Source organism: Sturnira hondurensis, unplaced genomic scaffold (genome assembly GCF_014824575.4).
Source record: "Sturnira hondurensis isolate 20B ecotype Veracruz unplaced genomic scaffold, ASM1482457v3 Scaffold0001872, whole genome shotgun sequence".
NCBI lineage: Eukaryota > Metazoa > Chordata > Mammalia > Chiroptera > Phyllostomidae > Sturnira > Sturnira hondurensis.
The window spans coordinates 29,450,810-29,511,757 of record NW_028074503.1 but is presented as its reverse complement, the minus strand read 5'-3'; the positions used below and the strand labels follow the sequence as shown (position 1 = coordinate 29,511,757).

Genomic DNA, 60,948 nt, shown 5'->3' with positions numbered 1-60,948 from the left:
TGTGTCTACCTATGTGAAGCCATATATTGTTTTAATAATGTTTTTGTATTTTGTAACGCATTCTGAGACTCCCTAAAACAAATAAGCAAACCCTCCCTTTCCCTTGCCCTTGCAAAGAAACGAATCGTGGGCAGAATATAGGCATTGGGACAGCTATATTTAGAGCCAATGTCATTAACTTATGAGACTTATACAAATTCAAGTGTCCCTTTTTCCTTGAGTAAGGGTTTTGTGGCCTTTTTTGATAACTAGAATCTCCTGCTGTTTGAGAAGTAACTTGGTCTTAGGGAAGGGCACAAAATTACGAAGTCCTGCAGGTAAAGATCAGAAAGTTACGAGCACCAGTCCTTTCCCTCCTCCACCTACTGGTTCCCGCTCACTCCTGGGTAGGTTAACAAGTCTGAATCACAGCATCAGCAGCAACAACAACAAAAAATCAGCTCAATCTATTAGGAACCAGGACAACTATCATCACGGTACACTCATGTCTGGGTCTTGGGGTCCACCTGGACCACATGTATCATTTCTTTTTCTCTATTTTCTCCATTATTCTTCAACAACATGGGAGCCCAACCTGTTGGGCTTTTTTTTTTTTAATACCTGAAAAAACTCCTGCTCTACAACTTCCCAGAAACCAGAGTTCACCGCAAGGGCATAGTGCCGTGATGCTATGCTAGTGATAGTCACACTGGATAATCCCATGAACATTTTAAAAAATGGGGAAGTATCATCTCCTGTAGGTCCAGGTGACAGTGATTTAAAAAAAAATCCATTCAACTTTAATTTCTTGGCATTAATAGGTGGGTATCCAGTATAGATAAGGTAAAAATAGTTAATTATATAAAAGATACTAATATTTGGCTTTAAAACACACTGTTTGACTTACAAAAATGCGTGTGTGTGTGTGTGTGTGTGTGTATGATTTACCTTCCTAATTTTTATTTTACTTTAGTTTCCTAAACACATCATTGCCAAGACCCTGCAGGTCTAGAGATGCGGGGGTAGAGGAGAGGTCACAGTGCTCTTCAGACAAAGCACCAGGCTGGGTCCGTCACTCTTCCTCCTCACCTGTACCTGTAAGTGGTACATGCAACCTACACACTATGTTACATTTTGAAAAGCCTTTAATATAGGGGTTGAGTTTTTATTATTGTTGCTGTTTTCCTTTGAAAAAATATTGGCTCTTAATAAAAATTTTCTGGAATGAAAGAATTCTATCCCCAGTACCAAAATCGCATTGAAAATAAAATTAAAGCAAGTCTATTTACCTAAAGGAATAAAGAAAAGTATTTTTCCACTCAGTAGCCTCTAGATTTCTGGTGCCTCAAGAATGTGAATTTTGGTTCAGAGCTGCCCCTCCCAGTGCTGATGGCTGAGACGTACCTAGAATTCGTCCTGGGGACTGAGGAAACGGATCCTAAACCATAACAAGATCAGATGATTATTTTTTCCTGAAATTATTAACTTAAAATATGATTTTAAAATGCTTGAGGAAACTTATGGGTGAAATTCCATTACCTTTCAATTTGCAGGGATTTTTAACAAATTAAAATTCTGTAGGGCTTAAATTTTTGATACATAGATATATAAATACAGACATGTATTTATATATGCATGCACATAATTTTCTAAAAGCAAGCATTTCTCTCTGGTATGATGTTATCTGGTGAGATCCTTATCAGAAGTCCTTGGAGGGAAGTTCTTGCCTTTCTTACATGCTGACATCTTCCTCAGGTCACCAGGAACACACAGGGTGTATGTATGTTGACCTCTCAGGCCACCAAGGCAGCCCCTTTTGGTGCTGACATCTTCACAGGATGTCAGAGACTCAAATGCCAAGATTAGAGTACCGAAGAATCACTAACCAAACCAAACAGGCTTGTTTCCTCAACCTACTCTTGATAAGAACAACCATTTCCATTGGCCACGAGTCACAAGAATTCATTTGGAAACATGCAAGTTGGAAGTCATTTCTATCAACCAATCTGGAGCCTTCCCCTGCTGAAATAAGCTCTCTCTCTCTCTCTCTCTTTTTTTGTTTGTTTTTTGTTTTTTTGTTTTTTTGGTTTTGGTCATTTGACGAAGGAGACATGGAGTATGAGCAAGAGACAGAGACACAGGGAAAAGTCAAGGAATATCCCCAGGTAGGATGCATGACAAAAGTTATGGAGAGTCACATTCTTTCACAGCTCCTTGGCTGCTGCCCCTGCAAAGGGAGAGCCACATGGTGGGAGGGAGAGATGGGACCAGAGACAATGGGGCTCCCAGGCGCAGGACTCTGGGATTCTTCCCAAACCCTGCTTGGTGTTTTCTCTCCAGGACCAACATACCCACCCACCCCTAACGACACCCCTGCATCACCCCAGTGCCAACTGTGGTTGCAAATTGGTAGTTACCACCCTGAGGAAACCTGATCAACCCAGTGCAATGGGAGTGGGACTTCCCCCGTGAGGAGTCCCTTAGTGGGTCCCCTCACTGAGGAGGATCTGGAGCACCCTGATGGGGCAGGTAAGCTCCTCGAGGACGTATGTCAGGGCTGGCACCATCTCCATAACTGGTGGGAATGGGCCACTGAGCCTTCCAGCAATTATAGGGGATGAGCACCAGCCCTGGCCCAGCTCCGGGGTGGGTGTGAGGCATGAACCTCCTTCACCACCCTGATCATGGTTGAGGCATAGATTAGAGGTGACTTCAAATACAAATAAAACCCCCTTTCCACCATGGATCCACTTAACAGCTTAAATGTTGAAATGCATGAACTTGACTTTCAACCTTTGCCAGGAACTTTCACAGAAATGTGAACACTCCAAGTCATCCACAGTGGCAAATGAACTCTGGGATGGCATGAGAAATGAGCAAAATTCTGGACTGAATACTTAATAAATGAAGCACTTGAAAACAGGACATGAATTTGGACAGCAATAATTTTGGGGTTATCACCAATGTCAAGTTGAATCTATATTATGTGTTCATATATTATATATATATCTTTTTTTAGAAATGCAACTTTACAGCTGATTTTTAAAAAGCTAATAGAAAAGTAGAAATTGGCAATTATTTTTACATGTTACCCCCCCACCCCCAAACGAAGCCCTGTTAGGATGTAGCAATCACATGAAGACGAGGCTATCAATTCCTCTATAAACTCTTTGGTTCTGTGGCTCGGGCAAGGATGTGTCACCAAGACCCCTGACCCTGACCCTCATTCCCCTTCCCTCCCCTGATGATGAGACTGAACACAGAAGGAACCTTAAGTGTAAAAGAAAAGCAAAGAACATTCAAGTGACAATATTATTCCCCATACTCTGTGGAGCAGAGAAAAGAGAATCTTTCACTATCCCAACATCTTAAACTTGGAGTTTATGGAACCTGTTGAGAGATTCCATGTTGGGGTAGAAAGCCATAAAACAAAATTAAAGGGAAACAATAAAATCAAACAAATGACCCTTTCCTTTCGTTGCTCAGAAACAAAATTGATTACCTTTACACAGATCAATGGCGCTACTAGTATGTTAGCCAGGCAAGAGGAGATAATGAACGGAAACAAAAGGTGTGAGAAATCCTCATCTTTGGTATTGTAGCTGTTGAGGTTTCTGTTGCTCTGTTCCGTGTTCTTTTGAAAAACTGCATAGGCACAAATTAAAGACAATCTTCAATTTTAAGATTACCGCGTGAGTTGTCAAATGAAGCAGCCGCCACTGAGGCTTTTCCTTATTTCCATTCTTGTCTCAACCCTTTCTTTAAAATCTGCTTCCAAAAAATGTCCCAAGAGGTCCGTCTGAACACAGTGTGTCTCGCTGTTTTTTGTTGGTTGGTTTTTTGGCGTGCTTCCATCTTGTTGGTGGTGATCTTCGTTGATTTATGTATTCATTTATTCATCTTAATGGGACAGTTCTGTTTGTTGCAGAAGTAGGTGCAGAAAAAGTTTCTTTGGTTTCGATTAAGTAATTCATAAAAAAGTCAGTCTCAAGTGTCTGTAAAGAATCACTGCAGCGTTTGGCTTGCTTTGAACACCCCCATGGTGCCCACCTGGGGCCATTCACTGGTAAATATGCACATTGTGACCTTCGCAACCTCCCAGAGTTCTGTAGGCGCTCTCCTGCTTGCTGTTGGAAGGTGACAGCCAGAAGCCACAGTAGTGTGGCAAAGCCACTCCTTGGTGGCTTGGCTAAATGTCCTTGGCATAACCTGTCTGCTCAGCCTGACAGTAAGCCAAATGCAAGAGCTGAATGCCATTCGGAGTTGCAGAGGTTTTCTGATTTCTAAAAGTAATCACAGTATTTTTAGGCTAGAAAATGGCAAGTAGTGAACGTCTTTGGTTTGCAGTATTCTGCTTCTTTGGTGTGCTGTGTTTTCTCCAGTTTATTTCAGCTGTTTTGCTAGGATGACTCAACGATGGAAGAGATTTAGGACTAGATGGGTAACACGTATGGTGGTTTGAATTCTTAATTTTTTTCTTTGCTAGAAAACACTGAAAATATCCCTACCAATGGAATGGACGAAAGAACTACCCAAATCTGAAAGAGGGAAAATGAGTTATGAGGCGGTCAGAATGCACAGTAGGAGGAACCAGGTGACTAACAACCAAGAAGGATACGCTAATGATCTAAAAAAATCTAGATCTTTTTTTAATGCTGCATTTGCTCCATGTACCGTAACAGTTAAGTTGGCCTCCTGAGTGTGCGTCTGCATTATGTACAAACAGAATTTGTAGCAAACTGCAAAATGTGCTTGAAGTCGTATTCCCAATGATTCCCTAATGACTTCACTATCGGCGTCTTGAAAATCCAGATGCAGCGAACCCAAAACCTTCTTTGCTACTCTGTTCATCTTCGTTGTGCTTGATACTTTGAGCTCAAGTGAACTGATTTGTTGTTTTGATGGATCCAAGACCACGGGGGATTTCCAGGAGATAAAGAAAACTGTAAACTGGATCAACTTAAAGCTTGCAAAACCATTCAAAGAAAAGATGCCTGAGTTGGAAAAACAGGTCCTTGGATTTTTTGACTTCCATATTTAAAACTTGTGCTCAGTAATTATCACTCTGATGTTCTTTATGTTTTATGGCTGTGAACTTTGGTGTACTGTGGTGGAATGAGGCTAAGCACTTGGAAAGCAAATGAGGTCATTCTGGTTGCTAGATTCTTCTCTTAATGTAGCATCTTGGGATCCAAAACTCAGGCCAAATTCCCACCTTTCCATCTGGGAACAAGGTCTGTAAGAGGTTGATAGGACCTGAATGAAGTAGGACTGTTAACATTTTAATCAATCCTGAGTTTGGCTGACACCACACTGAAATGAACTTGCTCCAGGAAGGCCCCATTTGGGCTTCTGAGATGCTTAGCATGCTCAGAGGACAATGTCCGGTTCAAAGAGATTCATTTTCAGCTTGCACGTGGACTCCATAGCCATTAAAAACAAAATAAAAAAGAACACCTGGCCTATGATTACAGCTAGAAGTTTCTTTTCAAGAGAATTGTGCTTTCAAATCACCAGTGAAGGGCCCCAGCTAAGAATCCGGTGTCTTTTTCCTTTGTATTTTTTTGAATCTGTTGTCCTCGTTTGGAGGTGACTTGTGCCCAGCTGAGAGTCCTTCCCTCATGCTTTGGTACAGGTGTTGGCCGTGGATGAGGAGCCCCCTGTGCTCAGGTCATCCTGCCACTTCTCTAGGCTGCGGCGCCGGGCATTCATGAAGAAGTTGCTGACGGTTGTGAGCTCCAGGCCCAGCTGCTGGGAAATGGTGATCTGCATCTCTTTAGATGGGCGCTTGTTCTCCTTGAAGATGGCAAAGAGTGTTCGGCGTTGGAGGTCGGTGAACACCAGGCGGGACTTCTTCTGGGAGTTGTTCCTGTCTTTGTTTGGTTCTTGCTCTTTGCGTTTGCATGCTGGAAGGGAAAGTGAGGAAGGACAGAGTCAGTGCTGGCCCCTGAGAAGGGAATCCACTGAAAACAGTGACCAAGTGGTACAAGAGGATGTAAACTGTGAAACTCTACTGTGCCAAGTGCCCAATAACCAGGCTTCCCAGCTCCTCTGTAGTGACAGGCGGATTCAGTGAGTGGCGGAAGGGAGGAAGGAGACAACAGCAGGCTGCTCTGTGGGCTGGTGTGGAGCCCATTCCTTTCCCCTTCATCCCACCCCCACCCCCAGCACACCCTTCTAAGTCTTTCTGAACTCAGGGGCTGTGAAGGGAGCCAGGACTCCAGGTCCCCAGGGGAAGCCCGGTGAGGCAGTCCCCCTTTCATATTCACGTTTGAGAATTGTTTACAGCTGATCCGCAATTACTTTTAGGAGTCACAACTTAAAAGTGCGTAATTTTTCAAAATCAAAGCTTCTGTTTACATGACTCAAAAATTGTTAACAGAATAAAATTAGAAGTGACAGAATGATGGTATCATCCCAACTCAAATCTCCTTCTTCCAGACTTTTGAATAACTAAGAGGGAAAGGCTGTGAAAAAATTGGTTTGTCCGATTCTCACTGGGCTGGTCTGAAGGAAGGCCAGTACAAGAAGGCCAGGATTTTCCTCATAGGCCAGATGCCAATCCACTCAGGCAATGGAACTGGCCACATCCAGATCGATGTCCATCTGGAAGGCCAAGAACAGACGCAGGGAAGACACACCACACAAATGGACCTGGACCCATTCTCCGTGGCTGGGATTTCATCCCTCCCACCACTCCCTTCTGCCGGTGAGTGCAAGCACAGCCCTGGCGAGACAAACCTCTAAGCCATTTGTCAAATTCTCCTGGACAGCCATGGGGAAGGTGCTCAGGGTGAACAATGGATATGCTAGGGAGAAAGCTGCTCTCAGCTTCCTAGAGCAAATACTACGGGCAGGGGATGCAGGAGCAGGAAGGAAGGAGGGGGTGAGAGAAGAAGGAACAAGAGAGCAGGGGGGCGTGCACGCCTGTGCACATGCCCACTGCCCTCATTCTGGGGACTCCAGAACAGGGTCATGTCTGAAGTACAGAAATGCAGAAGCCCAGAAGGCTTGCTTTATAATCCCCCAACATCCTCCAATGCCTGAGCCACACCTTGGGCTTCATTCTGACTCAGGGCAGGCTTCAGCCTACCTGGGTTTCCCTGTGGTACCTTCTTGCTCTCCTGTCGATGATAAATGATAAACCTCTGCTCTGCCTCTACACCCCTACCCCCACCGCCTTCGCTCGGGTGTGCGGTTGCAAGCAGGTTGGTCATGATGAGCATTACAGCAACTCCCTAGTGTGTATTTATTATCAAATGAAAGCCAGTCAGCCATTGTTCTCAGTTTTGGTGCCCCAGAGGTAGTCTCAGAGGAAAACATGTTTTACTTCCTGTCCTTATTTTTACCTTCAGTACAAATCCACTGAAGGGGACTCAGGAAATGGGGGTCCTTTGATGTCTGCCAACTTGGTTACACAGAGACAGGGCCTGGGAAAGGCTCAGGGTGGCCCCAGAGGGTTCATGTCCCAGGGGAGGGTGCCAGGCACCCCCCCTTGCTCCTCCAGGGGGTCCCCCCAGGCAGGCTCTGCTGAGCACCGGACCTCACATGCCCAGCACAGATATGCTTCCTACCTCAGCCTCCCTTTCAGCAAAAACTCTCAGCACAGGGGAGCTCCAGGGAACAGGTTTCTAACCGCAGATACTCAGAGCAGCCGGTTAAAAAAAAAGTCCTACAATTGCAGGAGTTTAGAGACCATTTGGTCCAATCTTTTATTTTAGACGTAAGGAGATTGGCACTCTAAGAGGCAACAGGGTTTGCCCAACACTGACCACAGCTGGCCAGTGACACTCCCTGAGAACCCAGATTCCCTCACTTCTGATCCAATGCAGCTTTTACCTGCCACTTGGCTATTAGAAAGTATCTTTTGGGTCTCTGAGCCTTCGAGTTCACCATTCCTGGCCATCTGTTCTGCCTACGAAGAAGGCTGGTGAGGGGACACCTGTTAGTTCTGCTGCACAGCTGCATGCCTGCTAGCTACCTAGGGGGGTGTGAGTGGCTAAAAACAAATATTTAACTCTGGGTAAAAACACAGGCTTCAAATAGCTGAGAGAGCCAGGTGCAACCCCTCCCTACTTCCCACTCAAATCGTGTACTAGAACAGTGATTTTTAAAAATCTTTTAAAAATGTTTAAATTAAATTTATTGGGGTGACATTGGTTAATAGGATCATATGAGTTTCAAGTGTACATTTCTATGATATAAGACCTGCTTATAGTACTGTACGTCCACCACCCAAACTCAAACCACCTTTTTTCACAATATATGAGGTTCCCTTCAGTCGCCACAACCTGCTTCCCTCTGGTGACCACCACACTGCTGTCTGTGTCTGTGAGTTTCAGTTTTATATCCCGCCTATGAGTGAAATCAGATGATTCTTTGCTTTTTCTGACTTATTCACTTAGCATAATATCCTCAAGGTCCATCCATGTTGTATTTCACCTTTTGGTATGGCTGAGTAGTGCTCCGTGGTACACAGGTACCACATCTTCGTTATCCAGTCCTCCATCAAAGGACACTTTGTTGTCTCCATGTCTTGGCCACCATGAGTAATGCTGCAATGAACACAGGGGTGCATATATCTTTGCAAATAAATGTTTTTGAGTTTTTCCAGTGATTCCCAGGAGAGGGATTGCTGGGTCTACAGTCACTCAATTCTTAATTTTTTGAGGAACCACCAGACGGTTTTCCACAGTGCCTGTACTAGTCTATACTTCCACCAGCTGTGAATGAGGGTTCCTTTCTCTCTGCAACCTCTCCAAAACTTATCACTTGTCTTATTGATAACCGTCATTCTAACAGGTGTGAGGTGGTATCTCACTGTGGTTTTGGTTTGCATTTTCCTAATATCTAGTGAAGTTTAGTATCTTTCATGTATCTGTTGGCCATTTATGTGTCTTCTTGGGAGAAGTGTCTGTTCAGGTCCTCTGCCCATTTTTTAATTGAATTGTTTGTTTGTTTGTTGTTCAGTTTTATGAGTTCTTTCTATATCTTGGATATTAACCCCTTGTCAGAACTGCTGTTTACAGATATCGTCTCCCATTTGGTAGTTGCATTTTGTTTTGTTGATGGTTTGTTTTGCTCTGCAGAAGCTTTTTACTTTGATATAGTCTCATTCATTTATTTTTGCTTTTACTTCCCTTGTCTTTGGGGTCAAATTCATAAAACATTCTTTACAACCAAGGTCTGTAAGTTTACTACCTATGGTTTCTTTTATGTAACTTATTGTTTTAGATCTTATATTTAGGTCTTTGACTAATTTTGCATTAATTTTTTAAAGAAACACCTCTAGTCTTTTTTTAAAAGATTTTATTTATTTTATTTTTAGACAGAAAGGAAGGGAGGTGTAGAGAGAGGGAGAGAAACATCAATGTGTGGTTGCCTCTTGTGCACCCCCTACTGGGGACCTGGCCTGCAACCCAGGCATGTGCTCTAACTGGGAATCCAACCTGTGACCCTTTGGTTCACAGGCTGGCACCCAATCCACTGAGCCACACCAGTCAAGGTATTTTGCATTAATTTTATACATGGGGACAAACTGTGGTCTAATTTCATACTTTTCCACATGGCTTTCCAATTTTCTCAGCACCATTTATTGAAGAGCTTTCTTTTCTCCATGGTGTATTTTTGGCTCCTTTTTCAAAAATTACTTTCTTTGAAAAATTTTTAAAAATTGATTTTTAAAGAGAGAAACACCACCTTGTTGTTCCACTTATTTATGTACTCACTAGTTGTTTCTTGTATGTGCCCTGACTGGGATAGAACCTGCAACTTTGGTGTAGTGGGACAATGTTCTAACCAGCTGGCCAGGGCTGGGTGCACATATATTGAGAAGTGTTATGTGTTCTTGATGTAGGGTCCCCTTTATCATTATAAAAGGTCTATCTTTGTCTCTTGTCACCTTTGTTATCTTGAAGTCTATTTTGTCAGATATAAATATGGTTACACCTGCTCTTTTTGTGGATGCCGTGTGCTTGGAGTCATCCCAATAAATTTAGTAAAATAAAATAAAAACTACAAGGAGATATCACCTCATACCTGTTAGAATGGTTGCCATTAAAAACTAGAGAGAGATGGTGTTAATGCAATGATACTCCTATGGATATTCGGGATGAGTTTAGCCACATAGGGCTGTTGGCCAACCCATGTCCTTGAACTTTTCATTTTAGTTATGTTCCATGTAAGCTGGAGTACGTCTACAGTTATTTTTCTTTTCATAAAAAGGACATAGATATACTTCTTGAGTCAATATAAAATTGAGACTGCCTTCCTACAGGAAATACCACCCAGACTACATAAATTCGAGCATTGCAACTACAGTGTCAGTTTTGCTTTTAATTTCCTCCAATATTATTTATTCCTCATGTTCCTGAAAGTTGTAAAGCCTTTCTCATCTCTTACCATTTTTTAAAATTTACTTACAGAGTCTGCTTTCTTCTTAATCAGTTTGTCTGTTTCATAGAAGCCATCTCTTTTTGCATCATGTTGACATACCAAATGATTCTCTAAAATATTCTTTAATTTCTGTAAGACATTTGCAGATGAATTTCTTCAGATATCAGATGATTGTCTCTTTTTCTATTTTCCATGTTTCCTTTGGTCCTGTTTATTCATTCTCAAATGAGAAAGAATCAGTCAGGTCTTATATGGTCCAGAGAAGGGGTATTTGTATTTCTCAATACCCCTTATACCTGCACTGAGTCACCACTGGATATAGTTAACCTAGTGCCTAACAAACTACAGGACATCAAGAGGTTTCCTGTAGTTTGGTCCTGCTGGTCTGCTATGGATTCATCTCCCACAGCCACTCACAGATTGCTGAGAAGCTAGTTAAATGGAGCATGTGCTTCAATCCCAAATATACTATACACCAAAGCCTCCTCTTGTCCCTACACTCACCCAGTGCACTCAGAAACTACACCTCCCTAGGTGTGACCTGTCACTACTATTGTCCGTCTTCCACAACATTCCCCACCGCCCACCATTTTTTGGCCCAGTTGTTGTCTGAGATTGCAGTTCTTATCTGGTAGGTGGAGAAATATGGACAAGGCTCTGGTTGTTTCAAAAGGCATCACCTACTGAGAGAGTGATGGCTGCTTAATTTGATTTGATAAACAGCTGGAGGACTGGGGTGTTATTTTATTTCAATCCAGTTGCACTGATGGGTCTGTGTTTAGGTGGAAATTCCTCAGAAATGCCCCCAGTACAGGTTGACTGCAGCCATACCTTTCAGTTCAGTGAGTTTTATCTTTTATTTTAGGTTAGCAATTTTCAACCTTTTTCATCTCATGGCAAACATAATTACTAAAATTCTGCAGCATACCTAAAAATATACAATATTTTTGCTGATCTGACAAAAAAAGGTGTCATTTTGATTCATTCACACTGGACAGCTATTGTTGTGTTGGCTGTTGTCATTTTGTTATCTGACAGTCTAAGAGAAAAGAGGACAGTGCGCCTGACTAAATAGTCAGGTACTGCAGGTTTTTAAAATTCTTGTGTCATACCAGTTGAAAATTGCTGTTCTATGATGTCAGAAGAACAGTGGTGTGAGAGATCCCCTTGGTCTCTCCCCCTGAAATTTCAGTAAGTTCATCAGCTATAACTCAACAAAAGATTCTGTGCTCAATATACAGGCATGCGTGAGGGATCCACACATTGAATCATCTAAAGGTAGGCAAGTAAGAACAGAGGCGGTGAGAAGACAGGAGAGCTTAAATTGGCCATGGATGCAGCCCTGCAGCCAGGAGCTCATGGTGGGCTCAGCTGGAGAGGGGAGGAAGCTGGCAGTGGCTGGCAGTGGCTGGCACTTCCTTCAGCTGGGAGGAGCAGAGAGACTTGGTGGGCACTCCTATAGCAGTGAACAGTGCAAACTGTGGATGAGCCCAGAAACCTGGGCAAGCACATAGATCAGGGGTTCTGTCACAGCTGTTTGGGTTGTTGCCATTCCAGGCAAGGAAGGAAAGCCACAGAACCCTGCCAACCCATAGACTCCCAAAACTCACCTCCAGTTGCCCTTGGTGTTGGGTTGCAGAGCACATGATCTGCAAACCCAAGAACTATAACTACAGAATCACTATCTCCTCTGAGTAAAGGGTGCTCTGTGTGACTGATCACCAGCTGGGGCACATGATAGGGGTGCCTTGTGAAGGTCCAAGATCACCATTACCAAGAGTGCAAAACAAAGCAGGTGTCCAGATTGCTCCACACAACCCCACCCCCAACCATCAGAGCTATACTGATGGCCAGGGAGGTCAGCTTTGGGATCCCACAGACCTAAAGTATTTGTTTGCGCAATGGGATGCAATGGTAGTGATTCAGCACCACCTACTGGAGAATATAAAAAATCCTCTTTGGGCCACTAATACATAGATACCAGGACAGAAAAGAAACCCTCAAATACTATGAATAACTAAGGTAGCAAGGCCTCTCAGAAAAAAAAAAAAGAAAAATCTCCAGAAAGCAAACTTGAACACATGGGAATATGTGCTATAAATGACAGAGAATTCGAGACTGCAGTTTTGAAAATGCTCAATGAGATGTGAGAAAATACAGATAGGCAATTTAATGTGCTCAGAAAACAAATTAATGAATAAAACAAGTACTTTACCAAAGAGACCGAAACTTTAAAAATAACCAACAGAAAGCCGGGAGATGAAGAATTCAATAAAAGGGATGAGAAATGAACTAGCAACCACAGAAAATAGAGACGACCCAGATGGATGAAAGAATTAGTGATATTGAAGATAGAAAACTAGAAATGGCACAGAGGGAAGGAGAGAGAGACCTGAGCATAAAAAAAAGAGAAAGAGCTCTATGAGAACTATCTGACTCCATCAGAGAAAGCAATTTAAGAATAATAGGCATACCAGAAGAAGAATAGAGGGAGAAGGGAACAGAGAGCCTATACAAACAAACAATGGATGAGGACTTCCCAAACCTATGGAAAGAAATAGATTCTTGAATCGGAGAAGCAAACAGAACATCTAGTTACCTCAATCCAAAGAGATGTTCTCCAAGGCATATTTTATTAAAACTATCAAAAACTACGGACAAAGAATTCTCAAAGCAGCCAGGGAAAAAAAGAGAATGACCTATAAAGCAAAGCCCGTCAGGTTATCATTGAACTTCTCAGCAGAAACTCTACAAGGCAGAAGAGAAACCAAATATTCTAACTACTGAAAGAGAGAAACTATCAACCAAGAATAATATATCCAGCAAAGTTACCCTTTAAATATGAATGAGGAATAAAGACTTTTGCAGACACACAGAAACGGAGGGAATTTATTACCAGAAGATCACCGTTGCAGGAAACACTCAAGGGGGTTATTCGACTTGAAACAAAGAACAAAAGGTCACAGGACTATGAGTAAGGTCACCAACAAACTTATAACATGAGCAGGTATAATTTGTGACAACAAAAAAAACATGAAAGGCAGATAAAGGTCTGAATCTGAAAAGGAGAATGGAGATCAGATGCATTCAAAAGGAAAACTGTGTGTGCGTATATATACATATACATATACATATACATATATATATATATATATATATATATATATACACATACACACAGTATACACGAAACTTTCTTTTTCATAGACCTAATGGTAACCACACACAAAAACCCAACACTAAGAATCATAGCTCATAAAAGAAAACAGAGGAAAGATATGTGGAATACCACCAAACAAAAACAACAGACAGGAATACAAAGCAAAAGAATGGAGGCATAGAGCTATGAGAAAACAAAAGATATAATGGCTATAAAAATCCTCATACATCAATAATTACCCTAAATGTAAGTGGACTGAATTCACCAATAAAGAAGCACAGAGTAGCAGATTAGATACAAAAAGAAAACCCAACCAAATGCTGCCTTCAGGAGACACATCTAAGCTGCAAAGGCAAAAGTAGATTCAAAGCGAAAGGGTGGAAAATGAATCTCCAAGCAAATAACATCCACAGAAAAGCAGGCGTAGCCACACTTATATCTGATAAAATATATTCAAGATAACAAAGGTAACAAGAGACAAAGATGGACATTTTAGAATGGTAAAGGGATCGCTACATCAAGAAGCATAACAGCCCTGGCTGGTGTAGCTCAGTGGATTGAGCGCGGGCCTGCAAACCACATGATCGAGGTTTGAGTTCCAGTCAGGGCACATGCCTGGGTTGCAGGCCAGTTCCTAGCAGGGGATGCACAAGAGGCAACCATACATTGATATTTCTCTCCCTGTCTCCTTCCCTCCCCCTCTAAAGATAAATAAATAAAATCTTTAAAAAAAAAGACATAACAATTCTTGATATATATGCACTCAATCAGGTAACACCGAAACATATAAAGCAACTACTCACAGAACTAAAGGGAGAAACAGACCAAAACACAGTCATAGTTGGGAACCTAAGTACTCCATTGACAGCTCTAGATAGATCGTCCAAACAGAAAATCAATCAAGAAACATCAGCCTTAAATGACACATAAGATCAAATGGATATAATTGACATTTATGGAGCCTTTCATCCCAGAACATCAGGTTATTCTTTCTTTTCCAGTGCCCATGGAACATTCTCAAGGACAGACCATAGGTTGGGTCACAAAACTAGTCTCAACCAATTTAAGAAGACTGAAATCATACCAAGCATATTCCCTGACCAAGTGTTTTGAAATTAGAAATCAACTACTAAGGTAGTAAAGAAACCCACAAATATGTGGAGATTAAACCAAACACTTACTAAAACATGACTGGGCCAAAGAAATAAAAGTTGAGATCAAAAAATATTTAGAGACCAATGAGAATGATAAAACTTCTGGGATGCAGCAAAAGCAGTAATAAGGGGGAAAGCCATGTGCAAAAGAATGAAATTGGATCAAAAGTGAAGCTTGTTCCCATGTACAAAAATTAATGCAAAATGTATCAAAGACCTAAATATAAGAGCTAAAACAATAAATTACATAGAAGAAAACATAGGTAGTAAACCAATGGACCTTGGTTGCTGAGAACATTTCATGAATTTGACCCCAAAGACAAGGGAAGTAAAGGCCAAAATAAATGGGACTGTACCAAACTAAAAAGCTTTGCACAGCAAAACAAACCATCAACAAAATAAAAAGGCAACTGACCAAATGGGAGATGATATCTGTAAACAGCAGCTCTGACAAGGGGTTAATATCCAAACATATATAAAGAACTCACAAAACTCAACACCAAACAAGCAATTCAATTTAAAAAATGGGCAGAGGACTTGAATAGACACCTCTCCCAAGAAGACATACAAATGGCCAATAGAGAGAGACAAATGTGCTGAACTTCACTAGATGTTAGGGAAAATGGAAACCAAAACTACAATGAGACACCAGCTCACACCCGTTTGAATGGCTGTTATCAACAAGAAAGGCAATGACAAACGTTGGCGAAGTCGTGGAGGAAAAGGAACCCTCATTCATGGCTAGTATAATGTAAACTGGCACAGCCACTGTGCAAAGCAGTCTGGCTGGTCAACAGCACCTCTTCGGAAAGGCTCCGCCAGTGAGCCTGTGGGAAGGTGGGAGGGCTGGCGTCTTCTTCTGCAACAGGCTCTCAGTGATGTTTTAAAACGAATAACTCATGTTTCCCATCACTATGTGAAAAACAGAGTTTGAAAAAAAAGAGTTTCCTCTGGAGAAATATCTCCCTCTTGTAGAGTTTAAAACAAGATTCACAAGTCCATCAGATGAAAAATAAAACAAACAATAATGTCTACAAGAAAAAACTAGAAGGAAATATTTCAAAGGGTTAAGTTTCAGGTGAGGCTTAAAAGGACCGCTGCTTTTCAACATTATGCTGGAAAGGTAGTCAATGCCATAAAATAAGAAAAAATAACTATGAAGTGAAAATTTAGAAAGGAATGAATATAACAGATAAAATGACAAAAGGTGACAAGAGCTGAGTGCTTGTTATATACAACAGGCACAGTTCTAAGTATATTAACTCATTTAATTTTTACCACCAACCTATGAAGTGGTTTATAATTAATGATACTGAGTCACAGAAGATGAAGCAAATTATGTAAGGTTATGTAGTAAGTAATAAAGTTGGGATTCAAACTTAGGTAGCCTGATTCCAGACTCCTTGAACCTAACAGCTACGCTACTTTGCTTCTCCAGGCAGAAATAACCCTCATAATTATAAGTTAATAGGATTTTTTACCTTGAAAATCCAAGAATTTCAGTATTCAAATTGTTGAATAAATAAGAAAGTTCAATAAGGTGGTCAGTTATAATATGAAGGTACAAAAATCAATATTGTGTATACGTAGAAAATCTAAGATAATACATAGATGAACAATTAGAATTAATTTAAGAACTTAGGCCCTGGCCAATGTGACTCAGTTGGTTGGAACATTGTCCTGAAACCAGAGAGTTGCAGGTTCAATTCCCAGTCTACTTGAGTATGATCCTTGTCTGGATGCGTAAGAGAAACAACCCGTTGATGCTTCTCTCTCAACATTGACATTTCTCCCTCTTCCTGCCTTTCTCCCCTCTTCTCTCTCTAAGAAAAGCAATGAAAAAAATGTGCTCGGGTGAAAATAAAAAGATTTTTTTTTTTTTATCAATGTATGGTTGCCTTTTGTGCGTCCCCTGCTGGGAGTTGGCCTGCAGAGAACTGAACTACAACCCAGGGATGTGCCCTGACTGGGAATCGAACCTCGATCCTCTGGTTTGCAGGCCCTTGCTCAATCCACTGAGCTATACCAGCCAGGCTTAAAATAAAAAGATTTTTTAAAAAATTTAGCAAGATTCTTAGACTCTGTATCAGTAGACAAAAGTCAATTGTATTTCTACATAATCCAACAAACAAAATGAAAAAGATACTATTTACTCTAGGGTCAAAAATCAAATACAAAGAAGTAAATCTAACCAGAGTTACACAAGACTCAGAAAAAACTGTAACCTTTGTTAAATTCATGAATACTTAAATCAAAGGATTAAGACTTAGTATTATAAAGAGTTTAAGTCTCTACATATCTATCTATAGATTCAATCAAATCTCTAATCAAAATCCCTGCAGTTCCTTTCCTTTCCTTCCTTTCTTCTTTCCTTTCAGTTTTGGGGATTTGACAAACTGATTCTAAAATCTGTATGAGAATGAAAAAGAAATCAAAGAATAGCCAAGCCATTCTTTTTTTTTAACATCCTCACCAGAGGGTGTGTTTTCGTTGATTTTAGAGAGAGAAGAAAGGAAAGGGGGGTGGAGAGAGAGAGAGACAGAGAGAGATGTGAGGGAGAAACATCAATTGGTTGCCTCCTGTACTCGCCCTGACCAGGGATCGAACCTGTGACCTTTTGGTGCATGGGACAATGCTTCAACAAACTGAACCACCTGGCCAGGGCATCAAGCTATTCTTGATGAAGAAGAACAGATGAGAGGACTTGCTGGGTCAACCATCAAGACCTTCAATAAGACTATAATGATGTAGTGTTGGAACAAAAATATACAACAGACCAGTAGAACAGAACAGAAACTCCACAAACAGACCTCTACACATACAGACACTTGATTCAGTGACAAGACTGGTTCTGCAGAACATAAGTGTGTTACTTCCAATAATGGAGCTGGGGCAACTGGATACGTATGGGTGAGGCTTGATCCTTGACCCCTATTTCACGTGGTACAGAAAAAATAAGTTCTGCAGGTATCACAGACCTTAGTGGGAATGGCAAAACAGTAAAGCTTTTAGAAAATAATACAGAGTAATACCTTCATAATCATGGGAAATATTTCTTAAGACTAAAAAAGTACTGACCCAAAGGTTATATATTAGAGCACATTAAAGTTAAGAACTTCTGAGTATCCAAAGAAATGAATAAGAGAGTGGAAGGGAAAAAAGAAGAGTAAAAGGAGAGCCATGGGTATTTGCAACACGTATCACAGACAAAGGGCCTGAATCTAGAATACACAAAATGTCTTAGAACTCAGTAAGAAAGAATCAGACATCCTAATATAAGAACAGGCAGACTTGAACAGGCACTTCACAGAAGAAATCCAAATTTCCACTAATTATATAAAAAGACACTTAAGCCCCGTTCACATGGCTCAGTTGGTTGGACAGTCCTTCTGTACAGCAAAAGGTGACTGGTGTGGTCCTGGCTGGTATAGCTCAGTGGGTTTGGCGTCATCCTGAAAGCTGAGAGGTTGCCAGTTTGATTCCCAATTCGGGGCACATGCCTGGGTGGCGGGTGTGACCCCAGTTGGGGGTGTGTGGGATGATGTTTCTGGTGTTTGTTGGGATGTTTCTCTCCAACACTCTGACATCAGTGTTTCTCTCCCTTTCTTTTTACCTTCCTCCCCCTTCTCTAAAAATAAATAAAACCTTTAAAGTTATATAAATATAAATATAAATATAAATACAAATAATGTATATAGAGGTTGCTGGTTTGATTCCCATCAGGGCACGTGCCTAGGTTGTATGTGAGAGGCACCCTGATTGATGTTCTATATCCAATAGATCTCTCTCACTCCCTCTCTCTTTCTCAAATCAATGGAAACACATGCTCAGGTGAGGATAAAAAATTAAAATAACATGCTTAAAATTATTAGTAATCTAGGAATGACAAGTTTAAAACAACATTGCATGTTCACCAACATGGCTGAAAGTAAAAGTCTCTCAATACCAAGTGCTGGAAAAGAAACAAAAATTCTCCTAGGTTGTTAGTGGGGATGGGAATTGGTACAGCAGATTGGAAATCCGTTTGGCAGTATCTGCTATGGTTGAAGATGTGCATGCCCAAGTCCTCTGTAGATAGGCTGCCCTGGTGCAAACACTGTCACGATGGCACCCTCACTTGGCCTTCACCATTGCAGTGCATGTCAGCCCACTGCCAACTGCTAGCACCTTCACCTCACTGCCTAAGGGCTTCCTCTGGTTGCCAAGGCCTGCTCTGCCCACATGCAGGGCAGGCTAGAAGGGCTGTGGAACCTCCCAGGAGCTTCCCCCAATCTGTGGATGATGAGAACTGCCAGACAAATACCCCAACACTCTTGTTCTCCAGGTGGAAGAACACTGACATGTTTTCCAGTTTCCTATGGTGAAAAAGTGCTTGATGAAGCAAATATTACTGGGTTTCTTCCCTTCTGTTTTTTGTGTGTTTGTTTGTTTCTAGAACAAACAAAAAACAGTGTCCTTTCAGTATTCAATCTGTTTTTCACTGTGTAAAACCATATATGCCCTGACCAGGGATTCTACCCACAACCTGGGTAAGTGTCCTGATGGACAATGGAACCCTGACACTTTCAATGTACCAGACGATGCTCTAACTGACTGAGCCACACCGGCCAGGTCTTTCCTTCTCTGTCTTATTTCTTCACTCCTTTCCCAGTGCTTTTTGGGATTGCCTTTCAAATAAACTACCTGTTCTGGAATTCTTAAGAAATATATGTTTATGTAAATTAGAACACATGTTCAGAGTAGCTCTGTAACAACGCTAGAAATGACCCAAGTGCCCATCAACGGGAAAATGAGTAGACTGTGGCATGTTAGTTTGATGTAATGCTCTATAGCTATGAGAAAGGGTGAATCACCACTACATGCAGCAACATGAAGAGAAAAATAAAGACAGGCACAAAGAAATAGACACAGAGTGAATCCATTTTTATGAAGTTTTAAAAAGCTGACAAAACTAAACTAGCAGTTAGGGGTACTTACTTCAGTGTTCAGAACTTTGAAACTAAGCCAAGAGGTGATTACCACAAAAGGCAGAGTATCGCCTACCTCTGTGGTTGAGGGGGGGGGGGGGTTTGATAAGAAAGGGGAATGTGGAGGACTTCTGGAGCACCGGCAATATTCAGTTCACTTCTCAAGAATTAATTAAGCAATCCACTTATGTTTCATGCACTCCCCATAAGCATGTTTTCTTTCACAATAACACATTTTAAAAACCTATAGCTTTCCGCCCTGGCTGGTGTAGCTCAGTGGATTGAGCATGGGCCTGCAAACCAAAGAATCACAGTTCGATTCCCAGTCAGGGCACATGCCTGGGTTGCAGGCCAGTTCCCAGCAGGGGACACATGAGAGGCAACCACACACTGATTTTTCTCTCCCTCTTTCCTTTCCTTCCCCTCTAAAAATAAATAAATAAAATCTTGAAAAAACCTATAGCTTTCCTATACACCAAAAGTAACCTATCGGAAAATGCAATAGGAAAAAAAATTCACAGAAAAACAAGTACCTAGGAATAATTTTTTAAAGGAGAGATCAAAACTACCGCTTTTCTTTCTCTACTGATATAAAGACTTTTTTCTATTTTCCATTTTTTTAAATTAAGCAAGCATTACAACATTAATGACAAATAATCTTTTAAAACAAAGTGTGACAAAATACACATAAGATTTACCATCTTAACCATCAATTTTTTAAAAATTTATTGATGAGGTGGGGAGGAGGAGGAGAGAGAGAGAGAGATTTGCCATTTCCCTTATCTATGCATTCCTGGTTGATTCTTGTGCATTCCCTGACCAGGGATTAAACCCACAACCTTGACATATTGGGATGACACTCTGACCAACTGCTATCTTCACCATTTTAAATACACAGTTCAGCAGTGTCAAATATATTTATGTTGTTGTGCAACTGAGATGCAGAGCTTTTTCATCCTGTAAAACAGGGAGCCATATCTAGTGAACAACAACTCTCTCCCCAGCCCCTGGCAAAAACCATCATTCTACTTTTTGTTTTTAGGAATTTGACTACTCTAGCTATGTCATATAAGTAGAATCACACAGTATATGCACACATTTTTTGTGACTGGCTTATTTCTCTTAGCATAATGTCTTCGAGGTTCACCCATGTTGTAACATGTGTCAGAATCTCCCTCCTGTTTAAGGCTAACTAATATCACATTTTATGTTTATACCACATTTTGTTCATTCATCCACTGATGGACACTTGGGCTGTTTCCACCCTCTGACCACTGTGAATAATGCTGCTATGGGCATGAGTGTACAAATATCTCCTCGAGACCCTGCTTTCAATTATTTGAAAATACACCCAGAAAAAAATGAAACATATGCCCAGAAATGGTACTGCTGGATCACATGGAAATTCCCTTTTTTAATATTTTGAGGAACTGCCATATTCTCATAGCAGCTTCACCATTTCACATTCCTACCAACAGTGCACAAGGTTCCCAGTTTTTCCACATCCAATATGATACTTTCTGGATTTTTTTTAATCTGAATGGGTGTGAGGTCAAGTGAACTGGCTATGAGAAGAACTGGTGTTAGAATTCTGAGAGACCCAGGCTTCCGGAGTCTAGGCAGCACCTGGCCACACGTTTGCCAAAACTGAAGAGTTGGCTTGCCTTGTTCTCTTCCAGGTACAAGTTCTCAGGACAGGTTTCTCTTGGCACCATCCTGTCCTTACCTCAGGTTCCAGAAGAGATGAAAGTGATGTTCATCTACCATCAGGAAGCTCTGCCCCCAGTTCTTTCTCTTTAAAAGGCTCCCTCCCAGCCCTGGCTGGTGTAGGTCAGTAGACTGAGCGTGGGCCTGCGAACCAAAGAATCGTGGTTCGATTCCCAGTCAGGGCACATGCCTGGGCTGCAGGCCAGTGCATATAGCAAGGGACCCCATGAGATGCAACTGTACATTGATATAAATAAATAAATAAATAAATAAATAAGTAAAGTAAAAGGCTCCCTCCCCCGTGCAGCACTGGAGACACCAGAGGTCCAGTCCTCACTGCAGGGCTGGCCTCTCTCCCTGCATCCAAAGGGCGGCGACAGGGTGCAGCTGTATGCAGGCCCACAGAGCCACCCAGCATGCACCTGTGGATCAGCACTAATGGCATTAGGCGATCACTCAGGGAATAGAGCTGCAATTACCCCTTGGATGCTTTCTCCACGATGACCACATGCAGAACACCAAGAGGGGAGAGAGTAATGAATCACCGAGTGAATTAACTGGAAGCCACTCTAATTAGTGTTATAATTTTTCATGAAAACACTAATGAATATGAAATAATGTGGCCATGAAACCACTAGGGCAATTAATCCTTAGGAGCAATTTGGGGTCAGGAAAGGATTCTAGAGACTGTTTAAATTGACTTGCGTGTTGAGAATGCAGAGGCTGCCGGCTTCAAAGTCTTCTATTAGTGAGTAAGTTGCTACTTCAGAATAAGCAACAGTGGGGTACCTGTAGGATTCCTCCCTTTCTCCCTCCTCCCCTCCCTCCCTCCCTAAGGCAGAAACCCTTCAGGGCATTAGAAGAGAACCCCAGTGAAAACCCAATGAATGGATTTGGGGATCATGACAAAGAGGCAGGGTCCACACACAGTGAAACAGAAAAGATGCTGAAGAGGAAGTCATTCTCAGTACTTCCAGCCTCACGGCCACCTGGACGTCTGGGAAAATAACTTTCTGATGTGACGACCCCTTCAAACCTGCAATCGTGATGGAGATATAGAATGAGTTAAGTCTTGTTGGCTGGGCTGCAATTTTTACATGTACAATCATAAAATTCTGTCTAATGCGGAGTTTGCACTCAACACGTACCACACTTACAAAACAGGCTCTATCCCAACATATGTCAGTAGGGATTCCATCAGGACCTACTGTGCACACAGAAGGCTTCCGTGCTCTAAACATTAGCTTAGTAATGTGCCCATAATTGTTAGGAGGGTCTTCAAAGGACCTGGGGGTGGGGAAGTGGGGTGGTGGCGAGTACACACAGTACTGCTGTGTGTTTGACCAGTTTGGAAGGACCATATCCAGGAAGCAATGTGGAACCTGGCAACCTCTCTCACCACAAATTCCACCAGTGAAAATGATGCCGAAATTATACTGAGGAATAGATCTGTCCATGAGGAATAGGGTGTCGCCTGTAGTACGGAGGAGATAAGAGGCAAATGTGTCAGGTGCAGCACTCAGCGCTTGTGGTGGCTCGCTCCATCTGCACACCAGCTCGATGATGTCAGAGACCAGCCTTATCCCCACGCTACAGAGGAGGCAACTGCGGCTCTCCGAAGTTAGTCACTTGCCCGAGGTCTCATAGCCAGCGAGTGATGTAGTGAGACACAGATTGGATCTAATACCCACGCTCATGCTCTCATTGATGACACCAGGCAGTACCCTTAACATAAAGACTATGGGAGAGTTGGTGACTTAGGGCAAAGCCTTGCTTATATAGAGAGATGTTACAAAATGTTATTTAATAATAATGCTAAATTAACAAGCATTCACAATGTTGTTTGGTCTAAGCATCTTTATGCACCTTGCAATATACTACTATCTGAAGCACAGAGATTGCTATGGGCTGAATGTCTAATGACCCCACAATTCATATACTGACATCCTAACTCCCAAAGGTGATGATATTGGTAGGTGGGGCCTTTGGGACGTGCTTAAGTGACAAGGGTGGCACCTTTATGAACAGGATTCGTGCCTTATGAAAGGGGCTCCGGAGAGCTCCCTAGCCCCTTCAGCCCTGTGAGGACTCAGCGAGAAGCCTGAGACCTGGAGGAGGGCCCTCACCCGACCACACTGGCCCCCTGATCTCAGACTTCCAGCCTCTAGCACTGTGAATGAGACATTTCTGTTGGTTTTAAGCCTCCAAGTTTGTGGTGGTTTGTTATAGCTGCCAAAAGGACTAAGACAGTGGTAAAGACACACTTGAAAACCTTGAAGATTCCAATGAGTTCTGAAATGTTTAAAGGCCAATTAACAATGTGACATAAAGCAGCTCTTTGGGACTATTTTTCAAAATATTAAACGGTGCTTATGGAATGCCAACTCTCCAGATAAGGCTCTCTCACCTTAGGTTCCCTTGCTGCTGAATTTAATGGAATGGCTGGCTGTCTCGAGGAAAGCTAGGGTACAAGATGAGGAGGGTCTATTTTGCTCTCTTCGGGAGCAGGGTGGGTAGAGCTGAGACAGAAGGACTTTCCCCTGTGTCTCGCTTCCAAAAATACAGGACTCTGGGAATCTCACTCTTCACTGGGGATGAATCCTCAGACAGTTCACCCTATTTGTTTTCAAACCCAGCTTGGAATTCTAGCCCCACAGCAATGCAAGTAAGACTTTTGATGCCCCCAAAGAAGCTAGCTCCCTAGGACTACAGCGAGTTTGCAAATAAGAATCCCAGGACTCCTGCTAATCCATGATAGAGTTACCAATTTTGTTCATAAGGCTCAGCATCCAAGTAAATCAGCCTGCCAACCTGCAGGCACAAAATACTAGGACTTTCTGGAACTGCAGGGCAAACAAGTTCGGGGACAGCTCGTTATGAATAACAGGAGACTACATCTGCCTACTAAGGGTGTCACTGCTTCATATCCATGGAAGTGTAAGCACTGGATATCGATTCACAGGATGCCATTTCATGTGTACGCAGAACAAATCCAGCTAAACAAAGTTATCTGCCCAATGGAACGCAAAAATATTTCTCAATTTAATTTTAAACAGACCTCGATGTGAAGGAAATTTAATTAAGTAAGTAATATAGAGCACAATGAAATGTCCATCAAAATTGCTTCCAAAGGCTTATAATGCTTTCCTTTTCAGACAATGCAGTCAGAGCAGCTGAGACATCTATGTTAGTACAATGTCTCGAAAAGTAGGGCGAGGAAATCAATGTGATCGCCTCTCTGAATTAAGTATGCACAAATGAGAGCCACTGAGATCCATATAAATCAGCTCAAGTAGCCCTCTGTGTACCAGACCATTAGGGGACAGGCAGAGAAGGGTGACACAAACAAACACATCAATGAGGGACTCACATACTAACGGGGGGCATCTCTGAACACCCGCACTGAGAATCAAGGCAAAACTGCCAAATATTTTTGAGCGCTGCTTATGATTTTGTAAAAACCTGCCCTAGACGTAGAATGTAAGGTTAAAAACCAACAAACCTGAGGCACTGTTGGAGTCACAAATGAGTACATCTTTTGATCTTTTTGATTACCCTTCGAATTGCTTCTCTAGTCACTGGCGGACCCTCAGCAAAGCGTTCACATTGTTTGGATTTTAGAGGCCAAGAATAACTGAGATCTGAGTCAGATGGCTAACCTTCTGTAGGTGACGGACGTGGGCTTTTGCACCTCGGATGTTTGATGATTATTTCAGTGGGGGGGAAAAAGTAGAAAAGCTAAAAATGAAGCCTTATTTTGAAATAAATGCAGAGCTGCATGTGGTCATCTGATGGGGCCGGAGGGGCCTCCTCATGGACACTACCTGCCCATCGGACACTAGCGTGGGGATCAGTGGCATTCCATGTGCACTGAGTGCCAACTGCGTGTTAGGCATTGTGACCGTGCTAGCGAGAAGGTGAGGAGAGCAAGGCTCAGACTCCCTGCCTGCTATGATCTACACCAGCAGGTTCGGCATGTCCACAGATGCTCATAATACAAAGAAACATGGCTGCTCTCCAGTTGGGCATAGGTTTGTTACTTGCGGATAGTATAAAATATTAAAGTATTTTGGAATACTTCTACCTTTATTTTCTGTTTGTTGCCAATTTGTTTTCCTATCCTAGCCCTACCATAGAAATGGCTTCCTGCAAGAATAAAGGTGCACCGGAATATGTGAGATGAAGTAGATTGCAAAAGGGAAAAAAAGCTCCCATTTCACTCTGTCTCTCACCCATGCACCACGTAACCTTGGAGTGCCTTTTCGCTCTGTTTCTGGGCTCAGTCACACGACCTGCTTTTACCAATGGAATGTTAGAGCATGTTATTGCTTGCTCTTGCTCTTTGCCATTGCTATGAGAAGAACATGTCAAGGTCCCCCAAATGGTCCCAGAAGTGATTGGAAGCATGTGGAGTAGAGCCACCAACACACACACGATCAAGCCAGCTGAACCACGGATGCACTGGTGAGTCCTTCTGGGACCAGCCGAAATCAGCTGAGTCATGCAGATAAGTGAGGAAAAAATGCTTACTGTTGCATTCCATGGGTTTTGGAGTGGTCTGTTACTCAGCATTATTGCAACAATGGGTAACTGGTACATAGCACAGAATAGAAGTTGAATAAAATCTGAACTTCATTTTTTTCTCTCTCTCCCTACCCAACACCCAAAGCCATCTTGTCCTTCAAGTCACCACTCTAGGCAAGAGATTCTGTAGGGACAGACTGAAGACAGTTCATCAGTCTACTACCCAACAGCTCCTTTATACAAATCATCTCTAGTACTGACACCTGCTCTCCAAAGTGGACAGAGTATTTCCTTGTTACAGAGGAGGAAATGGAGACTCAGAGAGGTTAAGTTAGAGCTGGCAATGGCAGTTAGAATGAATACCCAAGCCTGTCTGGCTCCAAAGCCAGAGACCATTCACTGCACTGCTCACCCGGCTGGACGTCAGCTCTGAGAGTCCCTTCCCAGCAGTCTAGGAGAGAGGACTCTGGGTCCTACAGACCCTGTTCCCAGGATGTGCTCCAGACTTCCTGTCTTCTGAGTTGGGTCTCCTTGCCCATATCATATAGGAATGCATCTGTACATATCTCATGGACTGACTAAGGAGGCAGAACAAAGGCTCCTGAGCTGCTATGGCTTACGGGGTGGGGGGTGGGGGAAGCCCACTTATTTCTACAGCAAATTTCCCTCCCTTTCTCCTCCAACACAATCACCTACCTATTCTCCACCCCGCCCTTTGAACTGACTTGCTGGAATCTGCCTATGGAAGCCCAAGGCAGAGGCTCTAGGTGGAAAGCTGGTCAGGGAGGGGGGAACTCAGCAGTGCTGACTGCTTCCACCTGATTCCTCTGGGAAGAAGGTAGAGGAGGAGGCAGAAGAGAAAAAAGGAGAGCGTGTGCCCTTCAGTGCCAGCTACACACAGGGCACGGTGCCCTAGCCAAGGAGAGTTCGGACTGCAACTGGGAGTCTAAGGCTCTCCAGGGAGGCCTCAGAGCTGCGTCCTGCTCTGCCCCACCCTCCCTGTCTCTGCCTCCTTGTCAAAGGAAACTTGGTTTGGCAATGCAAGGCACACAAATGACAGTCACACCAACTGCTTACTGAGCATACCCATTTATCACACGGCACAGGAATGCATTCAATTAAAGGCATTAAGAAAAAAATTTCGCTGTTTTAGTTTTAACACTAAATTCTGTTCATATACGCTTGATCTTCATAGTTTGTTACTCATGTAACATGAATGTGATAACATAACTTTAAAAAACATAAAATACCACAAGGCAATATATAATTTCCACATAGGGCATAGAGCACATTAGTTAAGTTTCAGTTTCTTATTAAAGTTGAGATCATCATAAAATCTGTTTTCACTCAATCTTATATGGATATTGTGAAGGTAAATGAGGATTTATCTACTCAAAGCTTTTAAAATCCAGTAAAATCAAAGGTGAAAAAAAGGTAAAAAAGTCTTTTTTAATTCTTAACTGCTTTGCAAAACTGTGTCTAACATCCCTGAAAATTGTTGAACTACTTACTAGGTCTCAAGGATCTCAAGTAACTTTATTTATGTTCTCATTTGCCAAAAGATAAGAAAAAGGGTAAACATATCAGTATAACACGTTGACCTCTGGCTTTTTTCTTTACAGGTAAATTTAAATCAATAACAATCTAAGAATTTGCAGTACATCAAGTAATGACCATTTGTATGCAAATTTACTTTGGTGATAATTAAAGTCCCATAAAAGGGGAAACCACTCCCTCTGATTTGCCGATGTGTTTCCAGGGTAACATTTTTGGCTTTGGGTGGAAGCAGGCAAACTTTGTCATTAACCAAGCCATTTTGAATGCTGTCTTATCCATATCAAGTGTATGTCTCATTTCTGATTAGCACAGAAATCCATTCTTTGGCTTACATTATGTCAGGAAATATTTCTGTCAAGGAGCATAACATTTATAGAAAAGACTATCCCTGCCCTGGCTGGTGGAGCTCAGTGGATTGAGCGAGGGCTGCCAACCAGACGGTCACTAGCTCAATTCCCAGTCAGGGCACATACCTCAGGTGCAGGCCTGGTCCCCGGTGGGGGCCACGTGAGAGGCAACCACACAGTGATGTTTCTCTCCCTCTCTTTCTCTCCCCTCTAAAGATGAATAAATAAAATCTTTTAAAAAAAAGAAAAGGGATATTCTTTTTTTTTTCAAGATTTTATTTATTTATCTTTAGAGGGGAAGGGAAGGAGAACGGGAGAGAAACATCACTGTGTGGTTGCCTCTCGTGCGTCCCCTTCTTGGAACTGGCCTGCAACCCAGGCATGTGCCCTGACTGGGAATCGAACCGCAATCATCTGGTTGGCAGGCCTGCGCTCAATCCACTGAGCTCCACCAGCCAGGGCAGAATATCCCTTTTCAAAAAGGAGAGGCTACCAAGGAATGTCCAACAGAAGTACACACACACACACAACCCACTCCTTCACAGTGACTGAAGTCAGGAGGCCTTATAAAGATAGGCAGCAGCCCATAAAATGACTTTCTTTGAAAAATGCCTACTGTGGGTTCGCCATGGACATGAGGAAAGAGCCACAGGAGAAGGAGACCTGGACAACACAGGAAGTGGTGCAAGACCACAGCCCAGAAACAGCTATGTGTTCTGGAACAGACGACACACCCGGAGTTCAGGAAGGGGAGAGAAAAGAATGGCCGGAAACACTGCAGAGAAGGTGATTTGAGATTTGAGGTGTCCAGAAGGAAGAAATGACCCGGACAGAGACAGGCGCAATCAGGTATTCCTGGTAGGACAAACTGTGTGCAAAGGCACGGACATGGCCAAAAGGACAACGTATGAGCAGAACGGTAAGGAGAGCTACCTGGGAGCAGTGAGAGTCAACTGGTAAAATGGGTCCCTGTCCTAGTGTCTAGTGGTCATCAGGTCACATCTTTCACTTCACTGGTGATAATCTGAAGCTTTGGATGAGACTTAACCCCAATTCAATATTCTCTTTAAACACATACCTGTGGTATCACAGCTTAGGAGTAAAATGCCATTGGTGAGAACTTGGTAGCATGAAATATGAAATACTGCTCCAAAATGATGGGCCAACACAAATGCTTTTTTCCCAGGGCCATCTATGAACTTGTGGAGTACCATGGGCAGAAGCAGTATCATATAAAAGAAAAGTACTTATGAATCTATTCACAGATATTTACTGGCTGCCTACTGTATGCCACCCCTGCTCTTGTGGGACTTGCCTTCCAACACGGGGGATGCTGACAGATCAGCAGGTGATACCTATGTTCTACATGCACTGGGAAGACTGGTCCAAGGGGATTCTGATATAGGAGACCAGAGAAGACTTCCTAAGGCCAGGACATCTAAGCCAAGACCTGCTATGGAGTTCAAGGTAGTTGAGTGATAGAAAAAGTGTTGTAGACGGAAGGACTAGCCTGACGTGTTGAGGGAGCTGGAGGGAGTCCTGCATGTATGGAGCACAGAATGAATGGGTGGGTGATGTGAGATGAGCCTGGGGGTAAGCAGGAGTCGGTCGTACAGGGGTTGGTATGCCTACTCAGGGATCTGGTCTTTCTTCCAGTTGTCACGGGGAACTAACAAGGAGTTCTAAACAAGTGTACTGTGGTCAGATTTAGGTTGCAGAGAAGTCACTCTGGCAAGGTTGGAAAATAGATGGGAGAAGACCAGAACGAAGGCTGTTGAAGTTGGTGATGGTCCCAACTAGGGCATTAGCTGGGGGGATTAAAAGATGTAGAGACGGAAGTAGGTGTTTAAAAGGTATAACCCACCTGGCTCATGGAGCTGATGATGAGGAAGAGGAAATAGAAAGAGTCCAAGTTGATTTCCTGGTTTCTGGCTTGAGATTCTGTGTACAAGTTGATATTATTGAAAGAGAAAAGGAATAAAAATAAGAGATTCCTATTTGGTGGTGACAGTGAAAGGGTTGAGGGGACAGGGACATGAGTTCACTCTGAGATAAATTGAGTTTGTGGACTTTGAGGCAAAGATGTCCAGATGCAGGAGGAAGTAGGGATGTGGAGCTCAGGAGAGACAGCAAGGCTGGAGAGACACCTGGAAGTCTTTAGCATAGAGCAACAGCGAACAAGTTATGAGACTATTCAGGGTGAGTACACTGAATGAAAAAATAAAATAGCCTAGGCCAGAATGTTGAGTTAGACGGGCAGAGCACAGGGAGTCCAGAAAGAAGACTTGAAGGAGTCATTGGAATGCTAAAAAGAAAAATAAGAAAGTATAGCACTTCAGAACTCAGGGGAAGAAAGGGAGGGGAAAGGGTGGTCAGCAGTGTGTCGAATTCGGTAGAGAGAACAGATTAAGACCTGAGAAGTGTCTGTTGGATTTCATCACAAAGACCACCATAGTGACATTGGTAAATGCAGGGTTAGTCAATAGGTGTGGGTGGAACCAGACTGTAAAATGCTGGGCCTGAAAGAGGAGGTAAGAAACAGACGCTGAGCCCTGGCTAGTGTAGCTCAGTGGATTGAGTGCAGGCCTGCAAGCCAAGTGATTGCGGTTCGATTCCCAGTCAGGGCACATGCCTGGGTTGCAGGCCAGTTCCCGGCAGGGTCACACCAGAGGCAACCATACATTGATATTTCTCTCCCATTCTCCTTCCCTTCCCCTCTAAAAATAAGTAAATAAAATCTCTTTAAAAAAAAAAAGAAACAGATGCTGAGTTATAGCAACTATTTTTAGAAGTGAAGAGAAAGAAGAAATCTAGAACAGATTTTGGGGAGGGGGGTATTTGAGAAAAAGAAGAGACTAGAGCAGAAAATACTGAAGGAAAGAAAGTAATGAAGAATAAATTGTTATAAGCACAGGAAAGGAAGGTCCTGAGAAGGCAAGTGAGGCATGGGCCCAAAATCAGGTCAAGGAATTGGACTTCAATAGGAAGACTCTCTATTCCTTTTCAGAAGTTTTAGAAAATGATGACAGAGGTTAGATATTGAGAGTGAATGAATAAAGAATTCATTCTTGTGCCTTGAATGTGACTGAAGCAAACTCAGTTCCCTGAGTTCCTTAGGTATACATTAGGAAGCAATTAAATCCAAGAATTAAAAAAATCTTTTTGATTTAGGAATTTCTCACAGTGATTCAGAAAAGCAAAAAGTTCTTTCACTCCACACATCTTTTAGTACTTGCAGTCAGAGAAGACTATAGGAGAGGTCCTGTTTACACAGTAGTCTTCTCAAAACATTATTTTAAAACCACATTGAGCCCTGGCTGGTGTGGCTCAGTGGATTGAGTGCTAGCTTGTGAACCAAAGGGTCACTGGTTCAATTCCCAGTCAGGGTACATGCCTGGGTTGTGGGCCAGATCTCCAGCAGGGGGTGTGCAAGGGCAACCACACGCTGACATTTTCTCCCTTCCTTCCTCCCTTCCCCCTTTCTTAAAATAAATATATAAAATCTTTTTAAAAACAAGCTAAAAAAAACCCACTCACATTAAGTTCACTACAAGGGAAATGTATTTAGTACAAGCCCTTGCAGAGTGGACTGACTTATTTTTTTAAAGTATATTTTATTGATTATGCTATTACAGTTGTCCTATTTTTTCTCCCCTTTATTCCCCTCTGCCCTGCAACCCCCTCCCACCAGCATTTCCCCTGCCCCTTAGTTCATGCCCATGGGTCATACATACAAGTTCTTTGGCTTCTCCATCCTATATTATTCTTAACTTTCTCCTGTCTATTTTGTACCTACTATTTATACTTCTTATTCCCTGAAACTTTTCACCCATTCTCCTCCCACCCCTTCCCCACTGATAACCCTCCATATGATCTCCATTTCTGTGATTCTGTTCCTGTTCTAGTTGTTTGTTTAGTCTGTTTTTGTTTTTCAGGTTCAGTTGCTGATAGTTGTGAGTTTGTTGTCATTTTATTTTTCATAGTTTTGATCTTCCTCTTTTTCTTAGTTAAGTCCCTTTAACATTTCATACAATCAAGGCTTGGTAATGATGAACTCCTTTAACTTGACCTTATCTGGGAAACACTTTATCTGCCCTTCCATTCTAAATTATAGCTTTGCTGGATAGAGTAATCTTGGATATAGGTCCCTGCCTTTCATGACTTTGAACACTTCTTTCCAGTCCCTTCTTGCCTGTAAGGTTTCTGTTGAGAAATCAGCTGACAGTCTTATGGAAACTCCTTTGTGGGTAACTCGCTCCTTTTCTCTTGCTGCTTTTAAGATTCCCTCCTTAGCTCTGGCTAACATAGCTCAGTTTGAGTGTGGACCACAAACCAAAGGGTCACATGTTCGATCCCCCATCAAGGCACATGCCTGGGATGTGGGCCAGGTCCCCATGGGGACCATGTGAGAGGCAAGCACACATTGATGTTTCTCTCTCTCTCCCTCTCCCTCCCTTCCCTTCTCTAAAAGAAAGTAAATAAATCTTTACCAAAAAAGATTCTCTCCTTATCTTTAGTTTTCAGTAATGTAATTATGGTGTGCCTTGGTGTGTGCTTCCTTGGGTCCAAATTCTTTGGGACCCTCTGAGCTTCCTGGACTTCCTGAAAGTCTTATTTCCTTTGCCAGATTGGGGAAGTTCTCTTTCATTATTTTTTCAAATAAGTTTTCAATTTCTTGGTCTTCCTCTTCTCTTTCTGGCACTTCTTCCTATTCAGATGTTAGAACATTTAATGTTGTCCCAGAGGTTCCCTAAACCTCTCATTCTTTGGAAATCTTGTTTCTTCATTCTGTTCTAGCTCAATGTTTATTTCTTCCTTCTGCTCCAAATCATTAATTTGAGTCCCAGTTTCCTTCTCTTCACTGTTGGTTCCCTGTATATTTTTCTTTATTTTACTTTGCATTGTGTTTACTTTTTCCTCTATTTTGCGACCATACTCAACCATTTCTGTGAGCATCCTGATTACCAGTGTTTTGAACTCTGCATCTGATAGGGTAGCTATCTCTTCATCACTTAGTTTTTTTCTGGAGTTTTGATCTGTTCTTTCATTTGGACATTTCTTTGTCTCAGCACACCGGTAACATTGTAAGAGGCAGAGCCTTAGGTATTTGCTGGGGAGGGACAACCCACGTCACTGTGTTGTGTTGCTGTATGTGGGGGAGGGGTCTGAGAGGGAACAGTGGCACTTGTTCTGGCTTTCAGTTACTTCCCCCGAAACCCACAGCACATTGGGCCCTTCTGGTGCTGATTCCTGAGTAGGTCGGTTTGTGTATGTCCTAGGACCCTGTGAGGTTATGAGTTTGTCCCACTGCCACAACCCCCACAGGTTTCACAGCCAGAGGTTTTGAGGCTTTCTTTTCCCTTTGCTGGAACTCTGGGTTGCACAGTCTGTCTCGCTTCCTAGTTGTTCCTCCTGGTTTATCCACATGCAAATGTGGGACTGCCTGCCCTGCCAGCTAGTGCCTCACCAGCCCTGACCTCCAGCCACCACCCTGGCACATGTCTTCTCAACCCCTAGCTGCCCATCTCTGCCCCTCCTACAAGTCTGTTGGAAGATACTTGAATGAATGTTTCTTTCATGAATGTTTCTTCTTTGATTTCTTGGTTGTCAGACTTCTACACAGTTTGATTTTCTGGCAGTTCTGGCTGTTTTTAGTTTTTAAATTTGTTGTTGTCCTTCTTTTGGCTGTGTGAGGAGGCAAAGTGTATCTACCTATGCCTCTATCTTAGCTGGAAGTACTTTTTAAAATTGAATGTATTGGGGTAACATTGGTTAAGAAAATGATATATGTTCCAGGGGTATGGTTCTACTTATTTATTATTTTTAACTTTATTTTTTATTGTTGACACTATTACAGATGTCCCCATTTTACCCCCGTTGCCCACCTCCACCCAGCCTCGCCCTCTTCCCTTTGGCCACCACCACACTGTCGTCTGTTTCTATGGGTTATGCACATATGCTCTTTGGCCAATCCCCTCATTTGGTGTACAATTCCATAACACATCATCTGTGTATTGTATTGTGCATTCACCACCCCAAGTCATTCACCACCCCTTTACCCTCTTCTACCTCCCCCATACTCTTTTCCTTCTGGTAATCACCATACTGTTGTCTGCATCTATGGACTGCCTTATTTTTATTTTTAATAAGATGCAATGATGCATTTAAAACAGACATTTAAAAAAAGGACTTTGCTTACTGTCTAATCCATGTTTTACTGGAACAGATTTTGATAGTGTAACCCAACAACTACTAAGAAATGCATGTCTGCAAACTCAAAGATCATATAGCTGGAAGAAACTGCTTTTCTCAGTGCTTATCAAACAGATCTGAAACCTCTTCTTAGGTCTGCTTCAAATAGAGAAAAAATGCTACACATTTAAAAATCACACAAAAATATTTTTTCAACAATAAGAATCAATGTTCTACCAGATTAGTTTTGTTTTGGGCTGAATTTTTTTCCTCCTTCATCCAAGAGTCACTTGGAATTTAAAGATGAATTGTCACAGGGGAGAAAATCTCATTTACCATGACTCTGACTTTCTTTTAAAGAGGGCACACTTGTCTGTTCCCATGCTCTACCGCCACCCCCCCCCCCTTAGCAATAACTTAGGTTTGAAGTATAAAATTCCTTGAAACCAAGCAAGAGTTTTACATATTAATTGGCTTTAGGAAGGCATGGGCTATTTTACTAGAAAGCCTTAAAGATTAGAGTTGTGCCCAATCATAGGCCAAAAGGACCCACCTGCCTCTTTTTTCTGGAATAAAAACACAAAATAAAGCAGAGCAGCTAGAGTCAGGGGCCAGTGCCTACTGTCAGCTCTCACCCTGGCCCCAGCCACGGGACTCCATTGTGTGGCCTGGGGGAAGTGACCCAAAGAAGTGGTGGAGAGGTACTTCTTCAAGAGAACTCTATCAAGGACGACTCAAGAAATCAAACCCCGTTTCTAGGTTTGTGGGAGGTAGTGATGCCCTGTAGTTGGCTCTCCCTGCAACATTCTGCTGATATAAAGTGAGAGCATTGTTTGATCTAATGAAAGCCATGTTTTCAAAAATCAGGCACATGTAAGTGCGGGAGAAAGCATCGTTTGTGTACACCTGTGTGCAGGGCAAGTGGACTATAAGCTTTCAGAGGAAATCCTAAATCTGAAATACCATGTTGAGAGCAGCAATCAGTGCCTGCAGGAGGCAGAACATCGTGAAAAATAATTCAATCGCTCCGCCCCCACCGGAGGTAATGCTCTTCCTCTTGGGAAGGAGAGGGTCGTTTAGCATCTTTTGTCCTGTCTTCACTATCGCCTCCTCTCCCTTTGTTATCCATGACCTCTGGCAGAGAATTGAAGCCATGGGGTGCGAGAGGAAAATCTGAGGCCCTCTTCTGTCTGGGACGTGCTGAGATCTACAGCTGGAGCTACTGATTCAAGGTCCTGCCCGGATTTAACCGCGCAGAGGTCCTTTCTGCCTTCTTTGGGTTGAGATGGAAACTCGCCGAGACTGCAGCCAGGGCGCGTGGCCCTAGGGGCACCGTGGCGCTGTTCGTGGTGCTGAAGCCCGCGCCCCGAGTAGAGGCAGCGACCCACCTATTGGCGCTCTGCTGCCAGGGGCTCTGGGCCCGGATCGATGTGAGGCGAGTCTGGAAACAGCTGCCGCCCACAGAGCTACAGCCGGCTCCACGGTTTGGCTTCAGGTCCAGCTCACCAACTCACCTGTTTGCAACTGCAGAACGGCTGGTTCACCTTTTCTCTTCCCAGGGGATTCCACAGAGCCCACCTCTGTCTCGCTGCTCTGACCTCTCTCTTTCCTGGGGTCCTCCCTGTCCTCCCTACCAATTCTCTCCCGCACCCTCGCCTTTGTACAATATTTTACCTTTGCAGAGCACCTTACCGTTGGCACAGCCCTCACTGGCGCCATTTCTCTTACACTCATAACCACTCCTCTCCTCTCCTACAGATATGTTTGCTTTCTCGGCCTCTCCTCCCACAAGCACTTTCCACCTAAGCAGATGATTATTACCTCAATGTGCAGGGTGAGCGGATTACCTCACCCACCACGGCCTAACTGCTGATTTCTCCAGGACAACGAATGACAAAAGGCAGAGGTTAGAGTCCCAACGGACCAGGAATAAGTCCCTAAAGAAACGTCTAGGAAAATATAGGTGGTGGTCAGAATGGAGACCCAGACGTAGGAACAAGTGAAGGAAGGGGCGGGGCCTAGTGAGAGGTGCAAGGCTCAAGGCAGTGAGATGACTCCCGGCAGGTGGCGCTCTAGCTCAAGGGGCTCTCCGTGAACGCCTGAACTGCTGCTCCACCTAGAACCTTCTTTCTACTGAACAACACCCCCCCAGCTCTGTTTGGCGGTCTGTCTTCCTCCTGATCCAAGCACTTATCCAGACTATATTCCTGCTAAAAAGCACCGTTTGCACAATTCTATTTACTGTAATGCACAGGAATGAAGAGAACATAAATAGAAAAGGGGGGGTCAGTGGGAGGATTTTTTTCTGGTGTGATTGATGGTGCTCAGATCAAAACTGTTTAATCATCAATAACATGATTCAGCACTTAGGAAATGTAAACAACTTGTGCAACTGCTTGCTTTGGTCAAAGCCCTGGCAGAACCCACCAGGGCTGGGCCAAGTTTGGGGAGGGCAATGCCAGCAGGATGCACCCTCCCTCCCACCAAGGCTGAGCTAGCTGAGCCCACAGCCTGACTGGCGTGACCTTTGGCTTTTGCAGCACAAGCGTGGTTGGGCTGGGGTTAATGGCACTTTGCAGGGTGCTCCAATTGAGTAAACAAAAAATGCCTTGCCCTGTTCTAATGGAGCACATTATTCGTAGGCCTCAGCCTTCATCCAGGCCCCTGCAGCTGCTCTGCAGGTCAGTGCTACCAATAAAGCAATTAGCCAATGAGAAAACTCTTCTTCCCCGAGGGGGACTCGAGGGTTTTGTTGCAGTTGCTGTGCTTTGCTTTGGGGTTTTAAACAGGCAGTCTGAGTTGAGCTCTGCCTCTCACATCAGACTCTAGGATGAGGACAATGAAATTGTGTGTTTACTGAGTGTGATATTCTAAGGGACTGGTCCCTTGTTCAACACAGCCTGGAGAGCTCACTGCTTCCTGTTCAATTAACCTGAACCAAAGCTGAACTCTGCCCTTTGAACTCACTCAGCAGATAAATACATTAGCTCACCTAAGGAATCATTAATATTTTTCAATCACATAAAACAAACATGAATGTCTGAACACAACCCAAGAGATAGCCAATTAGGAATAGTACGTGCACCATGTTGGGGAAAAATCACAAATGGATGTTATTTACAGAACCAAAGAGTCAAGGAAAAAATGAAATGGGTCATGCCAACAGTTCTGGAAACAAAGGGGACTTTCATTTTCACATCTGCAAACATGAGTGATACTGAGCAATATTTAGCAATTCCTATTCCACCTTACACTGCTCTGTAAGAAAAGTTGTACCTTGCTCTTGGCTTAGTCTCTGTCAACTTGCATCAGAACACACAGCCCCAAGCCCCCACTCAGTGTCCACACTCACGCACAGAGTCCAAAACATTGCACTTCCTGGGGATCATTCTATTCCTGATTTGCTACAAATGAACCAAAATAATTTTGTGGACATGCTACTGCTTTGAAGTGAACCAGCGTAAATGAACCAAGCTAGTGGACTGAAATAATGTTACAGTAGAAATGATGTGCCTAAGATGTAGCTACTCTAGCATATAAACAGGTTTTCTCTGGTGGAAGAAAAAGAGAAGGGAGAGAGAGAGAGAGAGAGAGAGAGAGGAGAGGAGAGGAGAGGAGAGGAGAGAAGCTAAATACATCCATCTTGTCCTTATCCCTGCATGTCACCTTAGAAGAATGAGAAAAACATCCCCAATCAAATCATTACACATTTCAGTTTGATTCAATTTCACTTCCCACAATTCCAGCTCCTGAACCCTCCCCTCCTACCCTCTTTTCATTTTTGTCTGGTTTGGAGTATGGGCTTAATGCCCAGCTATCCTAGATGAGAACACTTAAAGGAATATCACAAGCACAGGGTAAATCTATTGAACGAGGGTCTTTAACTATGTGGTTTCCTTAAAGGGAAAGGTTGGATCAATAGGATCAATATGAAAGGTTTCCCTGGCCCTGCATAAAAGGGTAAGGGCTTCTCTTTTCACTGGTTTAACTTTACTCCCTGACAAATGCAAATCAATGGATCTGTGTTTACAACAGATTCCCTAACAGACTCAACTTGGGTAAAGCCCAAAGCCTTGCCCTGGGGGTGGGGAGGCGAAGCTTGATCTAGAGGGACGCTCTAGGGCAGAGCTCCACACTCAACGCCCTGGGGATGCAGCGGGGAGTGAGCTGGCAGTGGCCACCAATCACCCTTAATGAAGGGGCTTGCTGTCCACTGGGATCCTGCTGCTGCTGCCTGTGGCCTCTCCAAACAGGGGAGGAAAAAATGGAAGAAACAGGTTCTTCCAAGGATGTCTCTACCCCATGTAAACAGAAAGCCCAAATTCCCAGGATCTGGTGTACTAGTCAACCTAGTTTCCTACCAAAATACACTTGGGAGGCTGACTACCCAGAGGAAGCTGAAGTGAAATATCCACAATTGGAGTGAATACAAGTATTTAAGCTCTAAAATGCTCTTTCTGCCCTTTCTTAGGTGGTAACTGGCTCTCTTAGCCATGACAAGGCAAACCACTAAAACTGTGGATTCTTTCCCCCTTAATTTTACCTTTCCCTTTAAAAATGTGATGCTTCCCAGAGATTACATGACTTCAAGTCAATAGCAGTTACAGAGAAATTATTTTTCTTCCTGCAGGAGAAAGTATATGTATATTTGATTACACGAGCCAAAGTCCAATGCTGATTAAATTACGCTGAAGGTGTGCTTCCAACCCAAACAAAGTCTGCTTTCTACAGAAGAGTAATGGATCTTCAAATGGCAAGAGAGGCGTCAAGGTGGAATGCAGAGCCTCCCTTCCCTCTGGGACAATTTGTGTGAGACAGTTTTTCATAACAAATGTCCACAGCTTCCAGGAATCCTGCTCCTCAAGTGAGACTATCTATCTGCACACCCTGCAGCTGGCCTCCATGCCTTGCCAGGCATCAGATGGGCTGAGCTACCCAGTCAACTGTCCCCCTCCTCCCTTCCTGTCCCTGGAAAACCCATGCACGTTTTTTTTCCTCCCTCCCAAGTCTTTGTCCTGAATGAGGCATGGAAATCAAAAAGCCTCTCCCAAAGTCACTGAAGTGGGTTAGGAGAGCCAATGGGGTGACAAGGGGTGCCGATGACCCCAGCACAAGTGACCCCAGTGGGCTTCTTTATCATGGTCTCTCCCCACCAAGAAAAGCGCCCCCCTGGTTGAAGCGACTTTCCCCAGATCAGGGAAAACAAGGCTGTCTGAGTGGCCAAGTGTGACCGTAATGCAGAGGGTCTTGGATGAAGGTTAATACCCAGGGTGCCTCAGTAGACACCCCTTTCCCCAGGGCCCTTTATCCAGGCAATTATTCCTACTTAATTCCCTCCTCATTTTCCTTCCTTTGGCAGGAACCCAGAAGCCAAATCTTTCTGATTCTCCTCTGAGGATTTCATTCCTCCAGGGGTCTTCCCCTCCATGCTACCACTTTTCCTGAAGGCAGTGCCTGCCACCACCGTCACCAGCCATAGCGTGGTCGAGCCCAGGACTTTCTCCCTGAGAACTCTTCAACCGCCTCCCTCCTATCTTCATTTAGAACAAGGCTTTGACAGCTAGAAAAGCACTAAGTGACCCTAAAATGGACGTTGGGTTGAAGACAGCAGGAGAAGTAGTAGACTTTTGGTCTCTCAGGTTCAGGCCTGGAGCTGGGGAAGGGAAGGTACCTGCCTGGGCCCTGGTTACGTCTGTGTAGATGGGGCTAGAGATGGCAGTGGGGCAGCTCTCCTCTTGGAGACACAGTGAATCTGCCGGAATCCATGGGACTCAGTGGGAATCCACGGGAATCTGTTTCCTCTAGATTCCACCTTCACCATTCACCAGGATTCCCACCCTGCTTTGGGATTCTAAGATGAGGGTGGGGGAGAGTTTAAGACCCCACTCTCCAAAATGCCACTCAGCTCTCTGGGAAGGAAAATGTAGGAGCCTTTCCAGGGTAGGGTATGTGGGGAGGAGCCAGCGGTCTTCCTAACCAGAAGGAAACCGCCCCCCCCCCCCTGGTTTCTGTATCTGATCACTGACTACCTGACCTTGTTCACTGCAGTTTTCAGGAGGGGGGTAAGGGCACGTTCTGAGGAGGAACCAAGGAGCTATGGAACCAAGGAGCTATATCCCAGCTGCCTTCTGTAATAAATGCTACTGGTGGGAAGATGACTTCCATCTGGGAGCACAGAAAGAACAACCCACTGGCCCTCTGCCGCACCTCAAAGCAGAACAATGCAAGATTCCCCCACCTCTTCTTTCCTGCTTTTTTTCTCATATGAGTCTTGGAAAAGGAAGGAAAACATTCCTTTCCTTCCAGATTGAGCCTTTCTCTGGAAGGAAAAGCTTAGCTTCTCCAGTTGGAGGAGTTGGAATTTCAAAAATCCAGACCCACTGAGCTCTCACCGCATCCCTACAGCTGTCTCACACCTTTCTTTCTTTCCAGGCACGGTCGCCGTAGTGGTTCTTCTGGGAGAATAAACCACCTTTTGGCGACTGCACTTGGTAGGTGTGGAAGTGTCCCCCCCCCGCCCCCCCCGCCCCCGCCCCCCGGCACTGGACAGGTCGGAAGAGTTCAGACGTTCCTTTCCGGTCGGTGCGGGGAGCCAGGGCAAACTTCCATGCCCAGGCTCGGCCCGAGCCCTAGTTCTTTCCTGCTGCTGAGAAGGGGAGGAGGTGGTGGGGACCCCCGGTCTGGTCTTCTTACCTTCCCGCCCCAGCCGGTTGGCCCAATTAGCCTGCTGCAGAGCAGACAATTCTGAGAAATGAAGCCCAGGCCTTTGTCACCAGGGCCGCATTTAATTGTCCAACTAGTGCATCCGTGTAGAAAGTCTGCGAACAAGCCCTTCTCATGGGAAGAGGCATGGACGAAAAGGGGACCCACAGATCCGAGATCCCAAAGCTGCGCGGTTGACAGCTTTAGAGACATCATTTGCAAGGTAGGGCTTGATTGTTCCCGCACATCGAAAGGGTGACCGAATTTCCTAGATGGTGTCGAGGGAGGAAGGAAGTTGCTCCGGGCCCTACTCTACAAAAGGTGGGCCGGGGTGGTCACTGCTCCTGGAGGACTAGGAGGGCACGGGTGAGGGCTGTGCAACGCCTTCTCCACCCAGCCACCTGCAGAGCCCGAGGCGGGCAGCACGGAAAGCGGTGTGTGCTTACGGGGCTGGGGAAGTGGGCAGGCAGCCCAGTGACAAAGAGAAAGCCTCGGGTAGGAAGGGGCAGGCTGGGGTTGCTCGGGGAAGCAGCTGCGGCCAGACCGGAGAACCCGCCTGGAGCTGGGGAGGCGGCGCGTCGGGAAAGCGCCGGGCAGCTGGGGAGCCGGGGCGCTGGCGAACGTTCTGCTGGGAAGAGCGCGCCGTCGGGCTTACTGGAAACGCGCCGGATCAGGTTCCAGATCAATGAAATCTGGGTCCACACGTTTACGTTATTGTTGCCAGCATTAATGCTCTTTTAATCTTCTAAACATTATCAGCATCGATCTCCCTCCATATACACATTTGTTTGAGAAAGTGACATAACCACACGGTAGAAAGTCTGAAATAAAAATAAATGCGCTGCCGCTCGTGTCGAGGGCGCCGGGCGGCCTGGCCTACCCTCGCGCGGCCGTACTCCCTGCCCCGGCGTCCCGCCTCCTCCGCCCGCTCCCCACAAAGCGCATTCGCGAGGTGTCCTCGAGGCGCTGGGGGCTTAACCAAGCAAGGACAGCAGCGAGAGCTTCTAAATTATTAATCTGACCAGCCAGTGGGCTGGAATATCGCGTGTTCCGTATCGACGTGGGTTGCCTGCAACCTCTCGGGCCAGGATCCCAAACAACTGCAGCGAGTCGAGAGAGGGGCCGAGCGAGGCAGGGAGCCTTGGGGGAGAGGGGTTGCGGGGTGAGCTGGGGGTCTGTGAATGGAGTCCCGCCTCGCCCAACCCGGGCAGCGTAGCCTAAGGTGTCCCCTTAGACTGGGGACACGCCGCCACCGCCACCGGTGCCCTAGCAGGAGCCGCCAGGCACTGCCCTTCCTTGCTTCGCGGCGGGCCTCAGTTGGCCGCGGCAACATCTGCGTGGGTTAGTCACAGGCCCTCCGCTGAACGAATAGTGCGGGCTCCAGATCGGCCGCGGGGAGCAGCTGCCTGGAGAGGGCCGTGCGTCTGGGTCTGTCCGTGGCGGAAACAGGGGCAGGTTCCGAGCGGACCACCCCGGGCGCCAGGGTTACAAGATGTGTTGTCCAGGGCTCTGCTCTTGTCCCTCTCGCCGCTGAGGCCTTGATTTGCCCCCGCGGGACGCCCGTCCAGGTTCTTGCCTGGGTTCTCTCCCTCTTTGTTCGTGTTTGTGCTCGGTTGGGGGCGGGGGGGTTCTTGGGCTCCAAGCTGGAGACGGTTGGTTCTCGAACCCGCGGGGGTTTGTCCTCGGAGCCTCTAGCCCAGTTAATAAAAACTGCCCGCAGGAACCAGCTTTGAAACTCTTCTGAAGAAGCCCGACTGGGCGCAGTGTCAAGAGCTCGCTGCCTCACCACCCTTTCCAAAAACAGCGCACTTGGAGTCTGTGTCTGGGAAATCTAATGCCGGGCGATCTGCGATTCCCGACACCTTCTTTCCCCTTCGAAACGCCACCTTGGACTGGGGACACACGGAGGCGGTGGGCAGGAGGAAAGGGAAAGACCTGTTTCTGTTGTGACGTTGTGTGCTTCACCGAAGGGTGAGATTTGCAGTGCGATGGCCCAAATCGGACACCTTGATTCTGAGGTCCCTCGAACCCTTGGCTGCTTGGGCCTCTGGCAAGACCCAGAGGGGCCCAAAGTGAGAAAGAGAAAAGGAAATACATAGAAAGAGAAGGCCTGGCCTGGAGCGGGGCGGTGAAGGGGTGCCCCTTCTTCCAGGTGTGGGTCTGGGAGAGAGGTGCAGCCGCCCTGTGGGGCTGCCCGGATTGTTTTAGCTCCCCAACAGGCACGGCCCGAGAGGAAAGGCGTGGGTCCACAGCGACGTGCTGGCGGGGATTCCGATCGATACGCCGGGCGGAGAAGCCCTCCGCTTTCCTCCTCCAGCTGCTCCCGCCCCCTCGGCGCTCCAGAGCACATAATACCCACTCACCAGTCCCGGCTTCCGCGCCGGTGTCTGAAGAGACTGATCTGCTGACCCCAAACTGAAAAGCCCTCTATGCAATAATAAGCACTCAACACGCTTGTAGTTGCTGATAAAATGACCAGATAAAAAGGCTAAAGCTCTTGTCCCTTTTCAGCTTGGGGTAATAAAACAGACACGCATTTGAATGCTTGAGCAAAACGGGGTCCTCGGCAGGAATTCCCCACTCGCTGAAGGAGGCTTCCAGGACCCCTTATAGGCGGTTTCAGTTCTTCTTCCCCCAACATTCCAGGAGTCACCGCAGGGTGCGTGGTAGGACTGGGGAACCCCGGAGATGCTGTGGTTATCCTTCAAACCAGCAATGCTCGGGGCCATTGTAAACGCCGAGACGCGCTAACAGGTAAAGAACATTACTTGCCACTTCACTTTCAGACACAGAGGCAGGAAGGCACGTGTTTTTTTCCCCCTCTCTGTCCTTTTCGAGACAGGCGTGAGGGGGCGGCAGCGCTCTGAGATGCGCTGGAGTAGAAGAGCCGTCATCATGCCTTTAACGGTACCCCCCAAAGACCAACTGCCTCGTTCCTTCTGGCTGCCTAAGTCCGAGAAGCCACCACGTGCTAGAGATCACCAGAGACAGACTGGGGTGGGGTGGGGTGCGGGGCTGGCTAAGACAAAAGGGAACCACATTGTTGGGAACTGTCAGTAAGTCTCCAATTTATTTCTCATCGCTATTCTCTATGCCCTGCTTAATCTTTGCTAGGAACCAAGAGCAAATCAGAGAAAAATGTAGGAGCGAATGAAGAGTAAGCTAAAGGAGAGATAAAGTAGATTTCTAAGTCCAAGCAAAAGCACTTGGAGTGCGCCGATCTGAAGAAGCTAGTTTCATCTTCTCAGATCAGCGCGGGGGGAGGGGGGCACTGGAGGTAGGGTTCCTCCAACAGCTGGCCAAGGCTGAGGCGGTCAGATCTGAAACGCCTGCTCCCCAAAACCTGGGTGAGAATGCTGCCTGCCACATCCCCCAGCTCTGTCGGGCGTTGAATGCACAGAAGCCAGGCTCAACGGCGCGAGGAATGCCCAGGGACGCTGGAGAGGAAGCCGGAGCTCTTCCTGCGGCTCTCCCCTCCAGAAGCGCGCAGTGTGCAGCTGGCTCAGACACTGTGCGTCCCACTGCCCTCACCTATGTAAATCACTGTCACCACCACTTGTCTGTCCCTTTGATGGCCCGCCGATCCTCAGAGATTGCCCAGTCCAAGAGAAGCTGCCCAACCCGGTTTGCAGTATGGTACTGTGTGCCCTCCCCAGTGGGGTGCCTGGACACTTGGCACCTCTGGACTCGAGGCTGATCCGGGGTCGCAGCACATCTGCCACACGCACCGCGCTGGGTCTGGGCGCACAAAAGCGCGTAACTGTGTGCCAGTCACAGCCACCGCCGCGTTTTTCTCCTCCGCTCCTGCCGCCCACGCAGGAGGTGTTTGTGCTCCTAGAACAATAGAGGGGTGTACCTCGCGGCTCCGCCGCTAGAGGAGGCACAAAGACCCAAGCCGGCTCCAGAACAATGTAACCAGCACTTCTACTCGTACCCTCCCGTGGGCGGACAGCCCTCCCTGCCTGGCTAACCGTACAATCAGCGTCCGCTTAATGCAAAGGCGGAGCCTGGAGCCCGCGGACAAGATGTGTTAACTAACCTGCGTCTTAATTTCTCAGCACCTCTTCCCGCAAACACCTAACCTCTCTACGAGCCCAGCCAAACCTCAGCAAATCCCAGCAAATACTCGGAGCGGGGCAAGGGTGGCTAGCAAGCGAGGCACACAGCACTCTCCAATCTTAGTTTCTCTTTCTCCATCCTCCCAGAGGTGAATGAGTCCAAACTTCGTCCTTGCACCCTCCCCTCGCTGTGGACAGCGACACCGGAGCTGGCTCAAATAGGCCCTTTGGTTCAGAAAGTCCCTGCATCAATGCCAAGCCTGGAAAAGGGCGCAGGAAGCGCTGTAATAGTCTGGCCGCCCGGTTCCTGGCGCGGGCAAGGTTGTGACTCCTGCCAATGACCAAAGAAGTTTGCCTGATATGTTAAGTAGGAAAACAGTGAGATTTTTTCCCTTCTGAAGAGCAAAGCCCCTCAGCTGCCCCCATACAGGGAAAACAGGCAGCCTGGAAAACTGAAACATATTTTCTAAGCAAGAGTTCAAGTGCACAGGGTTTTGAATAAGGGCGATACTGTTCCCTGTGAGTCCAGGAAAGAGAGGGCTCCTAGCGGACACCAGCCACCCCATCCCGCCTTGGAAAGAGAGGGCACACTGAGGGGAGGGCTGATGAACTGCGTGTGCGGGGCAGTTGGTGGATGAAAGCCCGTAGACAAGGAGGTGGGAAGAAAAACAAAAAGAACGGAAGAGGAGGAGAGTAAGAGGAAACGGAAGAGAAAATAAAGTCTAGAAGAAATAGGGAGTGTGTAGGGGGGAGCAGGAGGGAACCAAGAGAAGTGCTAGGCGCGTGGACCCGGGCCCCAGTATCCCGGAGCCCTCTCCCCAGCAGCCTGGCTCCAGGCGACCCCCTGGGCTTACCTGCCAGGCGTAGGGCAGACATGCGCTGGAACTCCGGCTCCTGCAGCCACTTCCACATCCTGCGGAAGGTCTCCCTGCCAGATTTGAGTTTACTCCACGGTTTGGGGTTTCGGAGCAGGTCGGAGAGAGTCCCCTGAGACCGGCACAGCACCCTCTGCGCGAAGATCGCCTGCGGAATGCTGTAGCGCTTCAGCTCGGCGGTGATGCGCTGGGCCACCTCTTTGGTGTTGATCTCCTCCAGCTGGCCGGATGTGGCCACTTGGGAGCCCGAGGAGGATGAGGGTGGACGCTCGCGGCTGGGTGCCAGCACCGGCCCGTGGGACTGAGCGTGCCCCGGGTGGTGCAGGCCATTGAGGTGCGACATCATAGCTGCGGGCGGGGTGCCCAAGCCCCGAGACAGGTGCTGCTCACCGCGGGTCAGCATGGCAGTGTGGTGCGCGTCGAAGTTGGGGCTGAGCATCTTGTCGTGGCCTGGCGGCCCGTAGTTGGGCAGGCTCTGCTGCGCGTTGTGGAGGCCACCCAGCCCATTGCCCAGTGGCGTGGCGGCGAGAGGGGACAGGCTCTGGCTCATGCCGGGCATCTCCTTGTAGGGACTGTAGAGGTTGTTCATGGCCGGGAGCCCACGCTCGTCGCGCATGAGGGTGAAGCTGCCGCTGACGTTGCCCGACAGGCGCTGGTGGTGGTGGTGGTGATGGTGGTGAGGGTGGTGGTGAGGATGAGGGTGGTGGAACTTGTCCGACACGGTGGAAATGGGTGGCAGCGGCTGGAGCGGCGTCAACGTAGTGTAGGTGTTGCTCATGCCCATGCCAGGCGGGGACGAGTCGCAGGACATGCTCATGGCATGATGGAGCGGGATGGAGAGCTCGGGCCGGTAGTCGCCGCCGTCCAGGATTGAAGCCATGCTAGTGACCATGGCCGAACGCGACGCCGCCGCTGCTGCTGCTGCCGCGGTGCCCAGCTCCTGGTGAGCCGCTGGCGGTGGCGGCGGGCCCCGCAGTGAGCCGGCAGCGCCGCGGCCCGCGTGGTGGGGGCTGGGGCTGGCTAGCAGCTCCTGCTCATGGCCTGGGCCCCCGCCGCCGCCCCCACCGCCCCCGCCGCCGCCCCCGCCGCTGCCGCCGCCGGCCGGCCCGTGTAAAGTGCCCAGACTTTCCATTGTCAGCTCCGGGTTCATGGCGCAGCCTTCTAGTTCTTTGGTGAGGCATCGATAGGCGGTGTAGGCAGCCTTCATTCAGTCCATCGGGGCACGGGGGCGGCGGGGGCGGCCGGCGGGCTAGCAAGGCGCGCGTGGCGGAGCTCGGCCACGGGAGCAGGGGAGGGCGCCGGAGTGCGTGAGTGTGTGGAGGGGGAGCGTGCGTGCGGTGTGCGCCCCGGGCTGCGGGAGGGCGCGCCCGGGGTGGGGGCGGGGGTGGGGGCAAGCAGGGCGAGAGTGCGGGAGAGGAGAGGGGGCGGGGAGGGAGGGAGGGATCACCGAGCCCCACCGCTCGGGCCGGCGCGCTGCCTAGCCATGTCCCAGCCCGCTCTGGCGCCGACGTCTTCTGTTTGGGTGAGCGGGAGCTGTCCAGAAGGGCTCTGCCGCTGGCCGGGGCAGCCAACCTACCCTCCCGGACCCGGGGCGGGGCAGTGCCCGATGAACGTTGCGGATAGCCACTCAGAAGCCACGGCTGGTTCTGGGGGCGGGACTTATGCGAGAATCTACCAATGGTTTATGAGGGGGTGGGGCTGCGCGTTTCAGGTTTGGCTGACGGCTCTGTGTCTTTTTTCCTTCTAAGCCACTGGAATCAAACGTCAAGGAGAGGGAGGGAGGGAGGGAGGGGGAGCAAGGGTAAAGGAGGGAGAGAAGCGAGAGTACGAGCAGGGGACCGAAATCGTGTTGAAGGTGCCGCTCTGTGTCCCTTTTGAGCGGCCGAGATCTGAGGATAAAGAGCATTGCTTCGATTCCCTTTGCCTCACCCCGAAGCTTCTCTCGCGGCTAGGAAGCTGGGAGGAAAGGTCTCCACTACCTGCTCGTGTAAAAACAAACACACGTCTCCTAGCAAGCCACTTCCTAAGCATCCTTAGCTGGGAGCCAGTAGTTTTTAACCTTTTGAAACGCAGGCACTAACGTATTCTAATGCAGGGTAAATTCCCGAGACTGGGGCGTGCGTAATCGACCCGGCCAGAGGAACTCCAGCGCCCTCGCCGCCTGTGAGCTGCGGCCAAAGAAGCAAACCCAGGCTCGGGCCGGGCCGTGGTAATGCATGCAAAATTAACACAATAATATTATTTAATTACCCAGCGAGCCCATAAATCTCCCAGTTATGAGGATTCAGAAGGGCTCTGCTGGGCTGCAAAACAAAACTAGAATTCCGGGAGCTGAGGTTTTTTGGTGACCAAATGCTTGCCTCTTCAGACACTTGGAAAGAACGGGCAGTGGTGGCGTGGGGGGTGGTGGGAGTGGTGCGGCAGGATCACTGCCGATGCCTATAGTGAGCAAACTTCTGGGGGCAGGGAGTAAGTAAATCGTCCGGCACGACACCCGTAGATCTTTCCCCAAACGCGGACACACACACTTCCTCGAATCCCGGGAGAGGAACGCCCCGGGTTAGGGCTGTGGGTAGAAGCCACGGAGCCTACACAGACATCGCTGTATTCGAACCTTGTTTCTGAAAAGACCAGAGCCCTGGCGAGTTCTAGAATGCTCGCAAGCCGCAGCTTTCAGAAATACACCTTCTTTTACCTAGAATTTCCGTTGTTCAGTTACGCCGGGTTGGGGACTAGAAATGGAGCGGGGTCCAGAGAAGGTGGAGATTTCTGCGGCCCAGGTTTGGGGTGGAGAGATGGTTGAAGACAGTGAATCACCAAACATTGAAAGCATTAAAAGTAACAGATTCTTTCAAAGAAGGTTGCGCTCTGTTTGCCTCCGAAGATTCAAGCTAGCTGAGGTTGCGCAGATGTTGCCTTTGTTTAAAGAGACAGTAATTAAGGACAGGGTGGACACAAGTTTGAGAAGCGTGACCTATTTTCTTTTGATCAGCTGTCAAAAGAAGAGCAGGAGGTCTCCTTAAGACAGCCCCCTTCAACCACTTCCAGCTGTTAGAGAAAACTTGATAAGAAACAAGGACACTGCCTGGAATACTGTATGTGCCTTCTAGGCGCCTGAGAAAGGTTTGAAAATAGTTCTTAGTCTCCCTGGCCTTTTACAATTGCCCTCCTCTCTTCTAGCTACAGAGACCCCCCCCTAAAGAACCACCCCCTCTAAACTGTCCTGTCACATGAAGTGTACAGTCAGGTTGTTCATAGGTCTACTATTGAGTTCTGGACAATACCTTGCCAGTTATTCTTTCAAATAGCTGCTTCTCTGTGATTTCAAGGCTTAGATAAGAAAGTGGATGATTCCCTAGATTGCTAGATATACTTTTCTGGATGCTCACCCCTCTAATGTCACACCTCCAGAAAGGTGAAATACCTCAGTTTTCTCTTTCCTCCCTCCCTTCCCCTCTCCTCCTGCCTTCCCACTACCCACCTTATATATGGCGTCCAGACACTTGGGATAATTTGCAACAGTGAATGTTTGAAATACACACTGAATTGAACAAAAGTTAATAAGAGTGCAACCTCTTGTTGGTCCAGGAGTGCTGAGAGACTGACATAGAGCCACAGAGGAGTAAGCTGGGGAAGGAGCCTGTCTGGCGTGCCTTAGTGCTGGACGAATCCTCCTTTGCCCTGGCTTCAGACTCAAAGAATGGCCAGTGACCCCAGCCTGACATCTATAGGCATGACCTCTATACAGAAAACTAAATATATAAATTGCCATTTAAATAATTTTTCAAAATGATAAACTCATTTATCAGGCTAAGAAGGTAAATCTTCTGGGAATTGCATTTCGGTGTGGCTGGGAGCAGTCACGTGCTGGGGAGTTGAAAGGTGAGTTGCATATTCTCCTGCCTGTCTCCCTCCCTCCCCCTCCCTTTCTCTTCTCTCTCTCCCTCCGACGCTCCCCCTTCCCTCGATCAATATTGGCGATCTCAGGGAAATCATGAAATAGTATTGGCTTCTTTGTGTACAATTTCATTGGGCTAGATTAAAGCAGATTTTTTCACGTTTTTTGTAATGGTGGTTTGAGGTTTTATATTTCAACCAAAAACCCACTTGAAAGGAACATGAATGTTCATGTTTAGTCAGCATCGCAATTTTTACTGAATTAGGTTTGCATGCCCTTCTCCCTTCCTTTCTAAAAAGGAAAAATATTCTCGACTTGAAGATAATTTTAAGAACATCAGAGCTAATAAGCTTTTAAAATACGTTTTGAAATATCTTTGGTGTTTTTTTCTCTATTGTTCTTTAAGAACACGTATGCTAAGCTTCACAAGTTCCACGACTGAGGATTCTTTCTTTTAATTTGAAGTTACACTCTTGTTCTCTCCTCCCCTTGGCATTTGATTCACGCGAATAGATGCAGAGATGTGGTAGCAGGAGAGCTAGGTCATGACTATTAGGATCTGGGCAAACAGTTGCACCAGCCACTGTGTCAGGAGGCGGGGGTATCCGTTTCTTGGTCTCCCACACCCACAGGTCTGATTTTCGTTTGATCAGACATTTAAATGGGTCGAAAGAAGCCTCTAAATAAAATGTAGCTTTATGACAAATGTAAGCTATTGTACTGTAGAAGAAAATAATCTGAAATTGAGTCAGCAACTGCAGAAAAAGACTGGAAATTTTTACTCTTAGAGCTTTTCATGTGTTCTTACATTAAATTTGGTTTTTTTTTTTTTTAGGCTCTGATAGGAAAAAAGCAGTGAACATTCAATTAAAAGAGAGACCCTATAAATTATTCACACACACAAAAAATAAACAGACCCCAAGTAAACCCAGTCTGGATATGGGGCCCAACAGCTTTGTTTTCCCCAAACAACAGTAACCACAACCCCAACCCCAGGGAAGAAGAGGAGGGCTGCTGATTTCCACCCAAATGCTCCAAATGCTGAAGACTGGTTTGTGTTGAGGAGAAAATGTTTGTGCTACAGCTTCTCCGTGCAACACACACACACACACACACACACACACACCAACAATAACAACACATAATGGTGGGTTGATTTGAACTATTTTATTTTTGTCCTTCCCCAAACCATCTGGTGTGTGAGTGTAGGGGTATTGATCAGGATCTGTGAGCTGCAGACCCCATGCCAATCTATAGCATTTCTGGCAATCAGCATCGCCCATGAATTGCGGCTGTGCAGCTCCCGAACGGAAATCTTCAAAAAAGCTCCCCCCCCCCTTATCAAACACATCATCCGTTCAGGGGTAAGTCAATATCTTTTCTTTGTCATTTTGTGAGCCAGGATTATGCAGGAGAAAGTTTTTTGTTGTCTGTTGTAGCTGCTGCTGCTGCTGCTGCTGCTGCTCCTGTCCCCCCCTCCCCACCCTTCTTAAAGGAAGGGGAGCAATTTTCTAGGCATTGAATGGTAATGGTTTTCCAGAAAGGCCTCAAGTGTTTGTATGAATCGGGTAACAAATGCTGTTTAAATATTGTGGGGGAATTCGAATAGGAGGGAGAAATTCTTATGTTGCTATACACAAATGATAAGCGATAATAGAGGGACCTTTTTAATGGTGCAGAATTTTCTCCCCCTTTTCCGGAGCCCCTGGTGACGAAGACACTGAGAGTCCCTGTGATTACACTTGCAGATGGACCGTGAGTGCTTGTGGAGCACAAGAAGCCTTCCGAACGGTGGCTCTGTTTGATATCTCCATTAGCCTCAATCTTTCTCTGAAAGCGTGGACTAGTTGAGCTCTGGGGGAAGAAAACTAAAACCAAAGCCCCACGAACTCCCTTGAGCCTCTCAGCTCAGCAATTCACGAATACATTTCAGATTCCAGTTCGGTCTAGGAAAGTTAAAAAGCAAATTGTCCCGGTGGCAAGACTGAAATGGTCCTTGTCCGTAAAGTGCCGGGTTAGCTGGAAGAGCTGGAAAGGAAGTGACTGCCCTTAACTTTTTGGTTACAAAGGACACTTTGCACTAAGGTGGGAGGAGAGTTCGAGTTTGTCAGTGTTCTTCCCACCCTCAGCTGGTCTCTTAGGAAAAGAAGATGGAGTTAGGGGAGCCCTGCTTGCCCAGGCATGTTCCCTTGGAACCCCAAGCCCACTGTCTGAATTTGGAAGTGGGGAGTGGGGCTGTGAGGGTGACACCAGTATGGTGGCTGGGCTGGGGCAAAACCCACCACAGCCTCGGTCTGCACGTGGAGTGGCCAGGCTTGAGGGAGGGAGGAGAAGACCCCACCCCAAAGAGCGTTGCCATCTGCTACGGGGGCCAGGAATCTGGGGTTGGAGCACTAAGCTCTGAAGAGCTGGCACGTCCACCTGCCCAGTTCTGAAAAAAGCCTGGGACTAGGTTGGCCAACCTTCATCTCCCCCTCCAGTCCTATAGATAGGGGACTGTTGGAGTTTTGAGGACACACACACACACACACACATGTCCCTGCCCTTCCTTTCTGACCTCTCTGGGTTCCATTCCCCCTGGAGAGAGAAGTTTGGACAGGAGTGGGTGCCCAGGCCTCTGATATGGACAGGAGGTCCCGGAAGCCGTGTCAGGACCGCATGCCCAAATTTGGGGCCCATCACAGAACCTTCTCTGGGGAGCCCCATTTCGGTTCCGTTTTCGTGTCTTGCTATCACTGAGGAAGCAGATGGGAGACATAATTTGACTCTTTCCGGGGAAATCAAATTTTAAAAAAGTTAAAGGGAATTTGAGAATTTGAAACTGAAGACCAGAGGGCTCTTTTTGGGTGGGGGCACGGAGCTACCGTCACAGTTCTCAAAAGAACAGCTTTTTCTCTGAAATAACGTGACACTTTAGAAAAGCTACTTGCTAGCTTAAGAGCTATGGTGCATTTTTTTTTTCCCTAAGTGGGTTCCAGTTCATATGTCAGGACTTTTAGTTCCTGTCCCTGTAGCCTTTGTGGGTCTTTGGTCCCACTTTCTTTTCTTTTACAGTGAATTTCCGAAAATACAATGCCAATTCAAGTATGCTTAAAATAAAGTTTTTCTCTCCTCTGGTTGTTACCCTACAAAAGATAAACTGGCGTGAGGTCCTTTTGTTCTGGACAAGTTGTGCGTGAAATCTTTTTGTTGTCCTTTAAAAGGGAGGCAAAAGTTGCACTAAAAAGGACAAATTTAACTTTGAAAGTGGAGCAGTTTTCAAGTTGATCTGAGATACCACCGAGCACAGGCGGTGCCATTCATTAATCAACTTCTTAAAACGATAATTTATTTATTTGCTCTGGACATAACCATTTTTGATTGAGGATTCAATATTGTTTAGTCATTAATACAATCACAGCACTTCCGCTCTCTATGAAAATGGGAGAGTTGAAAAGCCTTTTTGTATAATTTAAATTGTTTAGCTATCATGAAATTTTAAAAAAGTATACGGTAGTGAAAGAGTTGGCCAGATTTTAAATATTATTTCCGATTTCAAAATATATTATTTCTATTTGAAACTAAGAAAACCAACTGAGGGATTTAAAATATTTATGTGAATCAGACCATCTTTCTTTTTTAAAATCACATGATATATTTTTTAGATTCCTCGGTATTACCTCCCAAACATATTAAACAACCAAGGGAGTCTGAGCTGATTTTTCAAAGTAACGGGATCAAAAGAACACGTTCAGATTATTTTAGGAGCATTTTATCTTTGGAAAATCGATTCGATGCCGCTTTTTTTGATTTTTGATTTATTTTTGTTTTCTTCCAAACGTGTAAGAAAAAGCAACTGCGGCCGATCGCAGGATTCCGAGGCGGTCCTTAGGTAACTGCCGGCCGCGGTCGTTCCGGGAGGAGCAAGACAAGGTCCCCGAGGGCCATTCGAATCCGCCCCGGGGCCGGGCCTGGCCGGGAACAGGTGGTTTGGCTGCTTCTGAAGAACAGGGCCTCCGAAGGCACCCCGCCGCCGGGGCTGGGAGAGCCCAGTCGCGGGCGCTCCTGACTCGGGAGGGAGACCTGTTGGCGTCGAGGCCACGGGCGCGGAGTGGCGGTGCGGAAATCTGCGAGCGGCTCCCCCGGTGGGGCCGCGCCCTCGTGCCACCCTCATCCCGCTCGCCCGGCCCGGCCGAGCCCGGCCACCCGGGGCCCGCGCCGCGAGTCGGGCAGGGGCAGCGCGGCCCCACGGCTCGGGAGGCGGAGGGAGCCGGCCAGGATTGATGTCTAAATCAATGCCGTTTCTAAGCGCTTCTCTCCGCTCCTCTCCATCTTCCTCAAAGGCAAATCGCCTCCCCAGGGTGGACCTCCTCTCCCTTCGCAAAGTCAGCGGGAGGAGAGTGTCCGCAGCACACCGATCCCGCAGCCCCCGCCCGGGCGCCGAGGGGCAGCGGGTGGATTCGGAATAAGCACCAAAATGGAGGGAAAGTGCGGGCCTGGCAGCCGCCTGGCGTGGGAGCTACCTGCTCGCCCCGCGTTACCCTCCTTCCCCCAGGATACCCCCGCTCGTTCCCCCACACCCGAGCTCCGCTTCTCTCGAGCGCCGCAGTGCAGCCCCGGCCGGAGCCCACCCCCAACTCGGGCATGGCCCTGTCTGCCCTCCTCGCTCCCAACTGGGCCCCCGATTGCACGGGATCTGGAAGGGGGAGACCCCTGGTTTCCAACGCCAAACCGGGCCCTGCTGAGGCAGGCCTGGCTGGTTCTGATTTAATTATTCACTGATGAATCAGACAGCTGCGATTGTGAAAAATCCGCGGCCTCTATCGATTCCAGGAACATATAGGGGGGGTGGAGAGGCCGTGGTAGCAGAGACGGAAGTCGGCCCGGCCTTCGGGTGCCCCGGACCAGGCGACCTCGCCCGGCCCCAGTCCCCCCCGAGCGTGCGGCAGGGTCGGGCCACGGATACGCAGGCTCCTCTTCTCGCACTAGGCCCGGCGGGGCCCGGTTTGCGGGCTGGGTGGGCGCGCCTGGGGCCGACGGGCCTGGCTCCCGGCCTCGGGCCTGCTCTGGCCTCGTGCAGAGAAGACAAAGAGGAACCGAAGAGCAAGGGCAGGAGAGCTGACAAGTGCGCTTTCCGGGGGACGGCTCTCGAGGGGGCCCCGGGCCGGAGGTTGCTGCCCACAGGGCGCCCCCCGTCCAGGGGCGGAAGGGCGGACGGCGGGCGCTTCCGGTCTTTGCCACCCGGGCGCCGTGTTGAGTCCGCCCGCGGGGAGCTCCTAGCCCGGCCAGGCGAAGGTCAAAGGACTGCGACGGGCGACCGGCCCGGGACACCAACTCCCCGCACGCGCCACCCTCCTCGTGGGCAGGGCAAGCCACGTCCGGTCGATCTCGGTGAGTTCCAGCCGTCGCAGCGCCGCTTCCGGGTGCCCTCCAGGCAGGAGACGGGAGCCGCGAGGGCCGGGGCTCGGTTCCCCTCTTCCGTGACCCGGGAGCCAACTTGGGAGTGTCTTCCAGAGGAGCACAGTCTGCGTGTGCTCATGACAAGGCGCTGACACAGTGATGTAGAGAAGACGTCCAAGAAGCCATTACGCTTCTCTTGATGCAAAAAATGTAGAAGGATTTGATGTGGCTAGATAGTGTGCGAAAAGCCTTTTTTTTTTTTTTTTGAAAAGCACTGGAAGCCAGGGGGTAGTCCTTTGGTATATACATGTTATGCCCTCTTCTTTGGTCCTATTCAAGTCATGTGGCTTTCCATTACAATTGAAAAATATATTTTATTTATTCATTTTGAGAGAGAGGGGAAGGGAGGGAGAAAGAGGGAGAGAAACGTGGACTGGTTGCCTCCGCCTCCCTCTCCCCCACGACAGCAGGGCCGCGGTGGGGTGGGGCGCAGTTCTGGCTGGCAACCCAGGCATGTGCACTGCTCTCGCTTTACTGGGTGATGCCTAACCCACTGAGCCACATCAGTCAGGGCTCCATTACAGTTTGAAATTATTCTTAATATTACATTTTTATAAGCATCACAAATCATACAGGAAATTTGTAGGCTATGTAGGACAAAAAATATTAAAGGTTTACAGTTCTGCAACCCCAATGTTTCATTTTTCTTTTCTCTTAAAACTGCTTTTCAGTATGTACTGTTTCCTTTTGTTGGTGACATGTGTTCTTCAGACTTTATCCTGGAAAGAGGTCAGCATTGGCTCTCTGGAGATCAGATATGGAGTCAAAAAGGAACTCATCGCCAGGGTTGTAGTTGGTGGGGCTGAGGACAGGTCACTGAACACACCATGGCCTTTCCTGTCTTGATACTGAGATGGTTTAATAGATTTTGCGTTGGTCTTCCAACTGTCAGACTGGGGAGACCTGGCTTTGGGGCTTTGTGTTCCTTAGACCAAAGACAATGCACTATGTATAATTCTTTACCTTCTCGACAAACATTGGTAACGAGAGGGGACTTTTAGGGACAATTCTGAAACATGCTTTGAACCACCGCGTCTCATACATGGCTTGTAATGACATGTGGAAAGCCCTTAAAATTCTCCATCTGGGCTTGTGAAAGGTTTCTGAAAATCCTTTAAATATACAGCTGTTACAGGACTGTAATTTGTGTGATTTGGATGTAAATTAATATTAATTTGTTCTCCCCCCTTGTTTAGTATTAAGCTGAATATTTTTTGAGGGGGGGAAGGAGATATGGTTGGTTTCACTTTAAATAAAGGTGGGGTGAGTAGAAATATTTTTTTAAAATTTGCAAATCAAAGTTTAGATAAAGTCATATGACTAAAGCAAACATTTTTTGTGGTTTGAAGGGATGCAGTTTATGCTTTTGCAGATGCTGTTCCTTCGGTGCATTTTGGTGAACTGCTTCTGCCCAGTGTACCTGGTACATATCAACTCATGGCTGAAGTTTGAGTTCCCGTTTACAGACTTCTTTTGGGGTGGGCAATTTGCATATATAATTTCCTGTGGAAGAATTGTTATACTTTTTATGCTCATTTTAATTTTATTCCCCGGTTATGTTTAATATTATAACTTAAATATTGGAACATCAGTGGGGCAGCAGTCAGGTGCAACAATCAGAATATGGGAGAGTTCTAGAAACTAAAGTATTTTACAGAGAATGGATGATGGCCAACTCATTAATTTATTTGTTCACTTAAATATTTATTGGATACCTTCTAGGTGCCTCTTTGAGTTTTAGATTGCAAGTAAAAGAAGTGATCTTTAACTTAAGTAGAGAAGAACTTCCAGGGAAGGCACCAGTTAGTTCATAGAAGCGATAGGAATGCACGAGAGTTAAGCTTGGAAAGCAGGCAGGAAACAAGGGGCAGTATCAGCGGCTGCAGAGTCAAGGTCGCACCGTGTAATAGACAGCCTCTGTGGCCATGTTGTCTCTTGCTGCTGCCAAAAGTAACTTCTAGGCTATCCCTGTGTTTTTATGCTGACTCCGCAGGAGCCAATGGCCGGGCTGGAGGAGGGGTGGCCTCTGGGTTCTCCTAAGGCACATGCCAGGACCCTAGCTACCGAAGGGTACTCATTCGACCTCTACCCCACACTTTAGGGAATCACTTAAAATAAATAAGATGGGTGTTTGGATAGTAGGAAGCAAAAAACAAATGCACAAACAAAAAACCAGAAAACAAACAGCACCCAGAAATACGGTATTGCAGAGGCGCCGGGGATAGGACAATGAACAAATTAAATATGGTCCCTGCTCTCATGAATCTCACATGATAACTGTTCATTTTTTGTGTATGTGTAAAGAAAGGGAAAAAACAGCAAATAATTATTTGGGTCTTATTTTAAAGGAATGGGCTAAGTTTCCCCCCTTTTCCCTCCCTTCGTCTCTTTTGGGTAATGTCGGATGTTGGTCAGGGGAAGTAAGAAATGACTAATTTAGGAGGTGCTCTGTCCATCACCCTCAATCTCAAGGTCAAGGGTGTGCTGGAATCAGGATCTGGGTCTGGAGCAGATCCTAGCAGTCCTGTTGCCTAGCCCCTCCTTCTGTAGAGGCTCTCCAAGGTCCTTTGCACTCAGGCTGCTCATTTGTTAATGAGATCTTAATGATTGTTGGGTTAATTTCTTGAGGGCTCTTTTTTAGATATTCTAAATCTGAATCCAAGTTGTTATGGGTGCTTAGAGCCTTAAAAGCTATTTCTGATGGGATGCATTTGTAATGATTGACTTCACACGCCAAAAAGGTTTTGTGATTTTCTTTTTCAAAAGTAAATTTTTAAAAATATCTAATTCTGGCTCTGGCTGGTGTAGCCCAGTGGATTGAGTGCAGGCTGCAAACCAAAGGGTCCCCAGTTCGATTCCCAGTCAGGGTGCATGCCTGGGTTGTGGGCAAGATCCCCAGTGGGGTCCACGTGAGAGGTGGCCACACATTGATGTTTCTCTCTCTCTTTCTTCCTCCCTTCCCCTCTCTCTAAAAATAAAAAAAAAAAATTAGAAAAAAAAGTCTAATTCCAAGTAATTGGATTCAGTGAATGTATTTGTTGCTTCAGGTTTTAAGTGATACTCTGAATCTTTGGTTCCCAGGTGTAACTAATTTTTAGACCAAGAAAGGAAGAGAGGACAGAATGAGACTAGAACCTGTCATGATGTAGTGTGATCAGTGAGACCAGAATTACTTCCAAATTATGTCTTTTCTTGGTATTTACGACAGAATGAGACTAGAACCTGTCATGATGTAGTGTGATCAGTGAGACCAGAATTGCTTCCAAATTATGTCTTTTCTAGGTATTTACTACCATTTTTTTATAGCGGTATTTTTGAAGAGACTTTATTTTATGTAAAAATAATTACTTGACAGGGCAAATCCTTATTTAAACCCTGTTTCTTCAAAGTGGAACCTAGTGATATTTACTATATCATCAAAGTGTCCTTACTGGAAAGATGTGGGGACAGTTTCAAGGGTCATGTTTAACATTAGGTTTGTTACACAATATAAGCAAATAACAGCAACCCTGCGTATTTTGTATTCTTGGTATTCTGAAAAAAAAATGTGTGTCAATCGAATGAATATTAAACCAGGGTCACTTGCCTTGTGAATGAGCTCTCTTTATGACACATTTTAAAAGCGAGTACTCCCATGGAAAACCAAACAATAATAAAAAACATATACTTAAAATATTGATTTCTGCGCGATGAAGTTGCTTACAGCTGTGATAGTCGGGTGGAGTGGGGGGATGTAATGGGCAAAGGGAGGAGTCACATCTGTAAGAGTTTATTGATCCAAAATGTGGTGAGATTTTTTCTTGGCTTGTTCTCTTCTCCATGCCGTTCCAAATCCTACTCATCCTTTGATACCATGTTTGTAAACTTTCTGAGTGAGATCCCTAGCAGGAAATGGATTTTATGTTGCAACCCTAGGGTATGTACAGTATCTGAACATTTCAGGAAGGAAAGAAACCTTTTTCAAATGCCCTACAGTAGCCAAACTTGTATTTGAAATTAATTACTGAGCAGAGAGCCTCGTCTGATGGTTCTGGTATGCATTGTTTTCTTCTCTGTATAGCGTTTGTTTTTCTTGCTGTTCGTTAAGCACATGTTGTCTAATGCTGGGTATTGATATTTGTGTATGTGGATCCTGGGTTGCATTAGACAGTAAGGACGCCATTCTGGAAGGAAGACTCTAATGACATGCCATAGGGCTCTCGATCCTGTCTCGTTCAGTATTTTTTTTATTAAAGTCTTTACTGAAGGTTAGAGAGGCTGCTCATTAAATTTGTAGGTTACATAGAGTAAAAAGCCATAGCTAATGTATTGAAAGGTGAAATCAAGATTCAAAATGAAACGTGAATGTTGGAATGAAAACCACCACGATGTGCTTTAACAAAGACCAATACAAGGCCCTTTGTTGAGGCTAAAAATATAAATCAAAGGAGGTTCCTGGATTGTGATAATAATGTTTGTGAAACAATGGGGGTATAAATCTTACATAAATGCAAAATAGTTCAAAATATTATTCTGCATAAAAAGCTAATGTAATTTTATACTGCGTCAACAGAAATATGGTATATAACTTGCAAGGAAGATAGCAGGTTCCCAGTATTCTGGGCTGGAGTTTTATCTAGCTCTAGCTGCCTTATTTTAATACAGACATTGATAAGTCAGAGATTAGCATCGGTCCTCGGGGTGTGGGGAAGAGGAACCGGGCTTTATGTAGAAGAGTTAGAGCAAATGTTTAGCCTAGAGAAGAGGCAAATGATGTGGTACGCGATTGCCACGTTAAATATCGGCCTAGCTGTCACATGGCGGAGGGGTTGGTGTTTCCTGCTCCCCAGGGCAGAGTTAGGACCAAGGGTACAAGTGACAGAGGGGCTGACTTTGATTCTAATAATTAAGGTTGTCCAAGAGCATAGCAAGTTGCCGTATGAGGGAGTGACTTCTTCACCCAGAGGAGGACCCTGCAGAAGCTGAGGGGCTGTCTGGCTAGGATGCTGCTGGTAGGGAACAGCTGACTTAGGCAACAGAGTGAAACAGGTGATTTCTCTGGGTGAATCTCGTAATTCTTTAAATTGCATATTTGAAAAATAATACTGTGAAAGTGATTTTATATAGGTTATTTTAAGAGATACATTAATATTCAAGCTTGTAAGAAGTTTAAATGTGCATGGGAGAGCATTTTGTATCTCAAAGCATTATAAAACTATTCCTTTATTTATGAAAAACACAACTTTGTTTCTTGTCCACGTTTCTAAAATTCAAAAGAGCTTTTAAAACCGAGAAGATTTTTGGGTCTCATATATTGAAATAACATTTACTGAACTGACATGTGACTCTTCCAGTCTTTATTCCAGCTGGAGTTAACCTTCAGATATACCTCTGTAGAAACCTTATTGTATTTGATTATAGGGTGCTGAGCAGACCCTGTTCAAGGTTAGGATTCTTATGATTAACACCTTTCAAACTATATGAAAAATCCTTGATTCTGAACCACAGGTGGCAAACACAAGGGCTGCGGGCCGAATCTTGGCCCTCCACCTTGTTTTATCTGGCCTGGCACCTTGCTTCTACCAGGGGGCAGCTCCGAGCTCCTTGCCCCTAGTTAAGGAATAGTTACATTTATATAGTCCTAGAATTATATTCGGTCCTTTGAAGGTGACCTTGAGGCTGATGTGGCCCTTGGGGAAAATGAGCTTGACACCCTGTTCTAAACTGTCTCCAAAGGATTTGGTTAAGGGACTGTTCTTATTGGTTATCCTATAACTAGAGTTTTGTTTTCTCAGGGTAACTTGGATTCATTGGCCAAAAACCTAGACAACAAGGTACATTATTTCTCCATGCTAGAATTGTTCTCAAGAGCTGTTATCATCAAGTCCTTAAAACATGTCACAGAAGGAATTTGCTCTAGAAGCCACATTTGTGCTGTATATTGAAGCAGTAAGTTGCTCTGCCACTCCACGTAAATTTTATGAAGAGGTCAGTGACAAAAATGACCAGTGTCGA

General features: G+C 45.9%; 2 protein-coding genes across 3 annotated transcripts in view; one reads left to right on the top strand and one right to left on the bottom strand.

Annotated features, from left to right (window-relative positions):
* Positions 1 to 2,059: 2,059 nt before the first annotated feature.
* Positions 2,060 to 47,150, bottom strand: ONECUT2 (one cut homeobox 2). 2 transcript variants are annotated; one of them, XM_037034864.1, is made up of 2 exons: positions 45,597 to 47,150; positions 2,060 to 5,885 (listed from the first exon to the last, which is right to left on the bottom strand). In XM_037034864.1, the coding sequence occupies exons 1-2, from the start codon at positions 46,822 to 46,824 to the stop codon at positions 5,599 to 5,601; spliced, it is 1,515 nt and encodes a 504-aa protein (XP_036890759.1). In that variant the 5' UTR covers positions 46,825 to 47,150; the 3' UTR covers positions 2,060 to 5,598. The 2 variants fall into 2 exon arrangements, with proteins under 2 accessions (XP_036890759.1, XP_036890763.1); XM_037034868.1 differs by lacking the exon at positions 2,060 to 5,885 and adding an exon at positions 42,914 to 44,518.
* Positions 47,151 to 54,173: 7,023 nt separating this feature from the next.
* Positions 54,174 to 60,948, top strand: part of LOC118978995 (translation initiation factor IF-2-like) — a 23,255-nt gene continuing 16,480 nt past the window's right edge. The window contains exon 1 of the mRNA XM_037034851.1: positions 54,174 to 54,885. Coding sequence (XP_036890746.1) covers positions 54,276 to 54,885 — 610 coding nt within the window. The 5' untranslated portion in view covers positions 54,174 to 54,275. The remainder of the gene's footprint in view (positions 54,886 to 60,948) is intronic.

Coding starts and splice junctions, on each gene's coding strand:
- ONECUT2 (XM_037034864.1), bottom strand. CDS start 46,824: ATGAAGGCTGCCTACACCGCCTATCGATGCCTCACCAAAGAACTAGAA. Junction 5,886..45,596: donor GTCTGCCCTACGCCTGGCAG/GTAAGCCCAGGG, acceptor TTTCCCTTCCAG/CATGCAAACGCAAAGAGCAA.